We start from the raw sequence: 72089 nt of genomic DNA, 5'->3' as shown, positions 1-72089 counted from the left end.
AAAAAGAAAAAATGAGGAAAAGATATAACAAAATAAAAGTCACCTGAATTGGGTTCCCAGCCCTTCAAAGGAAACCTTTGCTGTGAGCAATGGCTCAGCCCTTTCCTTAGGCAGGTTGAGGAGAGTAAAGAGTTCTGAGCCAGAGCTATGGGTTTGGTTGTGAGATTCTGCTCTGAACCCAATTGTATTTGAGGACAGAGTGGGTTGTCATCTGAACTTGTAAGAGGCCCTTAAGGACAGGTAGCATCTAAGCTTTTGGAAAAATCAGCCTTGTCCCAAAATTGACATGTGCCTAAAGGTAGGAAGGGCTCTATCTTCCCTCTGGGTAGCTGGGACTTGAGGGGAGCATGGCTTTGTGGCTGAATGGATTTAGAAGACAGTCAGCCTCACATAGCCCCAAAGAAGAGAAGATGCAGCTCAAATATTTATCATCTCTCTCCACTCTGAGTGCTCCCAAAGTCCAGACAATGGCAGGCAAGGCTGATCAGCTTCTTGTACCACTCATGTGTTCCAAAGGACCTTGGGAACAGGTTTTCATGGGAGGGGGCAATGTCAATGTTTGGATGGACAAAGCCTATTGAAATCAATGAGAATTGATTTAGAGTGTGGGGGCCACCGTGTTAAAATCTCTTACCTCTTGATAGAGCTTCATGAATATTAACAAGGTTAAGATCAATAACGAGCTGATTTCCAGATGCAAACCTGACTTCTTCATGTGTAGATTAAAGGAAGGGAATGATGATCTGTCTTTCTGCCCTGTTCCCACTCAATGCTGAGTGGACCTAAAATCCAGAAACCCAATTGAAACCTGCAAGTTGCAGATCTCATCATGTATTTTCACATTTCACATTGTTGGACATCTTTTCTCCTTGTGCTGTGATCTGGGGATGTTCTGTGTTTGAGGCATGTGTGCAAAAATCATGTGTGTGTGTTTATGCATGTTTATTCATTTACTGATTCATAAGTCTTGCTTTAATTGGTCTTCCCCATCATTATTTTTGATCTTCATATGTCATTTTGACTTTTGCAATGGCCTTGTAATTAGTCTTCTTGCTTTCGATCTTGTCCCATTTTGATTCATCCTACAAAACACCACGAAAATGATTTATCTAAAGCTCTGTTTCAAGCAAATCTCTCTTCTGCTCAAAAATCTGTCAAATCTCCCCCGTTGCCTTCAGGATGATGTCCGAGCTCCTTAGTGCCATATCCAAGACATGCCATCATTTAGCCCCAACTACACTGATACCCACGCAAGGGCATTTCAGCTGGGACCTGAAAGATGGAGATGAGCTAGACCTGGAAAATATGAAGGAAGAATATTCTAGGCAAACATTATAACAACTTTAAAGGCACTGAGGCAGAAAATATCACAGTGTGTTCAAAGAACAGAAAAACGGTCAGTGTGTATGGCGGGGGGTGTGTAGGTAATGATCAACCAGTTATGAATCACCCTTTACTATTCGGGTCTGATTTGAACATTCACCCAGGATTTATTATGAAGGAAGATTCCAGGTATTTTGAGGGGTGTACTAATCATTATAATTGTGATGCACGTCACATACTAGGAGATTTTTTAATATCATGACTAGGTTTCCCCTGTATAGAAGGAACTTGGGCAGAGGCTAGGACGCCACTTTAGCTTACTGGGAGTGGAAGTAAGAGCTCTGAGTGTCACTTTTCTCGAACTTCTCTCTCAGACCTGCTGTAGGACTTGGATAAGGGTCTGTTGACTTCTGCTGGCCAATCTGGGAGCCTAGGGCCTGTGTTCCTCCCCTGTATTTCTGAAGAGTCACCTTCTCTGGTGCCTTTGAGTGAGGTCAAACACTTCTCGTAACACCACTTATCGGGAATTTCTCCTGCCTTGAGCGTGGACTGGGTCACGTTCACTTAGTTGCCTTCCATTATTGACTGACCTTTTATCTTCCACTGAGATTTATTAGGACTTCAGAGACAGGAGCCGTGGCCTGAGCCCTGGTACTTTAAGACACGCTCAGCACATTTATGCCACACCTAGAGGTCTCCTACCTCTGTTGTCTCCTTGGGTTCTCTTGCAGCCCAAGAATGCAGAACCGTGGGGTATGTGCTATTCTCCCCCTTTTGCAGATGTTGAAACTGAGGCTTAGACATGATAAATGATGTCTCACTGTAAGTGAGAGATAGAGCTGTGAATCTGTATTCCTCTGCCTAATGAACACACCTATTTCCTTTCCTCATGTCTGCTCCAGGGTCCCAAAACCGGACAAGGTTACATACAACAGAAAATTGGTTTCAATATAAATTCATACCCCCTAACACAGACTGGATCTTAACACTTCCTGCAATTGCACGATGGCTCAGGCTACATACCTATTCTTCCCAAGGACTATTTCAAACCTTTCCCACTTTCCCCAAACCTTGTATCCCAGCTCCTCACCCCTGCTGCTGTCAGCAGATGACCTCAGCTCCTGATTTGTAAAGCATCAGCTCAGGCCTCCTCACCATCCAATTAGAGGACACACCAACAGGCCAAGGGGCTCCCCCTCCCCTACCTTCCTGCATCCCCTGTAGAGCAACACAGTGCTTACTGCACTTGCCCCCCAAGGTGATCATAATATGAGGCTGCCCCCCACCCTCTCTTCTCTTCTCCTCCCTTACTAGGCTGATCCACAAAAGGCTCCGGACTTGACCTTTCTTCCTACCTGAGTTCCCTTTCCCAGCTCTAGCCTCCCCTTCTCCTCCATCTTCTTAGACATTCTACTGTCTAGTACCTCAATCAACCCCCAGCCCCACCAGGACAATCCTGCACATCACCCATGGGCTCCCATACTTCTCCGTCTCTTTCTCCCTCTCCTCCTTGCTCCTCAAAATTCTCTCTCTCTCTCTCTCTCATCTATTCAATCTCATCTATCTATCTATCTATCCATCTATAATCCACCTATCAATCTAATCTAACCTAATCTATCAATCTATACTATCTATCTCTTAATCTATCTAATCTATCTCTTATCGAATCCAATCTCTTTCCATCTTTTTGTCTATCAATCCCTCTGAGTTCAAGCCTGTCTCAGGCCAATTTATCAAAATCCCATCTACCTTTTCAAGGACATGGTCCATATAATTGCCATTATTCTTTTAAATGTAGTTTAAAAACACAGTTAATACATTTTAAAGTGTTCAAGTAATACAAAGCGGAAGTCATTATTTAACATCCTCTCCACTAGCAGGCTCGCTTCCCTCCCCAGAGGTGATCCACTTGTCCAGTTTGATGTGTATGTACACAGAAAAGTGCACAGTGATGTGTGGTTTAGTTATATAGTAAATTGCACATACCTCCCTGCATAACAATATACTGACAGTGAGATACTGGAGCTGAGCAGCACCCACTCATGAGAGCCAACGCAGGCATCTCTTTCCAACTCCACATTCAATAGCATCACGTCGATAGCTTGAAGCTGGCCACGGTGGGAATATTTACACCATGGGAAGCAGCAAACACTGCAAATCAGGGCTTTTTTTCCCTGGAGAGCCAGTTGTTAAACATATCCTGCTGATTATAGATATCGTCTCACGTCTATGGGTATATACTTATTTTATTTGTTTTAATTGTTGCCAAATGTTTAACATTGTGGACACGTACAGCTTATTTTACCATTCCCTGAATGAAGGCCATTCACATTATATCCATGTTTTCATTTGCACACACAACGCTTCACTGAACCGTATGGGTTGTTTTCATTTTTTGGCCACATTCGCGAAAATTTTTCTCAGAGAGTTACTTAGCAGTAGTACTCTTGGGTTGAAGCAAATATGGGTTTTCTATTATAATGGACAAGGCTAAATTGTCCTTCGAAATAACCACTAATTTATACCCTTATCAATAGTACATGTCAGATCTTCGAAATGGCTAGTTCCTTAGGTGGACAAAAGGGAAATTGCTCTTGTGCTAAAGTATCATTATTAGTAAAAATACAATGATAATGGTGATGACAATGATAAAATAGTTTTAAAAGTAGTCATGAGTAATCATGCTTCCATATATGGCTGCCAGTTGTCCAAAAAACTTATATTCTAAATTTATATCTTCTTATTGCAGGAGACGTGGTTCCTAAAAGTCATTGAACTAATTAATTGGAAGATTGGAAGTTTGGGTTTGTCCCTTTACTCTGACTGATTAAAACTATTCTCTTATGGATTCTAATTTTTGGACCCCCAAAATGTTAACTATAACTTTTTTGTACAGGATGTTTAATTTAATCATGGTGACCTAAAATCATAGTCTTTCCCTGAAGTGGTTGTAAAGTACCATTTCCAGCCACTCAAGCTGAAGTGTTCAGGAATAATTCAGGTATCTCATCTAATGCCCTCACTTACAGACCTCCGGCAGAAAATGGGGATTGTGCAGTTTGTTTTTCCTGGCTGTATTGATCTGATCTGCAGAATTTCTTTCCTCCACAGCTAAATCAGTAAATCCCACACTTGGCTGGCATTTTGCTCCAGTACTTTTAAGAAGAGTTGAATTTGGAGTCATGAAACGATATATTGTCACTGTTGCTGATCCTGGCAGATCGTTATTAAAAGGAATCTATAAAATTCTTGCCTGTGTATGGAAAATCACTATTGCCAAACTTCAGGGATGAGGTAACCCTTTTGAAAATAAGATATACCTCCTTATATTCCATTGGACATCTCTTTAGCAGCCTTCGGGGTGAGCTGTGTTTTTAAAGGGCACGTTTGGATTTTTCAAATTCTGAGCACAGAATCTTTCTTCCATGATCAACCGTAAACTCTTCTTTTCCTCTTCAGAATCAGGAGTTACTAATGTAAAATGCCCTTTCTATCACAAGAACTAAACTTTACTGAGATGCTATTGTGTGCCATGGTGTGTGCTAGGTGCTTTCTCGTTATTGCTGACTGAGAAAAAATGCACCACCTAAAAGTTGAGAATTATGTTTTGTTCAGCAGACAAATTGAGGACCAAAGCCCAGGAGTCAGCCTCTCAGATGGCTCTGAGGTTCCAAAGAGGTAAGGGAGGAACCAGGATATATAGGCGTTTTTGCAAAAATAAATAAACTTTATTTATTTTTATTTAAATTTTTTTATTTAAAATTTTATTTATTTCACAAAAATAAATAAATAATAAATAAATAAATAAACAGGTACTAAGAACATCAAAAAGATGACTGTTAATTAAAGAGAAACCAGACATCTCAAGTTAATGAATTTAGCCCTTTTCTTTGTATGGGAAGATGCAAGAGTCTGGGCTCATTGAAATCATTCTTTTGATACACACCTTAACTATCTAGGGCCACTATCCTGTTTTTTCCCCCCCATCCTGAATCCCCTCAGGGTGCTCAGCCAGGGGCTTCAGTGGCTGAAGGCTTGAAACATCCTTTGTTTACTGATACGGCAGTCGACATTCTTTGTCCCCATTATTATCTCATTTAATCTTCACCAGGACATTGTAAAGTAGATACTATTATTACTCCCATTTTACAGATGCTGAAACTGGAACTTAGCACATCAATCAAGTCAGAAAACTAGTAAGTAATGAAACAGAGCAGGACCTTGTGGGGCTCCTGGGCACAAAAGCCTTTCTGTGTCCCCTTCTCTGAGTTCCAAAGGGCAGGTTCAAACAGTTACTAATCAAGGAAGGGAGGGGATGTGGAGATAAGGGAGGGGCAGTCAAGGAACAATAGTGCAGCCTTGGGGTCAGGGTCCTGGCTCCCCCTCAAGGGATACACATAACATTATCTTTGAGCTCTTCTGCAGAACTAAAACTCCCACCAAAAGGAAGACTTGATGAAACACTCTTCATTCCAGAGAAGGTCACAGTTCACCCATCATCACCTGATGCCGGATGGTCTCTGGATTGAAGGAATGCAGGCTTTGCCTGCACCCTGATCCTTACCAGCAACCCTGCCTCTGGACTATAAGACCCCTCACAGCCACCGCCCACCGCCACGCCCGGGTTGGGACACGTAGTTCTGAGGGCATCAGCCTCCTGTGGCCCCCTTTGCCTGGAAAAGCAATAAAACTATTCTTTTCTGCTTCACCCAAAACTCTGTCTCCAAGATTTAATTCAGTGTTGGGGTACGGAGGCTGGATTCGGCTTCAGTAACAGAGCTCGGAGTCAAACCCAGGACCTTCAACTTAAGAGACCCAGCCCTCTCCTAAGGGGAACCCCTCTAATTTCATTTTTCTTTGGGTCCTGACTGGTCCCCAGAGGCTTTGAAGAACAGCCCTGATCAAGAGTGAGAGCAAGGGGCAAGGGCAGAGAAGGTCTCCGGGATGTGCTCCTTCCTTGGTATTTCGGGTAAGAGATTCTGCCAGGCTGCCTCCCTCCTCATCCCTTCTGAGACTCAAGCAGTAACTAAGTCACTGATCATTTCTTCTTTTTCACCTTAGGTAGGCAAAAAGCCGTTTTTAAAAAACATTTAAAAAGAAAAAAAAAATGAAAGAGAAAACACACACGTATTCCTCATAGGCATTAAAAAATAGTATCTCAGGGAACAAAGAAAATGCTTGATTCCACAGGCATCCCTGCTTGAAAGAGGTCCTGTTAAGTTAGAGCTTGTGCAAAAGAAAAGGGCTGCAGCTTTCCTGGGTTTGATGTTTATCTCCAGCCGAGCACCGCCATTCAAACCAATCAAAGTTTTACTGGGTTCAGAAATGCCACACCAGCACATTCTGTATTCCTAGTCCCCCAAAAACACTGTCTGTAAGTGAAAAACATCTGCATCTAAAACAAGACAATTAAGAAGACAGGCACAGTGCTAATGCTGGGGGTCTATTTTTGGTCACCAGCTTACTGAGGAGTAGAAGCAATGAAGAGAGTGTGCCTTCCTCTTTTTTTTTTTTCCATTTATTTTTATTTTTTAAGCCATGGTAAAATATACATAACATGAAATTGACCATTTAAACCATTTTCTAAGCGTACCATTCAATGGCATTACGTACATTCACACTTGTGCAACCATCACCAACATCCATCTTCAGAACTTTTTCATCTTTTGAAACGGAAACTCCGTACCCATTAAACCCCTTATTCTTCCTTCTCCACAGCCCTCGGCAACCACCATTCTACTCTCTGTCTCTATGAACTTGACTCCTTGAGGTACTTTCGATAAGTGGAATCACACTATATTTGTCCTTTTGTGACCTGTTTATTTCGCTTAGCATAATGTCTTCGAGGTTCGTGTTGTAGCATGTGTCAGAATTTCCTTCCTTTTATGGCTGAACAATATTCCATTTATGTACAGACCACATTTTGTTTATCCCTGTATCTGTTAATGGGCACTTGCACTGCTTCCACCTTTTGGCTACTGTGAATAACACTGCTATGAACACGGGTGTACAAATATCCATTTGTGTCCCTGATTTTAATTCTTTGGGGTATAGACCCAGAAGTGGAATTGCTGGGTCCATGCTAAGTCTATGTTTAATTTTTTGAGAAACTGGCACACCAGGGTGTGCCTCTCTTAATCTTTCTTGAGCTTCTCCTCTGATGAACTCAGCTCCCAGGGGAAATACTGGGGGGGGGGGGGGGGGGAGCAGGGCACACCAGAGAGGGCATTGCCAGAGGAGTACCACTAATAAGGGTCTTCTGGGGAAAGGTGGTCAGTGAGAGGCTGTCATCATCCATCTGGTGGAGAAGATGCCTCCAGGGAAAGAGAGTGGCTGTCTCCAGGGGTCAGAGATTGAATGGTAATTGAATTCATAGAAAGGGGGCATTTCTGTGAGCCTAGTAAAGGCTAATACCAAAGATGCTAAACAGGTAGAAAAAACTGTGTTTAAGACAAAAGTGATTGCTTTCAACTCAAGAATAGATGTAGCTTTTCTTTTAGGAAACCCAAGGATGATAATTTGTTGAAAGGGGTATGTTTATTTCACTTAGGTTTCCCAGGCATAGCCTCGATGGGTGTGGATAATTTTTATATTTCCATAGGCCACCTGGAAGAAAACAGAGGAGAGGTGAGGAAGATTGAGAAAGGGAAGAAAGCTCTAGAAGAGGCCAGTCCGTCAGGGTCTCGGGAGAGAAAACAGACCATTGAGAAATTCCCTGTGTCAGGGGCAGCCAAGGAATGTTTGGTCAACGACAACTAACATTCACTTGGCATTCAGTGCAATGTCATCTCCTTGTTGTTGCTAGCAGCCTTTGGTGAATGTCTGCTACCCCAAAGGGTGTCATTTTAGTAACACGGGCTATGAGGGAAGAAAGGAGGCAGATTGGCTTAGGCTGGGTTCCCCCAAAAGGAGATGCTGAGACAAGAATTTGAGTGGAGAGGTTAATCTGGGAGTTGGGAAGTGTTGAGCTACACCCCCCAGGCTTGCAAGGCCTGTACCTGCCCAGCTTTAAGACTGAAGAAAGAGCAACAGAGACATCAGTGGTTTAATGGATGGGGTGTCTTAAATGTCTGAAGCAAGGTCCTGGAGTGACACCCCACCGTGTGCGGTGGACGGTGGGCAGGACATGGAGACAATTTTCGCTTGGGGTGGGGGATGGGAGATTGCCAGTTATAGGGGGATGATGTCAGGTGGGCTCATTAGTTACCAGGGAAACCAGCAGAGGGGCACACCTCTCACCACCCCTTTGATAAGAACAATCACTAGCTGGGGCTGGGGGCAAGGATGTAGGAAGGTCAGTCATGTGAGTGGGGTGTGGGTGAAGCAGGCACTGGTCAGGCCAGGGATGTACAGAGAGCAAGAGAATAGCCATTTTGAGTGGCCTGACCATACAGGAAGGAAGTAGGGGAGTGGAGAAGTGAGATAAGAAAGGGAAGGAAGCTGATTCAGGATGAATTGATGAACAGGTCAGCTCTGCACACAACTTGGGCTGAGCCCCATTAAAGTCTGGGAGACTATAGAGAAGGACCCAGAATTGTCCCTGGTCCAGAGGAGTAAGGGCAAGAATTGTTCTAAGTTTGATTTTGCTTTTCAGAATGAGGGCACTTACAGATGCTCTGATGGATAAGCTGGAGTAACTTTGTGAGCAAACTTAGAAAGGGTATATGATGCTAGAACAAAGAGGTGAGCAAGGTAGATGGTACAGTTTTCCTGCAGACCTACCTGGCAGGCAGTCATGGGGCTGAGCTTCCCTGCTTGGCTGCCTAAGCCAGCTCCTCCCACCCTCCACCCCGACCCCCCCCATTTTCCAACCAGGAGAGAACATAACAGCAGCAGGACAGAGGACCATAACAATAAGAATGTGATCCAACTCTTCTCCCCAGGCAGTATTCTCCACAAGATAGGATACGCGCTACTGACATTGTTTAGACTTCCCTTTATCAGATGAATATGTGATTCATTCTTCAGTGTACCTTTCTGTCTTTCATTCTGCAATGGAAATGATGTCATAACAATGATGGCAAACACTTCAAAATAAATCTCATATAACCCACCTTCCCTCTCCATCCCAAACAACTCTTTAGTTTTTGTGCATTCTTTCTGGACCCATCCCTGTGGCTAAATTTTACCTAATAGTAATTATGACCTCCATGGAATTTTGTCGTGTGCTTTCATCCATTATATTTTTTCACTTATATTTCATATTAATTTTCTTCACAGAATGGCAACAAAGTATTCCATCCAATGGCTAGAAAATGAGGTATCTAACTAGTTCCACATTTCTAAATCTGGAGGATTGTTCCCTTTGACTGTCAGGGAAAGTGGGAGCCAAGAAGGGGATTAGCAGCAGAAGGTTGATTACAGAGTGTTCTTGAGGGCGCACCCCCCATGGAAGGTAAGGATAGAAAGCAGGATTGGACAGAGGGGGAAGCTGACCCCTGGAAGATGTTTGAGGTGGGGATGGTCTTGCAGAATTGTCTCAAGCTGGGACATGAAGACAGGGGCTTCATACACCATATCCATCACTTGTTGGCTGTGGGGTATAATGTCAGATACGGCAGTTATCTTCTGGTGAGGAAATTCTCAAAGAGGGCAGATAGCTGAGGGCTGTCTTACAGGTCCCTGCAGCGCCATCCGGGTAGGGCATCATGACGTCTAGCTCAAGGGTGTTTTCCAGTTTTCCTAACTTAGATATCATCGTAATGAGCATCTTTGGACACAGTGCATTTTCCACTCTCCTTTCTGGAGAATCTGGGTACACAATCAAAAGTTGGAACTAACAAGTTTCCAGCCTCTACAACTTTTTCTGGTGCTAACAAAATTGCACAGCTTCCTTTTGTTTACTTAATTTCTAAAATGGTGACACCACCTTTAGCTAATCAGAGATGTAGTGGGAAGAAAAGTTGCATAATATGCCTGAAACATCTTGAATATTACATTTTCCCAAACTTACTTTGGCTAGTGGTTACAAAATACAGATTCTCAGGCTTATTCCCTAGATATTCTAATTGACAAGTCTGAGGTGGGGTCCATGAATCTGTGTTACAAACCAGTATACTATCTATTTTTTTTCCTAGGAAAATTTGACAAATACTGCTTTAGAATATAAAACTTGTTGATGATAAATCCAGAATGCTTTGTTATTATTTTGTTACACTCTTAGAAGGAAAATAATTTGCATTCTGTCTCCTTTGCTTTTTTGTTTTTGTTTTTTAAACTTCCACCCTTCATCAAGTACACATCCTAATTTCAGCACACTCTTCTGTTATCTTGTCAGTTAAAACTCCTGTAGAAATAATTATGATCTGAATTACAAATGTATTTTCATATGAACTCCCACATTTCTGGGAAATCTTCCTAGACATTAACTGAGAGCCCCAAAATATGGAGGCCACCATGTTAGGCATTTTCTATATATTTTATCATTTAATTCTTAAAGCAACCCCTAAAGTTGGTTTTATCATTCCCATTTTTCCCACAGCAAGAAATAGAGTGCCCCAGAGGTGGAATAAACTACCCTAAGTCTTGATGAGCTATTAATCACTTCAAGGTGTTAGGCTTGGCAGTAGCTCTTACAAGTGGTATCCAAAGCCAAAGTCTCAGACATTGCTCTTAAACTCATAGGTATCTGTAACCAAAGACTTTTTCAGTTGTAAGGCACAGAAAACCCAATCCAAACTGGCTTAAGCAAAAAGGAAATTTATTGGCTCATATAACTGAAAACTCCATGAGTAACAGCCTTTAGATGTGGCTCAATTGAAGGGGTCAAATTATGTCATATATATATATATATATATATATATATATATAGCCTCTCAAGTTGAATAAATGTGTTTTCTGTTTTGTTTCCATCCCCAGGCAGACTCTCCTTCTCTTGTAAAGTGGCTGCTAGCTGCTCCTTCCAGCTTTACATCTAGTGGAAAGGAGTCCTAGGTGGTCATAGTCATATAGTCTGGAGAATTTTCCTGATCAGATAGACTTAGGATATGTGCCCATCCTTAACTGCAGCCTGGAAAGAAGATACTCTGGGTTATGTGCTTCACCCCCTGCTCCTCCCAAACCTTGAAGACAGGATGATGAAGGGGCCAGTCTCTAAACTAAAATTAGAATTGTCACCCCAATAATGCTGGGGAACAAATAGGTAAATTTCTATTGCTACTCTATCAAGTCCTTTTCATTTTTCTTCAGTATTGAATCTTGTTAAATAGCCTCCCCAAACCAGCCTAGACAGAAATAAAGACACAGATGTAGAGAACAAACTTATGGACGCCAAGGGGCGAAAACGGGGGCGGGGGGATGGGGGGTGGTTGGTGGTGGTGGGATGAATTGGGAGATTGCGATTGACATATACACACTAATGTGTATAAAATTGATAACTAATAAGAACATGCTGTATAAAAAATAAAATAAAGTAAAATTCAAAAAAAAAAAGAAACCCAAAAAACAGTCTAGAGAATTCAGGAACCATTCCAAACACTTTATACATTAACTCAGTTAATCTTTTTAACTCTAGGAGGTAGGTACTATTATTATCTCCATTGTACAGATGAGGAAGCTGAGTGATAGGAAGGTTAAGTGACTTGTCAGAGCCTGTGTTAAAGGTGGGATGGGAACCCAGGCAGACTGCATCTTGAATCCATTCTTTTTCCCACCACACTCTGGCTTTTGTGTGGTCATAGTGCAATGTCAGTACAATGCCACGGGCTTCCCATGATCTGTTTCTGAACTAATCCTAGATTATATCCAGCATCAGGTCTCTTCCCCTATAGTCTATGTAACCCACACATCTTCTCCCCAAAGATTCATGTGTTCTCTCATCCACACCAGCCACATGCCTGGTTCTGTTCTAGACACTTGGGAGGGGGAGGGGAACTCTGTGATCAAGAAGATAGACCTGATTCCTGCCCACACGACTAACACCTAGACAGTTAAACAAGTGATTTTGAAAAGAATTCAAATGTCTTTGCATGCCACCTGGGAAAAAAGACATCAAGTGAACAAACATAGTTCATGAACTTTCCCTCGGTGTTATTTCTCTACCTTAAGATGAGCTGGCTGAGGGATTCAGAGGCAGTCTTTATTCCTGATAGCTTATACATCCTAGATCTCAGCCTCAAAGTTCTGGCTTGGACTCAGTTGTGAGTTCTTGGACTATATGAAATTTAAAGCATGATGGTTTTCCCCAGTGGTTCCCCAGACATACCAGGACATCTCGAGGGTACATAGCTTAAGTCTTTGCCTAGGGGCTCCCACTGTGGTTATGACAGTAAGAATATGTCATACAGTGTGTCATAAGTATCAGGTGTTACCTTACAGGAATGGACTTGCTCTCTGGTGCTGGTCTTGGAAGCAGATCCGTCACACACATCACACTGGGAAGACTTGGGCTATGAGTCAGGAGTCAGCATCACTGCTCTCCTATTACTATATCTCTGAGTGGTCTCTCAAAAATCTCTTGCCTTTTCTACATCTCAGACTTCTCCTTTGCAGAGTGAAGGGATTGAAATAAATACGTGTGAAAGGACATTACCGACTGTGCCAAGATTGGAGAACATAAAGGCCCCTAGAGAACATTTTTGAGGTCCTTAGAGAAAGCAGATTTTGATCAGGGCATGGAAGGTTATTAGAGAATTATACTGAGCATGTGCATAGAAAGATATTAGGAAAGGAGCCAACCCCAGAAGCCAGGAGTTAAAAATGAACTTAAGTGTTCATGTCTCAGGCTGATCAGGAAAGAGAGAATGTTGGTAAGACCCGCCATGACAATGAAGTGTGTCTGGAAACCACATGCATCTTCATGAAGTTGCATCTGAAGGTTAATTTCTCCAAGTCTTGCCCATAATCTGCTTCTTTCATGAGACAGAGACTTTGCCTGCCTCACAGCTTGGCTGCAGGCAGTTAACTAATTGCAAGGATGGGAAATTCTAGTCTACATTAGAAAGACAGAGAAATTCTCTCAGATGTGGCAAATGTTAGACACATTTGCTGCTCTCACTCCTACTGCCTGTGTCTGTGGAAAACATCACTAATCAATTACTGCCTCTTTCCCACTGGGCTTGGACAAAGCTTCAGAGTCTGCAACAACAGCCTTCCAAACAGCCAGACCCAATCCATTAAAGATGACGCTTAAGATGAAACTGATTTCCCCAACTAGCTCCTGGGTTGTCTCATCTATAGTCCTTTCTAGAATATAACCTTAGGATCCTCCTGTAGTAGATGACAAAGTGGTTTGAGGCTTGAGTCTCAGACCCAGGGTGACATAATATGAGCTGTAAACACAGATAGAGGCAGACGTAAAAGTTTTGGGCACAAGCCTACAGAAAGGTTTGGTAACAGCACCTGTTTAAGCCTATTGCTTTGGGTCAGGCTGGAAACACAGGGAGCCCCTCAGACGTGGCCAGGGAGTCGCCCACTCAGATCTGTCTGGGTTTAGTATAAACGGACACCCACTGTCTTCTCAGGTCTCTGGTGTATCATTTCAGCTTCTTGGCTTTCGTTCAGATTGGATCTTAGGTACAGACAGGATCTTGTCTACCCATCCTTTTTCATCATCCAAGTATTGTTATAATCCATCAGTTTATTAAGAATTAATAGATAATGGGCTGGTGCTATTTCCAGCCTTCTTCAGCCATGTGTTTGTCATGGGGGTTTCCAGGGAAAGGACCACAAGTGAGTGAGCACCCTACCTCCCCATTTATATTTAATCAGATGCTAAGAGGGCAGGATCTCAGAGTTACCAGGGGAAATCTATAAGAAACCATGGGGTCTTGACTCTTAAAGGGGCAGTCTTTTGTTGGAAATACAATAATAACAAGTGCAAGAAAAAAAGGTAGAGCAAATAAGACTGATGCCTGATGTTTTAGTAGCCATCTTGCCTAAAGTGGAAGCAACATAGACTGTAAACTCTGTTGTGAGGCTTGATCCTTTAGTTTCACATACTTTGAGATAACATGGAAAATGTGAGCCTCAACAGAGAAGCCGAGGTTGTCACTGTGGCTGAAACCTATTAAAAGTAGGCTATTAATTGTCCTCATTAGAGAGAGAGGGTGGTGCAGTGGAAAAAGATTTGGGGTCTGACATACCTGGGTTTGAAACTCAGTTTCATCACTTACAATGTATATGAACTTGAGGACAGTCCCTTACCTCCCCTGAGCCTCGGTTTTCTTTCTACAGAAACTGGAACAACTTACTGTTTAAATTCTTCAAATAACATTTCTCCAGCAAGACAAAGGTACTATGATATTGTATAAGTCAGAGACCATCTTACTGGAACAGAAATGTAGGAGATGGTGTGTATTGCTAACAAGAGCCAAGATAGAACAATTAAGGCCTACTGTGGAATCAACTGAGCAGATTGGAAACTGGGGACTAGATTTTCTCAGGGCACTTGGAGTTAGACCATTTCTACCGTAGGACAATGGACTCTTGGTCCTCTACCCAAGGGGAGGCTGAACAGCATAAACAGAGCAGTCTTGGACTTGTTGTAACCCTAGAGTTTGCTCCATAGATGCACGCATGTGTTGGCCAACCTACACCAACTCTCTTTTCCAGATAATGATAATCATTTTGTGTCGTTGAATTCAAACCATACCTAAGAAGGCCAGGACGATTGCTGGATAAGAAACAATACACTTCATATCCAAAATGAAAAATTTTTGAAATGGATTAGATGGGCAGACATAGGATTCTAAGCTTGGACATTGCTCATCCCTGGAGCTGGGACCTTACTCAGAGACGTCCATGCACACGGGGCTCTGGGACAGGTTGCTAGCTACTCTCTCTAGATGAGTTATCTTCCTCCCTTTAGTGGGCACGAGAGCCAGCTAGCCTATATCCGTTCCTTTTCTCTCCAGCTTGGCTACTAGGAAGCATAAAGCAATTATGTGTGTGGCTCTTTTGCTTTCCTCAGCCTTGACTTTTTTTTTGGAAATAATTTTCCCTTCTTTATTATTTATTTTTCTTAAATCCCCAGCTAATGGTTCAGGTTTATTGGATTCAGGATTTTACTTTAAGCTTCCATTCATTCATTCATTCATGCATGCATAGGCTACAACAGTGGAGTCTGACCTGGGTAGGTTGGAATACCAGTTTTGCCATATTGCCATTGTGCCATTTGAGAAAAGTTACTTAATAGCTCTGTCTTCATCTCTAAACCGGGGTAATAATAGAAGCTGACTCACAAAGTCACTGTGAAGATTCAATGAAATGCCATGATGCAGGGCTTAACACAGAACCTGGAACATAGCACACCCTCAGACCATCTCATTTCTTATCTGCTTATGAGTTAGGATGCCGGCAAATGATAAATGTAACAGATAGATACCTAGAACATGGGAATGGCAATGACAACCCTGGCTGGCCTCCCTGGCTAAGTTCAGGGCTATGATTGATTTGAATATGTTTTCCACTTGGGCTGCTATACACCCTATATTCCCAAACCCGGAGAAATCTCTGAGTCCATAGAGATCTGTCCCTAGGCACTGGGCACTTCCAGGTTATCTGCCTTTAGCCCCCATAGGATAACATTGTAAACCAGCAAATGCCAGACAGCTTTCCCACTCAGGGAAGTCTCACTGATTCCCCCTTGTGAGCTGTAACTGTGCTTGCATTGCCAGTTCAGACTTTTTCTATTTAGCCTGCACTCCTGTCTCTCCGGCGATTCTCACAAGGCCAGCAATAAATGTGTCTTAAATGCAAAATGTTGTTTGTGTATGTGGCATCAATGGAGTTGTTATTAATACAGCTCTAGGAAGACAGCTGCTGCCAACCTGCTGGAGAAGCTGCAGCCACATACAGAGCTTGATGTGTTGTCCCACCGTCTCAGGGCTGGGAGGCACTTAAAAGTCCTCAGGTCCAGCCCATATCTGCTGTTTGAGTCCCTCTGTCCTGGGACCATCTAACCTGGGCTCCAGTGGCTCCAAGGGAAGGAAATCTTTCATCAGTTATAACTTCTGCTGTGGCTTTTTCCGTCTCTGGGAAAAGCTGTTCATTACAATTTTGTTTGTTTGTTTCCTAGCATTGGCTTCAAATTTGCTTTTTCAGAATATCGTCTTATTGATGCTGATTCAGATCTTTGTGATTATAAGGTACAAATAAAATCTCTCTTGCCCATGATAGCTTTATAGATTGGAAGAGAACAGTTGTGGTTCCAGGGAGATTTCTCTACTGGCAGCTTGAGCATTCCCAGGCCCCTTTATTATCTCAGACTCACAACCCAGCTCCACCCTGGACAAGCTGCGTGACTTTGGGAAAACTACCTAACCTCTCCCAAACCTCAGTTTCCTCGAGTTTAAAATGGGACATGCATATGTATATATCTATTTAAGATAGTATATAACTTGGAGAGATGTGAAGTTAAATGATCTAAATTATAAGGTGTTAGACAGTGCCTGGCCTGTAAGAGGCACTTAGTATATATCAGCGATCATTACTGTCGTTGTTTTGTCACTGGGCTTTGAGCACAATACACTAGGTGTGCTCTGACTAACCCAGGGATGATCCCAACTTATCAGGGTCTATGCACTACTGAATGGTCTAGGCCCTGCCTCCCTTTCCACCCTCATCTCTCACTGGTTCTTTCCTTGGTTGGCCACACTCCATCTACACTGGTCTTTGTCCGGGTCTTTCCATGTGCTAAACGCTTTCCTGCCTTGGGGTCTTCACTTTCTCTGTCCTCTCTTTGGGGCATGTTCCTCCTTCTCACCTGGATGCCCACAATTTTCATCATTGTTTCTTTCTCAACTTCAAGTCTCACTTCTCCCAACCCCACTTCCCAAAAGAGGTTTCCCTTAATCTTCCATTTAACAAGTTTTTCCAATATATGTCTCATGCCGCATCCTATCTCTGTTCTTCGTAACAGTCACCAAAATACGCAATTTTATATTTGTCCACGTATTTAGCTCGTTTAATGGTTTTTTTTTTTCACTGCTAAAATGTCAGCAACATGAACACAAGGAAAGAGCCTTTCTGTTTATTTTAAAACATTTTTTCTCAATGTGTTTCAATGGAAAAATTTAAACATACAGAAATGTTGAAAGAATAGTAACGTGAACCTCCATATACACATCCCTTATATCACACAAGTAATATTGTACTATATTATCTTTATCACATATTTATCCATCCATCCCTCCCTCCCTCTATCCCTTCCTCCATCCTTCCATCCATCTTCCATCCATCCATCCATCAATCCCTCCATCCTTCCTACCATCCATCCATCTATCCATCCTTCTTATTACTTGCTGCATTTCAACCTGAGATGAAGACATCAGTACGCTTCACCTCTAAGCACTGCAGCATGTACATCATTATTAACCAGAGTTCAATATTCATTTATGATTCTTCTTTTGTTCTTGAGGTAAGATGCATATAGAGTGAAATACACAAGTATTAAGTACACAATTTGATGAGTTTTGAAAATGCATATACCTGTATAACCCAAACCCCTGACAAGACATAAAACATTAATGTCACCCCCAAAATTTTCCTTATGCCCCTTCTTAGTTAAACCTCAACTCCACTCACCTTTGAAGCAACTACTATTCTGATCTTTTTCCATACTGATTAGTTTTTCTTTTTCTAGAATTTCATATAAATGGAACCATAGAGCATGTATTCTTTTTTGCAAGACTTCTTTCATTCAACATACTGTTTTTGAGATTCTTCTAAGTTGTGACATGTATCAATAGTTCATTCTTTTTTTTGCTGAGTAGTATCCCATTGTATGGATATATGCGTATAGCACAATCTGTTCTGTTGATGGACACTTGGGCTATTTTCTATTTTTGACTATTATGAATAAAGAGGTTGCCCATATTCTATTATATTCATTTACTTTGTTCTTCGGTTATTATGAATAAAGAGGCCACAAGTATTTGATTACATTCATTAATCTTAGGTAAATACCTAGGAGTGAAGTTTCTGGGTCATAAAGAAAGTATAAGTTTACTTTTATAAAATACTGCTGGACCTTTTTCCAAAGTAGTTGTAGCAGAGTCTGTTTTGTTCACTAACATCAATGGGCTAGTAAGTGAGTTTGGCACAAAATAAGTACCTAATAAATATTTGTTAAATTAATGAATAGAGAAAATAAATATTAGTATAGTGAATGTTCTCACCCTTTCCTACTATTTACTAGTGAAGCGTGACCCTTCGAGAATCAGTTAAGTTCTATGGGTTTTCGATTTCATTCTATCTGGGAATAATAAAGTGTGCCTTAGACAGCTACTGAAAGGATTAGAGCAGAAGGGCCAAGGATATGGTGGGGATTTTAGGAGGTGAGTGGCACATTTATTTAATATAACTGTGCCCTTTCTTCTGTTCCCTCATCCTCACTTATCGCAGAAATATTGGCCAAGGCAGTTGGGGAATATGCCAAGGCTTAGGCACGGGAGGAGCCAGGCAAAGCCAAAGAGCAAGAAGCACTTGGACCAACCCACTGTCCCTCTCCAAGGCAGATTAATGTTTCTATCTAAAGTTGGCATTTATATACTTGACTTCTACATTTTCTCCCCTTCAGATTTAATGTCTAGGTTTGTCTGATTTTCAAACTGGGTTATGTGAATGTCAAACTTTCGATAACACTTTAATAGAGGTGTCCATTAACCCGTGCTAAATTAGAGCCCAGCATCTCTGGAAGTACGTGTGGCATCCACATGAATACCAAATGCCTTCATTAAGTGCAGCACTTACGCGATGAATACCAAATGCAGAGCCCAACTCAGAGACTCAGACTCCGTTCCCAGGAGCTGCCAACACACCTTTGTATTTCCTCGGTGGTACCAGTCAGCCCTGTTTGCTGTTTATTTCCAGGTGATGAGACGTGGCAATTGCGGCTTTGTCTGAAATAAATACATGGCATCCTAATCACCAAATTCAGGAATGGAGCAACAAGGAGGCTGGGGCAGATCACCCAGGAGTCTGCAAGAGGACACTCACTTAGTATGCAAGACAGATTCCAAACACTTCATAAAAGGCGATAACTTTCTTTGACCAATGAATATATTATTTATAAGTGATTCCAATGCCTGCCTCTCTCCCTCCTTCCTTGCCAGTCCCCCTTTCCCCCCATTTCGCAGTACGTTGTAGCACTTGTTCCATGATGAAGGTCCTCATGATAAATAATTTATAAAGCAATTTACAAGTACATTATTTTTAGCAATAAGATAAGACCTGGAAGAAAGTGTTTTACTGATACACACACAGACACACACACACAGACACACACACACAGACACACACACACACCATGACTTATAGGAGCAAGATACCAGAACACCAGTGAGTAGCGGGGGATGAGCAGGAGGTGAAGGTGTTATAAGCTACAGAGCTGGGCTCTTATACATGAGCCCTGGGAAGTATATGAAGCACATTTGCATAACAAGCAAGAGAAAACTCAGCAAAAAGAATCTTTTCTTTTCATTCTTGGTACACAGCTGCTAGGGTCTTTCAGACGGTATGATTCTAAGTGGAGACATTTCCCCTCTAATGTCTAACTTCTCTTGAACATGTCTATTGATCCAGGTCCAGTGTTAAGAGTTCTCCATAAATGATCTCAGTTTATCTTCAGTATCTCTATGAAGAATGTGTTATTATTCCCATTATAGGGATGAAGAAACTGCGGCTGTCTCCCGGGGTCCAATATTCCCTCTTTGAACTCCCCATCCGGTTAAAGCCGCTTGTTTAAGTTTTTATTCAATCACTAACATTTGACAGCTGTTTGATAAGCTCCTATTCTCTGTCAGGTGTTGTGCTGGCATTTGGGAGGTGTAGATGGATGATGCATCTATACGACAACTAGAGCAATGCCATCTAAAAGAAATAAAATGCAAGCCACGTAGATAATGTCAAAACTTCTAGAAGTTATAGTATAAAGAAGGTAAGGAAAAGGTGGAATTAATATTAATAACATATTTTCTTTGGCCCAATCTATCCTAAACATTCTTATTTCATGTAGTGAATATAACGTCATTAATGAGATATTCTAAATTCTTTTTTGTACGGTATTCTAAACCCAGTGTGTATTCCATGTTTATGACACATGTCAGTTAGGACTGGCCAACATCTACATGTGGCTTGTGGCTGTTGGACTGGGTAGGGCAGATTTAGAGGAAAACAAAGGAGGCTGATGCAGGGGGTGAAAATATCACTGGAGTGTGACATTTGCTCTCAGAAAGATTAGCACAGGGTGGGTCTAGGTAGTGAAGTGGGGACCTCAAAGCCAGAAAGAAGAATTCAGCTGAAGGAGAGTGCAGGAGGCTGAGATGGAGTCAGGTTGGAAATCAGGGGCCAATGAGAGCAACCTTCCCTGGACTTTAGTTATCCCCTTACTTCCCTAGTGATGAATGATCTGATTTCTTGTGCTGCTGTTTCTTTACTATTTTCTTTAAATGGATTTACTTTTTAAACTTAAACAAATTCATTTACCTCTGGAACTTTTTGATGTTAGCATTAATGGAAAAGCAGGATGGATTGTTATAAATAAATTAACCATAAAAGAAATACAAAGCAAACAAAACAAAGTCATTCAATTCTAGCCCTATATTTTTGCCTGTGCAAAGCTTTGCGGTCTGCTTTATCTTTGTTTAAAAAAAAAAGGAAATGAGGAGAGGGAACTTACGCTCCAGACCAAGATGAAGTATGAGGGACTATTTTTGCTCTCCATTAAAACGACCAAAAAAACCGACAAAATATATGCAGTAATGTTTTTCAAGACCTAGGCAAGAGGCAACAAAGGACACTGATTCCTGAGAGGTGGTTAAAAAAATGAGGTGAGCCCTGAGATTGCCCCATCTTCCTGTCTAGGGAATAATCTGCCTGACAGTGAGAACTGCTCTGATCCCACTTTACAAATCTTAGAAACAAGACCTCCAATGACCATAATGTTTCCAAGTAATTTAACTTCATTCTAGAACAAAGCTAAAGAATATTTATAGGAATATAAAAATTACCAGGCTGCAGTGTAGGGAGGGGAAGCCCAGGTGTAGCCTGACAGCTGAGGAGACAGAGCTGAGGGTCCAGGGAGATGAAGGCAACCAGTATTCATAGGGCAGAGTACTGAAGGGGTGAGAGCTGCACAGAGGGAACCCCAGGTATCTGCAGAGGGCTCCCCACAAACATTCAACTGAATAGTGATCAGTACATTTATGTAAAGAAGGGATTAGAGTTAAGAGTGCCCTATACTCACACAGGATGCTCTGACCAGCCAGACTGGAAACCTCACGATCTGTGGGGCATGGGGTAAATTACACAAATGGATCCTGCATCAGGAGTGGGGAATAATTAGCCCTACAGTGAGAACATCTCTGATCCTATTTAACGTGTCTTAAAAGCAAGATTCCAGATCTTGTTTCCAAATAACTTCACTAGATCCAAAAGCAAGCTAATGGATATTTTTAAGAATATAAAAATCTCCAGTTACAACAAGGTAAAATGGACAATGTCTTACGTCCAATCAGAGATTACCAGGCATACAAAGAAGTAACAACATATGATCCATGATGAGGAGAAAAATAAATTGAAACGGAACCAGAACTGACAGAGATGTTAAAATGAGCAAACACATAAAAAAATAAGGTGTGATAACTGTATGCCAATTATGCCTCAATAAATCATTTTTTTTTAGAAGAGGAACTCAGCAAGTAGTCAAAAATTTTTGCCTAGTACTAAACTGTCTTCTCAATATAATCAGAATTAGCAACTCTACGTGAGTCAGGCTGTAATTGGGGGCTGAACTGAGATTTTTAACTATTTTGGCATAAGTTAGGTTGACATACTAGCGCAAATATTGGCCTGTGTTCAAATCCTCCTTCTTGTCTGTTTTATTGGAACTTCAGTAGGTTAAATCATCTCTCTGAGCATCCCTTCCCCCATGGATAACATAGGAATATTAGCCACTGCCTACAGTGATGATTTGAGAAGATTAAATTTTATGACATAGGTCACTCACTTCTGTTTCTTCATTTTCCTCACAGCGCTTAACACGATCTGAAATTGTGGTATTTTGATATTGCTGATATTCTGCACTCCTTACTTTCCCATCACCCAAAGTAGGGGTCTTGTCTGTTCTGTTCAAGGTGGCATATCTCACGCTTGATATGCACAGCACTGGACGAGTAACAACCCTCAGTAAATATTTGTTGAGTGAAAGAATGAACTCAGGAAGCATAACACTACATCTGGAACATGGTAGATGAACAGCTTTTTAAAAAGTGTTTATTTAGGTTCTTAGAACAAGGCCGTGGCATCAAAGGTATGAATTCCTTCCACCAAGATCTTTCTAACTTGTCAGGTGATAAGTGAAGCAGCATAGCCAGTAGTCTAACTCTCCCAAAGTTCACTGTTTCAATCAAGGTCAAGAAAACTTCTGCCTTGAGCCACATTGAGTCATACTAGATTTAAGGAAAGAAGAAGTAAATAAAATGTTCTGTCTGATCTGCCTGGATGAACCACAGTCCTGGCCCCAGAAGCTGGCCCCCTGGAACAGTCCAACAGACCATGGCACAGAAGAGAGAGTTAATAATAAATTATAAACATGGCAGAGCAACCACAGGGAGATCTTGTATCCACTTCCCCAGCCCACAAGTTCGCTCACTGGCCTGTTCTACCTCATGGGCTTAATTGGCATCAAAGCGAAACAAATCCAATAAAATGTTTCCCTGACCTAGAAGTGAGTTCAATGATTCATTCTCATTCATTTTCTCTCCCTCTCTCTTCTTCCTGCCAAACAGCTGATCATAGCTGATGGAAGAACAAAGGAACGGGTATTTTAGAGAAGTCATCTTCATATTTCTCCTTGTTCCTTTGCTCCCTCACAAGACTCAAGACCTTGTCCTAAAGCTTACCAAGACTTAGTGCTAAAGGCCACTTGGATAATGGTACCATTTGTGTCCTCCCAGGAGTAGGAGGCACTAATGTGACATCTTGTTTCTACCTTTTTGTTGCTCCATGGTGGCCATGAAAATGCTGTGCTCACATCCCCTGCTATAGGGGATGGCAATGACTGATGACTCCCAGCTGCGACCCTTCTGGATCTACCCCAACAGTGGAACCTTGGCCATACTTCCCATGAGACACCAATGAGTCAGTACAGTAGGGGATGCTAAGGCAGGTTCATTCTTGCAAGATTCAGGACCCCTTTAATATGTGACTTTTTTAAAGCTTTATTGAGGTGTAATTGACAAATAAAATTATAATATATTTTAAGTGTACAATGTGATGATATGATATATGGATACATCATGAAAAGATTCCTACTGTCCAGTTAATTAATGCATCCATCACCTCACATGTTTCTCTTTTTTGTTTTGTTTTTGGTGAGAACACTTAAGTTCTACTCTCTTAGCAAATTTTGGTGATACAGTACAGAATTTTCAACTACGGACATCATGTTGTACATTAGATCTTCAGACCTTATTCATCTTATAACTGACAGTTTGTACCCTTTTAAAACAGGTGACTTTGATTTGAGGAGTTGCCATTGGCCTGGTCAAGATGTTCTCAGAACTGCGTTGTTGTCTGAAACCCTTTTATCCAATCCTCCTTCCTTTCTTTTCTCCTTCACAGGCATCAGGTGTGAAGGCTCTCTTGTTTTCCTTCAGCATCCTCTTCCTATTTCTTCACAAATATTTCTTGCACAAAATCTCCTACACATCTAATTCTGTCTTCGCAGAGAATCTGAATGAACACAGGTGGTACAAGGCAATAAGACAGGGCTTGAGGACTGTCTCACTGCCATTCAGCTGGCAAACAGGCTCTCTTCCTGAGTGGTATATGGGGCAGAAATAGTCCCTGGCACAGGCTGGCAACCCAATGGCCAAAGATCTCACCAGCGGTGATCTGGGACATTGTCTCAGTGGTGGGAAAACCCTTGCAGTGCAGTGACTCAGACAATTGAAAGATGCCTACAAAGACAGGAGGAAGGAAAGATCTTCCCAGTGGGTGGAGCTTCAAAGTAGTCTGTATTAGTTTGCTAGGGCTGTCATAACAAAATGTCATAGACTGGGTCAATTAAACAACAGAAATTTATTTTCTCACAGTTCTGGAGGACAGAAGTCCAAGACCAAGGTGTTGGCAGGGGTGGTTTCTTCTGTGACCTCTCTCCTTGGCTTACAGATGGATGCTTTCTTACTGTGTCCTCTTTCCTTTGTGTGCACATGTGTCCCTGGTGTCTCTCTGTGTGTCCAAATTTTCTTTTCTTAAAGGGACACCAGTCAGATTGGATTAAGGCCATAAAAACCTCATTTTAGCTTAATTACTACTTTAAAGACCTTATCTCCAAATACGGTTTTATTATGAGATACCAGGGGTTAGGACTTCAACATATTGATTTTGGGGGAACACAGGTCAGCCCATAATACAGTCATCCAGTCATCAACTTTGTGTGGAAAGATAAGTAGCCCAAGGTGAGAATGTATCTATATTCTGAGGCAGTGGCCAGTAGCTGGGCCAATTGGTCAGGGGCTTGGATGGAAAAGGCCTAGACAACGTAAGCCATGAGAGTCTGAGGTAGACGCATGTGGATGGACATGTGAGAGTGGGCAGAAAGTGTAGGTTTTTGTACCACACCTCCATCCCAAATAGAAAAGCATTAACCGTGAAAGAGGTACTGAACAATAAAATACATAGAAATGACTCAGCCTGGTGACATTAACCAGCTTTCTTTATTGGCCACCCCAGAGCTGATACAATGAGCACACAGACAGAGTGGCCATGGTGACAGAGGGGGAGGCTACTATGGGCCCAATAGCATGGACTTCCACTTACCCAGGCCAGTCTAGCTGCTGCCCCTGTATCTCCAACTTCCCAGCGACAGTAACCAACACTGAGGCCCTGATATGGCACTATTCCTTGAGGAGACCAAATTTGTTAGCAAATTGGTTTCATGTGCTCCTTCCTTCTCAGAAGGGTCGGCAGGTAGTCCTTGGAGGGATGGATACCTACTCTGAGTATGGGTTTGCATTTCCTACCCACAGAGCTTCAGCCAGCACCATGCCACAGGTGCCATGGAATGCCTGATCCAAAGACATGGAATTCCACACAACACAGCATCCAACCAAGAGACTGGTTTCACAGTGGAGGAGGTATTGTAGTGGGCTCATGTTCTAGTAATCTACTGGCTTGGGAATTTTCTTGGAACTTCTCAGAAGTCTGAGACTGCCTACTCTCCTTCCTTCCTGCAGTCCTTCACAGATATCAGACCTGCATCATGGTCTGAAGACTCTTTCTACCTTCTCTAGCTCACTCTCCTTTTACTTCCAATAAATCTCTTGCGTTTCAGAACCTGTCTTAGAGCCTACATTTCTGAGAACCTGAGCTAATGCAAATCCCTTCTCACTTGCTCTCCTTTTACTTCCAATAAATCTCTTGCATTTCAGATCCTGTCTCAGAGTCTACTTTTCTGGGAACCTGAGCTAATGCAAATCCCTTCTCAAGAAAGAGTTTCTCCCTCCCTGTAACTTATATGTGGTCAGCTTCCATCGGCTGATTGATTCTATCTGTGCCCTTTAATCACCCTAAATGACTCTACTTACAAGTTCTTAATTTAACGGTGACTATTCCAAATGTATTACTAGAGTTTTATTTCACCTTTTCTTTAGAAAAAAAAAATTGGCTCAAATCCCTTGATCATAAGTAAAAATCACAGACCTCTTCTGTTAATGCATTGTGCATAATTATATTTGAACTTTCTGTCTTAGGAGGAAATTAATATTTTGTGCTAATGGATACATTCCAGTTATTTTTCAAACCTTACTTTTTGTGATAGTAGCAGTTGGAATCTTAGATGTTAATCTGCCATGACATCATATTTCATGGATTTTGTAATGTGTTCCAAATGTTATATATCTTAAATTTCAGTGATGACTAAGGTGATTTTATCAGCCAGGAAACCCAGAATATCAATGCTTCCACTTTCTATTTTTTAAAGATATTCCACTTTTAGGATAATACACACCCAGAAGTATAAAACAGTAGTCAATGGGTTAATAAAAAGTATGTGTAATTGCTTTGTTTGCTGTACTTGCCAGCTTTCAATTAATTTAGATTTAGCTAACTTCCAAATTTTGAGGGTTTCCAAAATATAGTATTTTTTCCCAATTCACCACAGCAAACAAGTGACCTCCCCGACCCATTTAAAAATTACTCCTGATTTCCCTTAAATTCTTTTCCAAGCATTCCCAAATCTGTAAACTATCACAAAAAAGTGATAAACAAATAATAAAAATAAGATTTTCCTCTAAATATCCCTAAAAGTAAGCTCTACTGAATTTCTATGTTTCTTGTGCAACTCTTGAGGCTTCTAGAAAAATGGTGAGATTCTTGCGGACAGAGGCTAGATTATTCCTCTTGTGTTTCTGTGGTCACCAGCAAAGCAGTGGGCAGGTAGTTAGCTTTTAGTAACTGTTTCCTATTTCTCTCTCAGATGCTCCCCTTCCCATTTTGAGAAAAATCTTGCTCTGGGGATCTAGGATAGTAGAAATGGGCCTATGTTTCCTGCATGGGGTTTGTACAAAGAGAAAATGAGAAGAATTTAAAAGTACTTGTTAAAAAAAACAAGATTCCAAGCTTTTGATTTATCAGAAATTCTTACTACTCCACCTAAATCCCAATGTTCAGAAAATCATGATACCTGCTCCACTATATTGTTTTGTGAAGTCCCCTTTTGATCAAATCAAATGCCAGAAGGTCATTCCCACGATGTTTAGCATCAAGATAAGGTCAGGCATTAATTAATGTTGAATTACCAAAGAATTCCTATGGAAATGCATATGACATCTACACTAAAACCATAATTAGCTAATTAACCAATCAATTATAATGATTAATGTGATCATAATGAATGTATGGCAAATGGTTATTAACTCCTAAAGTTTCCAAAGTGAATGCATTAATCACAGTTGAATTCATGGTCTAATGTGGGTGCCTAATTGTCTTTCTGAACTCTGGGTAAGATGTAATAACTTACATCTGCTTAGAACTTTTACAGTTTATCAAGAACTTGACACATGTTATCTTATTTTTTTCCTTGTAACAGACTTGTGAAGCACTGGAAGGAAAGTGTTATTGTTGTTATTGTTGTTTCCAGTCCACAGGTGGTAAAATTAAGATTTGGAGAAGTTGCGGATTTTCCCAGTATCACACTTTTTGTATTTCCTCCTTCAAACAGGTCTTCCAACAATTTTGGTTGGTATCTGGAGCTCTGGACATAAACATTTGTACTAGAACCTCCCCATCATTTCCCAGAACTTTTATTGCATTATACTGTCTGGTGTTTTCTTAAAAAATTAATCAGCCTGTCATCATATCATAGATGTAAATTGGAAGAAAATTTTACCACTGAATGAGAGAAACCCTGAGTTACTTAGAAGAAGAGAAGGGGTGCTGGGGCTGGGATCCCCGGGCTTCTACTGTGTGGCTGGATGGGAGGGAGGGGTCAAGAATCATTGTGTGATTTTTCCAGTATTACTAATTTTCCTGCATTGCAAGTCTTGTAGCACCCCGCACCATTCCAAGCGCATATTAACAATTAACAAGTGTACTTGCTGAAGTAGTATATGTAACTGGATGAGGAGTAAAACCAAAACCAACAAAAAACTCAAACAAAATGAAAGAAAATACTGAAGGGTCCTTTGGAATCAGGCACCAAGCTTTAGCATGTAAAGAGATACCTAGACCTGTGCATTCAATTATTTTCTGATTTTCCCTGGGACATTGTGTAACTTTTGAATACATGGTCATCATAAATGTGGAATAAGTCAATAGGGAAATGTCAGAGGAGATGAACATGGAGACAGGCTCAAGCACAGGCTTGGAATGCAAGGAAGAAGAGGGGGGTCATTCTAGATCAGAGCCATAGCATCTGTCCAGGGCAGAAGTGGGAGAGAAAACAGTAAAGAGAAAGGCCTTACAAAAGATAGGTTATCATCAGAAAGCAGTAGGAGACAGGGTGGGACCAGAAGACCAGCTGAGGGAGAGTTCATTCTGGAAGAACTTGAGGACCGAAAAGGAAGTGAAGTCAACACATGGTGGAAGAAAAACCTAGACCTGCTGCAACCAAAGATCACTTCGAATGTCAATCTACGGGAAATGCTTTCACATTAAAGGATGTTTTGAGTAGTGGATGAACTTTTTGAGGTCTTGCTCTATTTCAAAGTCATTTACTCTGTAAAGCATCACAGACGTTTGAAACTGACTCAGAACCTGGTAGAGTTTTTAGTAAGGATCTTGATAAGTGACATCAACAGTTCCAGAAGAGGATATCCAGAAGAGGACCAGGAAACCAGTGTGACCACGTGCACCAGTGCCACACCTGGCTGGGGAGTGTAGCTCTTGCTAATTGAGGAATGACTGCAGGTTCAGGTCAAGTTTTAAGGTGTACTTAAGTGAGCTCACTGTTAAACTCTATGTAGTTTCTTTTTAAACTCTATTCTGTGGTTAACTCATTTTCAACTAATTATTATGTTGTAGGCATAAACACCAAAGTGAAAGTACCCTTTCTAAAATGTTATATTCTTCACTGTTCAGTTCATTATTTAAATATTATTTAGTGTCTACTACACAATGATGGGCCCCAGGGAGGCAAAGATAAATATATCATGTTTTTCCCACTGGGAACTCTTAGCTTAGTAGGGCAGTCAGATATGTAAGTGAAAATGTGTCTTTTGGAAATGGATCCACCTGGCAAGGGTAGTCCTGGTTAAAGTGTACAGAGTGTATGGAGCAGAAAATATCTCCCTTATAGTCCAATCTAATGAAGCTGATCCAAATCAGTGTGCTTTAGATTATGTAAGCATGCTGGGAGAAGTTTACCAACAAGTTTCACAATATTTAACTGATTCCAGAAAGTTCTGTCACGAGTTGGAATATGGAATCGTCTATAGTGGTTAGGAACATAAACATTGAATTAAAAATTTTTTTTTCTTTTAAAGAATGTATGTTTAAGTCTTGTCCCTGCCATGTATCCAATGAGTTGCCTTGGATAAGTTAACTCTGTTATCCTCAATTTCGTTTTCTATGAAAAGGAATATTGTTACCTATGTTAGGTAGAGAGTTAGGAATTAAAGAAAATAGTGTATATAAAGTGCACAGAAATGTGCCTAGCAATTAATGTCTTAGCCTGGATACCCTAGAACAGAATCAGAGACAAAGCGCTAATGCCTTATTGGGAGGTGCAATCCCAAGGCAGTGAGAATGAGGCTGGGAAAGATGGAAGCAAATACCTATGTAACCAATATTTCATGAAGAGCCAGGACTGGTCATTCAGCCAAGCCAGAGATTTCTTTTCAGCAATACCATGCTTCATATCACCCCAAAAGAAAGGCATGAAGAGGGTCTTTATTTGCTAGATTTCTCCCTTCTTGGGCCATCTACCAAACTAAGTTTGTTTAGCTTGGTTTCAGAAGTGTTGAATGTTGAGGCTGTGGCAGGGGTGGTGGCAGCAGTTGTTCACAGAATCCCAAGACCAGGCTGGCCCTAGGAATATCTGCTCTAGAATCAACATGCTGCATAACTCCAGCTTAGGATATCTTGTTTTCCCCTGATGCCTGGTTTTGATTAAACGCATATGTCATATTCAAAGGCCCCTGCTCAGCTCAGCTCAGTCCCTGGGTTCCCTTCTGTAATTAGTTTGTTTAAACTGTGTCTCTGGTTATGTCAGGTCTTGACTGTGGCCCTAAGTACAAGAGTGTAATAGGATATACCTATTAAACAGATGTTGGACCTTAATGGATATGTTTTGAACAATCAATCGAAATTAAACTTTCAGTAACTACTGTAGAACAAGAAAACATATCTCCTTACATTAAACAAAGCAATATGGCCTCTTACTGGTTCTCTAGGGCAGTGGTTTCCCCAGATGGGTTGTGTATCAGAATCTAAGAGGGGACATTTTACATTTCAGATTCTTGGGCCTCCACTTACCAGATATTTTGATTCACCGATCTGGGACAGAACTTAGGCATCTGAATTTTTAAAGGGTCCTGTGATATTATGATTTATTTTAAGACATATATAATCCCTGTGTCTGGCATAGAGCTCCTAAAACTCTTGGAATTTCCTTAGTGATGAGAACCATAAAGATGTCTCTTGTTCCATGTATGAAGTGCCTTTTGGACCACACCTAAGGATGGGGGCTGGTTGCCAGGGAGCCAGTGTTGTGATTGGAGGGTTAGAGCTTTCAGCCCCACCCCCACCTCCAGGGAGGGGAGAGAGACTGGAGGTTGAATCAATCACCAAAGGCCAATGATTTAATCAATCGTGCCTATGTAATGAAGGCTCCATGAAAATCTGAAAGAATGCGGTTCAGAGAGCTTCTGGGGTGGTGACCACGTGGAGGTGCTGCGGGGAGTGGTGCACCTGGAGAGGGCATGGAAGGCCTGCGTGCTTTCCCCACATCTTGCCCTATGCCTCTCTTCCATCTGGCTGTTCCTGAGTTTTATCCTTTTATAAGAAACCAGTGATCTAGTAAGTAAAATCTTTCCTGAGTTCTGTGAGCTGCTCTAGCAAATTAATTGAACCCAAGGAAGGAGGGGGTTATGGAAGCCTCTGATTTATAGCCAGTTGGTCAGAAGCACAGGTGACAACCTGGGCTTTCGACTGGTGTCTTAAGTGGGTGGGGTGAGTAGGGTTGTCTTGTAGGACTGAAGTCTTAACCTGTGAGATCTGATGCTATTTACAGGTAGATAGTGTCAGAATTGAGTTGAATTGTACGACATCAAGTTGGTGTCCAGAGAACTGCTTGGTGGCAGTGGTGGGGAAATCCCCCCATGGATTGGAACTGAGCTCTATACACTTTTAGGTCCCTTGAAAATTATAATGTGCAGCTGGGTTTGGAGGCCGTGAGCCTAGAGACAATTAGAGATGGTCATTTATAGACCATTTGTTTGTTACTAGAAACCAATATTTTCATTCATTCTTCACCCATTGATTCAGCTATTAATTGGTTGATTGATTGAGTCTTCATTAGTTTAATATCCTCTGGGCACCTGGTATACACAAAGCATTGGCCTAGACTTGTTCGGGATATAAAAGAGGTTTACTTAAGATGCTTCTGCTCTAAAAAGTCCTTGCAGTTAGCTGAGAGTGGGGAGACCAAACGTTCATTCAGTACCCAGTCTTGTTTCATGCATGTACCATATACTTTCATATTCAACATCTTATAATAGCCCTAAAGAGGAGGTAGTGTTATCTCCATTTTATAGGTGAGAATACTGAGTTTAGAGAGTTTAAGGAAAACATGTTCACTATTACTCTGTTAGTAACTGCCAGAGGTGAGGAGATGTGTGCAGAGAAAATAAACAACCTGAAAGAAAGACATCAATAAATTTTCTAAGCCGGTTAAGTTAAAAAATATAGAGGGTTAATATAAAGGGAGGTCACGTCCATCCTGACTTAGCAGAGAGAAGACAACAGTCTAAGCTTAGAAGAAGGCAGTGAAGGACATTTTAGACAAACTAGACAAAGCCAGGAATTTCCAAACCTGGCAGGTCATCTAAATCACCAGGGAGCTTTACAAACAACTCTGATTCAGTGGGTCTCATGTGGGGGGGCTCTCAGAATCTGTATTAATTTAAAAGCACCTGAGGTGATTCTGAATTATCTGCCAGGTTTGGGAATAAGATACTTGTTTACAGAATGGATAGAGGCACCAAAGTGCTTTCAGGCACGTGTTCAACACATAACTTGACTGAACAGAACTGAGTCGTTCAGGAGTAATCTGTCACCATCATCACCATTTAACTCATCACCAAGTCGTACTGGTTCTGCCTCAGGTGGTCACTCCGATTATACTGTCCCTTCTCCAGCTCCATTACTACCCTTTGGCCTCTATCATCTCACTCCTGAATTAACTACCTCTCATTTTTGCCCCTTTAATATATTCAGCCTCCATTCACAGCGGCTTTACCGCTCTTTCTAAAATTCAACAGATCATGGCATATGATGGCCATGACTCAGTTAAAAATTGTCCACAGTCCCCATTTCTGTATTCCTCAGAATGGCCTTCAAGGCTTTCTCAGTCTGGATTACCCCTTCATTCGTTTGTTCATTAATTTACAAAATGTACTCAGTGTCTAGGACATGCAAACACTGTGCTGGACGATGGCAATGCAGTGATGAATAAGACACATTTCATGCCATTCATAAGCTCACACAGTACAATAAACACTGTTGAGAGGTGGACTCCAAGTATTGATGTTGTGGAAGGCTTCCTGGAGGATGTGATGCCCAAAGGACTGATAAGAGACATTCACTGGGTAGAAAGGGAAGGGCAATCGTGATAGGTCATAGCAGGTACAAGGGCATGGCAGTAAGAGGGGACATAGTTTGTTCAGACAGCTGTTGATAGTTCAGGATGAATAGCAGTTGGAGAAGGGGTAGGTACTGAGAAGTTATTAAGCAAGAATGTAAGCACAGTTCTAGGACTGATTTGGGTAGAGAGGGTGCAATGCCTGGATCCAAATCTAACTGGATATATTGAAATAAATGATGACATTCTGCATGTTAAGCGCAAAGGTCCATACATTGACCTAGAGCCCAACTACACTCTAACAGGCTGGGAGAATGTGGCGTAACATCAGAAGCACACATGAAAAATGTCAGTGGTATGAAGTGGCCCCTGCATGGACTCAATCTTAGCATAGAATGTCTAGAAGTCCCAGCATATCCAGGTCCTTGTGTTCAGTGTTAGGATCCACAGTACAGATGGCACAGAGGAACAATGTGTGCCCAGAGGTGGGTTATGGGGGAGAAGAAGTGCTAAATTGAAACGTATGAGAAAATCTTGGAGGAACTGGGACTGCTTCTCCCAGTGACCCTTACCAGCTAATTATCCAGAGAGCTGCCTTGTGGAAGAGGAACTGACCTCTCGGACTCTAGGGCACAGAGCTGAGTCCAAAGGGCCGCACCCAGAGGTCTACAGATCTCTGATGAGCATAGAAAGAACTTTCTTAGGACAAGAATGATCTTCTTAAGGTGACATAAAGGAGAACCGTGTATCAGATAAGGGATAATATGCTGCAGCGTTTCTTTTTTTTCTCTCTTTTTTCTAACCATTTTATTGAGGTATGATTGACATGTAAAAATATGCACATATGTAATGTATACAACTCAATGAGTTTGGAGATAAGTACATACCCTTAAAACCATAACCATCACCAAGGCCACAGACATATCCACTGCCTCTGAAGTTTCCTGCTGCCTTCTTTATTATTATTATTATTGTAAGAAAACTTAACATAAGATCAACCCTCTTGGCAAATTTCAAGTATACAATATTGTTAGCTCTAGGCACTCTGCTACGTGATAGATCTTTATAACTTATTGATCTTGCATAACTGGAACTTTGTACTCTTTGGCCATCACCTTTTCATTTTCCCCTCCGCGCAGCCCCTGGCCATTACCATTCTACCGTCCACTTCTATGAGTGTGACTATTTTAGATTCTACATACCAGTGAGATCATGCAGTTGTGTGTTTCTATGTCTGGCTTATTTCACTTAGCATACTGTCCTCCGGGTTCATCCATGTTGTTACGAATGGCAGGATTCCCTTCTTTTTTAAGGCTGAGTAATATTCCAACGCATGCATAGATCACATTTTCTTTATTTATCCATTGATGGACATTCAGCTTGTCTCCATATCTTGACTATCGTGAATAGTGCTGCAATAAACATGAGAGTGCAGATAGCTCTCTGAGATCCTGATTTCAGTTCTTTGGGATATAAACCCAGAAGTGGGATTGCTATAGCATTTCTTGTACCTACTAGGTCTGATTTTCTGATCAAAGAAACCACTTTTTGGTGAAGGAAGGGTTGTGTAATATTTAGAGTGGTCAAAAGAGTTAAGAGGGTGTTTTAGCACATGGGTTGGAAAACTCTTTCTGTAAAGGGCCAGATAAAGATGCTCAGCTTTGCGGGTTCCTTGCAATTACACAACTCTGACTTTGTAGTAGGAAAGCAGCCATAGACCATAGGCAAATGGATGTAGCTGTGTTTCCGTAAAGCTTTGCTTACAGAATCAGAGAGGGGGCAGGGTTTGGCTAAGCTCTGTTGTAGCAGATGGTGAGAGTCCTACCTCTGAAGTTATTCGAGCAGCTTTGAGGATTTGCATTAAAATGATCTTCATAAGAGAAGATAACTATAAATGAAGACAATCTCTGAAGAAAACATGACTTTTTATTGAGAATAACTTAGTTCAATTCTCCTACAAACAAGAAAACAGAAGCCCCCAAAAGAAAGGGAATCACCCCCAAATGTAGAACTAGAGAGTGGCATCTGCTATGCAGAAAGAGATCTTTTCCCTTTAACTGCATTATTCAAGAGATGGGGGAAAAACACTAGTTTTTATGGTTTGTAAAGTCTTTAAACTTTCTTGCCTTTGATGAAAGCCTTTTCTAACTAGTTCTCGAGCCTCCCTCTGGGGGGTGTGAGCCTGCCCCTCTCAAGTTCATGAACATGCGCATTATAAACTTGCTGTCAATGTCAGCAGGCTAGCTTTGCCAATTTTACAAAAGTCGTTTCTTTCAGGAGCTGGAAATGTTCTCAAAACTGTCCTGAAAGCAAGTAATGCTTTCGGTCGTTGTCACCTTCCTGAGGAACAACCTGCAACTTCGTTTTCTGACTTCATTCTCCTGGTGACATTTTTCACACAGACTCTGACAGAGACAGCAATTATAAAGACATCCAGGTTGGCATTCAAGGATTCTTGAAGTTAACAAATTGTCCAGGGATAAATGAAAATGAAATTGGCAGACTACACATTCCTTCATGAAAATGCACGCACGAGGGGATCAGAATGGAGCATTGAGAAGAGACTGCCCCTCATCCACATTCCTGGTGGGGTGCAGTGGGGTTACCCCGGTACAGCTTCCTCAGAAGGCAATCCAGCTTAGGTCAGCTGGGCTGTGGACATCTCAGCAGGTCCGAAGGGTAGAAAGATGTCAGGGAAAAACAATGAAAAATACATACTTAAAAGAATCCAGTATAGCTTCTTGATTTGCTGACTATCCTCAAGGGCAGGGAGGGTGTTGATTTCATGCAAATTCCCTCCTGCCTACATTGACCATTTATTGGGTCCTTGCTGCCCCACATCTATCCTCTCTGCAGCCTTGCCAGCTCCCCATTCCCGCATTTTGGTTTCGTCCCTTTGTTCTTGAATTCAGATGTCCTCTTTTCCAGCTCTTAAGAACATTTCAACGTGTTGATGCCTTGCACTCTGTTCCCTCTGCCTGGAATTGCCTCCCCCAATTTCCCACTGAGTATCCCAGCTTTCCTGCGAAGCCCTTTTTTTCATTCCCATGAGAATCATCTTCATTCCTGGATGAAGATGGAATCCCTAGGTCCAATGGTAATGCCTCGGGAGTCCTGGGATGGTCTGGAAGCTTTGCCTTAGAACATAGAGGGTATAGAGAGTTCAGGCTCAGGCCAATTCCTAGGGAGAATTCCTTATGGGATCGCTGAGTCCATCACGAAGCAGGAAGCCCAAATGTGGACCACCAAGTCCTAATGGAACAAAATCAGAAACTTAGTGCTACTAAGTGCTTACTGTATGGAGGTACAATTTTAGCCTTGTGCACGTACTAGGAAGGGGGGAAAGGGTGGGGGAGAGTGAGGAGGTAAGTGGTGGGGTGGGAGGGAGGGACGGGGGGTTACACAGAGTGTGGACAGCTGTAGCTGAGAGATTATGGGTTTAATGGTCTTGTCCTCATTAAGGATAATAATAATAGCATTTATGAAGTGCTTACCAGGCTCCATGCTCTGTACTTTACTTGGGTTTGCACATTTAGTCTTTATCAAAATCCCCATTTTGCAGATGAAGAAGGGTAAGGCCGAGAGCCACAGAGCCCAAGGCCACGTAGCTAAGAAGACATGGGCCAGGATTCAAATCTGGCTCTCAGTCTCTGGGGCAGATTTATCACCACTCTGCTCTACTGCCCAGTGAACGTGCAGCTCAGCCATCCAGACCAGGAGAGGGGCGTTTCTCATTCTCAGCATCCTTCCTGGACACTAAGCGCGGCAGAAGGCATTGTGAATTTCCAGCTGGGTGGAAGAGGTAGTTCACTCCAAGGTAGCTCTGTCTTGGTAAGGGAGCTAGACGAGCCATACTGTTGGTAAGTGATGTAGCAGAGTCTGTGTCTGTCACATATCCAGTACCTGACACAGGGCCTGTCACTAAGGAGACTCATAGTAAATTGTTCTTGAATGCGTATGGAAGGATGTCTTGGAGAATGCACTCAGTGTGCCCGGCTCTGACCTCCTCCCTCTCTGCCGCCTCTTCCGCATATCAGAAAACACACACTCCATGTAGGGGAGAACCCCGGGACTGCAGTCTTCTGCAATGTCTCAGGACGTCCGTCTCCTCCTCTGGTTTAAATGTCTCTCAACCTAGGTCTGTAACCCGTCATTTCAACCCATCACCTGCCTCCTTCCCATCAGCCTCTTACTCTATCCACTGCACCCACCCACCCAGTGGGTGGGTTTGATTCTCCAGCTCAGAATCAAACCTGCCATTTTCTCTCCCTGCTCCTATTCTTGGGTCTCTATGACCTCTGGAAGAAAAAAATACATATATGAACAAATGGCTGCCTTTATGAGTGTGTAATTCCAATCTCACCAAATTCCCGGACTTTGAAATTATTTCATTTATTTCCCATGAACCACTGCAGGCATTTGAGATTTTTTTGGAGGGGGGTTGTGTGATGTAAGGGACAGGAAAGGGGGTACTGCTTACTTGGGGGTTGTAGGTGATATGTTTTAATGTTTTGTATTGATGAATAAAAATATTTTTTACCATTGTCTAAAAAAAACTGACCCATAATGCCTGTATTGCAGCATATTTTATGTACCTTTGACAGAGTCATCATGATTATGACACTTGGTAGTTGTCCTTCTCTGGCTGCCAGGTAAGATGGCACATTCCCCTATTTTGCTCGAAGCTACTTTTTTGTCTCCTGCTTGAGTATTCTAAAACTTCATGTGTCTCTTAACACATTTTGCATTCTCTTGTCTCAAAATTACTGGAGTAAATTTAAGAGCTGCTTCCCTCCCTCCCAGAATATGGACTTGCATCCTTGTATATTTCTTTATCTCTCTGTAGTTCTCAAACATTAACTGTGAGTCAGAATTACTTAGGAGGTTTCTTAACACTCAGATTGCTGGACCCCAACCCCAGGGTTTCTGATTCAATAGGTTTGGGATGGACAAAGAATGTGCATTTCTACTGAATCCCCAGGTGATGCCAAGGCTGCTGGTCTAGGGACACTACTTTGAGAATGACTACTCTACACTCATCCTTCCTTTCTTAACTTGTGTCAGATGAACGGGGGTCCCTTCTCCTTTCTGTGGCTAACCTCTTCAGCTGGGGACACTAATAATTTCTCCTTGAATTATAGTAGAAGATTCACTATGAACCAAGTCCAGCAGCTCAGTTTCATTGATTCAGCAGTAAACAAAGCCAAGTTGGTCTCTCCTCTCATGGAACCCACGCTCCACCTGGGAAGAGAGGTATCCCTGGGGTAAGAATAAATGTGATTAACTCGGAAAATGAGTGGAAGTGCTGCTTTTACCAAATTGATGATGGGGAAAACACAACAGAGTTTGTCTACGTGATGGCGAAACAAAGTAAATAGATGTTAAATGTCATCCGATAAACAATGAAGAGAATTTGCTGTCTTCATACTGGGCATTTTAGCAAAGAATATTTCTTTCCCTTTGCAAAGTGATCTGCAGTGCTCTGTAGATATCAGCTCGTTGTTTGCCTAATAGGATCGTCTTCTCCTCGATTTCACATCTTTTGCAGTGTATTTCCAGTGAGACTCAACCGAAAAAAGAGTATCATACACACACACACACACACAACAAGGTTGGCTGGGAGATACAGCAACCACCTTTGGCAATTCTTAAATCATTTGATCTTTTTGAGGCTTTTGCTCAGATGAGAAACTCAGAACTCTGCAATCTTGTCCCTACTGGAGCTGGATGGAAGCGGGGGCAACATAAAACCAACATGAGAAGTTTCCCTGCAGTGGCCCAGAAAGCATTTGTGAATGTGGCAGGAAATGAGATCTTAAGTCAGTGCATAAAACAATCAAATCCATCAGAGCCATGGAATGGCCCCTCATAACTCAGGGATGTCGTGGTACTCTGTGTGCACGGAGGCAGTCGTGGAAGGAGTGACTGACTGAGCTCCGAGTCCGCTAAATCCATTCTGGCAGCCGAAGGAATATATTTCCAAAGCCAAGTCACATCATTTTCCCTGAGCTCATCTGACTGCAGGCTAAGAAGCTATTGCAGAAAACTAAGGGATGGTGATGGGGGTGCTGGAATAATGAATATTAATGAACTTAATTCTGCGGTTTGCGGTTGGTCTAGTGCTGGTAGGACAGAAAGGTGAATAAAGAAGAATAAATTCAAACTGATGTTTCAAAATGGATGGCCACCCATCGATCCAACCCAATACAAGCTTGCTGTGTACCTACCATGTGCCTGCTACCAGGGCTTGGCAAAATGAAGAACACCCTACCCTCTGTCCTCAGGGAACTCAAAGTCTATTGGAGACATAAATGTACAAGTAATCATGACTGTTCAGGGCTATGCTTTCCTTTATAGGAGACATACACAGAGTGGAGGGGAAGTTGGGGAAAGCATCCTAGAAGATGTGACTGCTTCACCCCCGCCCCCAGACATATGGACTGACTCTCCTGGAGGGATGAACTTGAGGTTTAATGAAGGCTGGCACTGTGAATGTACAATAACCAGAACACCCGATTTCCCAAGAAAGTCTTGATTGTACCCATTTTCCTTGTTGCCCCCATTGTGGGTTGAATTGTATGCTCCCCAAAGATATGTCCAAGTCCTTATCTCCAGTTCCTGTGAATGTGGTCTTATTTGGAAATAGGGTCTTTGCAGATGTGATGTAATCAAGTTCAGATGAGGTCACACTGGAATGAGGTAAGCCCTAAATCCAATGACTGGTATCCTTATAAGGTCATATGAAAACACAAATATGTAGAAACGCAGCCACAGAGGGGAGAAGATCATGCAAAGATGGGAGACGGGCTTTAGAAAGATGAAGCTACAAGCCAAGGAATGCCAAGGATTGCTGACAACCACCAGAAGTTAGGAGAGATGAGGTAGGGTTTTGCTCTAGAGTCTTCAGATTCTTCTCTGCTGATACCTTGACTTCAGGCTTCTTGCCTCCTGAACTGTGAGAGAATAATTTTCTGTTGTTTTAAACCACCCTGTTTGTGGGACTCTGTTACAGCAGTGCTAGGAAATGATGACAGCCCTCAAGCTTGAATTTTGATTCAGAATGTGTGGTGTCTGTATTTTAGTATTCTCTAGGATCTAGAATGAAGCTGGGAGGATAACTTCCAGTGGTTTTTCTTGCCCTTGTCTCTCCCTGCCAAACTCTTCCTGGATTCAGTGTTGGATTAGGAAGGTCACTTCTGCCTCCACTTTACGAGAACAAGCCTGTGGAGAGGCATTGCAGAAGCCAGGCACTCAGCTAACATCTGTTGACTGGGTTTGATTTATGACGGGTCCTAAGTAAGGTCTGAGTTTACCATTCCTCCAGAAACAGTTTACAGACGTTTCTGATTTGGAAGAGGCCAGAACCTCATAGCAAGTATGTTCAAAACTACTAAAGAGAACGGTTTTTATAACTATAGACACTCAATTTGGGGTAGCACTCTAGACCACTGCTATTTGCAGATTGCATTAGCATATACTTTTGGGAAATTTTTTGCATTTTTATCTGTATCAACATATTTGGATGCTTTGACTCTATAATTCAACCTGAAATCTACCCTGAATCTACCCTGAAAACAATCCCAAAATGCAGACAAAGTTGTTACCACAGTGATGTCATAGTGGTACAAGGACAGAAATCAAGCAAAATGTCCAATAGGGGAATGATTTAGTAAACCATTATAGTATATTCATAAAAAAGAGTATTATACATCTACTTAAAAGGATGACATTGAAAATTATGTAACAACATTGAAAAGCTTGAAATATGATGTTAAGTAAAAGGAACAAGTTTAAAATGATGACATGATGACAATTATGTTACGTGTCCACTGAAACCTGGCTGGAAGGAAATATGCCAAAGTGTAATTTGTATTTGCGTTTGCTCTTATGAAACCTCTTTTTTTCATCTCTGCTTTTGAATTTTTCTGTAATGAGTTTTTATTTTTGAAATTTAAAATACACAAGAATAGACCCGCAGCATCATTTATGTATCTGTTTAAAATTGATGGAAAATTGCAAATCATTTTGGTCTATTTTCTAGTTAAACGCCGGTTGCTATTCCATGAGGGTGTGTAAAATAATCTTGCCTATTTCAACTACATGTTCTATAGTGACATTACCTTCCTTTAAACTAAGACCTCTGGCCACCGAATCCAGCCCACTGCCTGTTTTTGTTGATAAAGGTTTATAGGAACACAGCTACATCCATTTATTTAAGGCTACATTATGACAACAGAGTTGAGCAGATCACATGGCGCACAAAGACTAAAATATTTAATTTCTGGGGCTTCCCTGGTGGCGCAGTGGTCGAGAGTCTGCCTGCTAATGCAGGGGACACGGGTTCGAGCCCTGGCCTGGGAAGATCCCACATGCCGCGGAGCAACTAGGCCCGTGAGCCACAACTACTGAGCCTGCGCGTCTGGAGCCTGTGCTCCGCAACAGGAGAGGCCGCGACGGTGAGAGGCCCGCGCACCGCGATGAAGAGTGGCCCCCGCTTGCCACAACTAGAGAAAGCCCTTGCACAGAAACGAAGACCCAACACAGCCATAAATAAATAAATAAAACAAATACTTAAAATATTTAATTTCTGGCTCATTACAGAACAGTTGCTGACCCCTGCTTTAAAGCGTCCTTCCACTCTGACTCCAGATCACTCCCATTGGTCTGTTCCTCTGTCATTCCTGATAGAAAAATCTATTTGAGCTTTTGGAATGGGCAACTGACGTTAATGAATTCATTCATTCATTAATCCATGAACCCAGGCTTTGACATGTTTTATACTGGCATTTATGACATGACTGAGTTTGGATTTGGTTGGAGGGCTACTGTGGATTGCTGGAAAATTCAGCATTCTTTCTTAAATCCTGACATCCAGGCCTCTGAACAACCCTCCCTCCACTTGCCTCCGATCTCGACAACATAGGTTCTGGATATAACTAACTCCCACCCTCATGCTAAATCCACTCCACTTCCTTAAAACAAAGGTCCGGGGTGTTGGTGGTACTGTTGTCATCCACTCTAACAGACACAATTGAATTCCATTAGCAATATAGCAGGAAGATTGTTCCTCCAATGAGTGCATAGTCTTACCCAAAAGCAATCCAAGTTCATTAAAATCACTGTTATCTGACTCTCAATTAAGTGTGATGATACTTTAATTAACAATGCCCACTTAATTGTCGATGGCAGGAAACTGAAACAGGCAGCCTCCATGGTGCCTTAGGTGACTTACCCTGAAATATGGTAAAAGGCTTTCTGAACCAGCCAGCTCAGTGACCTCTGTGACCTTCTTTGGCAAATGAAGGACCTGAAAAAAGTTAACTTTGGCTCTGCTTGGAAAATCTAATTTTGATCTGGAATGGTGATGCTAAAGTTTTTATACCAGGATGCCCCAAATGAAGATCCTCGACCAGCATCCTTAATGCTTGGCATTCATTCATTTATTCACTCACCTTCTGTCTCTCTTATTCCCTCCCTATCTCCTTTAAGCATCTGTTAAATCCTTATTCTTGTTCTATTAAGTACTAGGAGCTTTATAAAATACCGAGATGGAAGAGGTCAGAGAAGTCTGAATTTCAAGAAAGGAGTGATAATGTTGATAATACAGTTTACTGAGCCCTTATAATGCACCAGGCAATGTAAGTGTGCTGACTGAAAAAAAATGCACAATATGAAAGTTGAGGATTACGTTTTATTTGATGGACATACTGAGGACCTAAGGCCGGGATACAGCCTCTCAGATAGCTCTGAGGGACTGTTCCGAAGAGTTAAGGGAGGAACCAAGGTACATAGAAGTTTTTACAACAAAAACCAGATAGTTGGAACATCAAAGGGTTACTGTTAATTAAAGAAACACCATACATCTCAACTTAATGAATTTAGCTCTTTTCTATGTATGGGAAGACGCAAGAGTCTGGGCTCATTGAAATCATTCCTTAGGCTTAAGTCCTCAGGATGTTTTCCGAATAAAGCATAATTCTCAAATTTTAGGTTGTTCATTTTTTTTTTCAGTTGACAAGAGCTTTAATCTTATTATTTTATATTCACCAAACCCTGTGAGTTGGGTATTATTATTTGATTTGACTAATAAGGGGAAGCTGAGGCTTAAGGAGATCAAGTAACATCTCTAGGGTCACACAGCTAATAAAGGGCAGAACCCAGATGCAGTACTGATAGATCCGATGCCCTTGCTCTTAAAACCTAGTGAACGCTCCCTCTTTTCAACTCTTGAACCCATGGCATGGTGAGGGTACCTATCATCCCTAAGTGTTCCCCTCAAACGTCATAACTCTCAACTCAGGGGAGCCAGGTCCCTGCTTTGTATTAAGTTTCCTTTCTTGCTGCTTCTGGGCTGTAGGAAGTCAAGTACCCAGCATGACAGGGTTTGGAAGAACAAGGCTCAAAGCCATGAAGATATCTGTTCCCCTGGGACCATATCTCAGTGACTTTGGCATCAGAGCCTCTCTCCCCATTCCTTTTATCTTCCACCTTCACTCACTTTCTCATGGAGGCACAAGCACTGGGCTTTAGCACAGTCTATCAACCCCTGAAATTGTCAAAAATCTGGTAAAAAATACACGTGTGTATATTTTCTAGAGTACTTCCATAGCTTTGGACAGATTCTCGGAGAAGTCTGTACGAGATTAAAAAAAGAAAATGTTTCCACATTCTTCAAAAGTATTGCTCAGAGCAGTGACCCATGGACCATAGACAGTGTCCTGTCAAAAATGCAAATTCCTGGGTTCCCTGGCAGGTCCCACGAGGACTCTGCATTTTTAAACACACACCCTAATCAAGAAATCCCTGATTGTCAAGATGCCAGCACCAAGCTGTGGTGACACTGGAAGCCCTGGATGGAAGCCTTCCTGGGATCTTGCTGCGGGGATCTGAGTTTGGAGGAGAGCCTGGAGGAGCTGGCAGGGAGGGCCCCGGGAGGCTGCCCTTCTGCACGTGTGCAAACGGGATGGATTTGTCACGTGGCCTTTTCCCCTGGCCTTTATTCTGTCTGTGAGCCAGCCCAGTTTCCGCAGTTCTCGATGAGAGCCAGCCCAGTTTCCATTGTTCTCGGTGATTGGAAGTGCTGCCGGCGTGCGGGGAGACGTGAAGTCTGGCGCTCCTCTCAAACGCTGGGACCAGCTCTCATTCTGAGCGGCCCCTGGAGCTCTGTTTGCAAGGCAGACCCGAGGCCTTTGAGGTCGGTGTTGCAGTTTCCTCTGTTTGGGGGCAACAGGAGCACCAGTTGCCTTTTCCCTGGCTTTCTGCAGCCTTGTTAATGCTGCAGTCTGTGTGCTTGCTAATTCTTTACAAGCCCCTAGAGGCCCTGGGGTCAGCTCCAGTTCAGGGAGCTTGGGGCTGTTAAGTGGCTCTGAGGACCCTGGGCAGAAAGCCTCCTGCTTCAGTGCCGGATTCAGAACCATTCGGGAACTTTGTCACAGTTCCAGCCACGGTGAGTTAGTGACACAGCTGGACCCAACTCTGACGTCCAGCCCAGAGGCTCAGTTCTGGAGCCTGTTCATTTCCAATAGAGAACAGGTCACCCCACAGGGCAGACCACCGGCCAGTTTCTGTTCTGTAATCCTGCAGGATACGGGAAGGTTCTTCTCCTCTTGAACCAACCCCTTCCCTCTCTTAATTCCTCTGGACCAGAAAATGGTGTGAAGATTAATAAACACCAGGAATTATTCTTGGGTCCTGGTTATTGAGGGCCAGTTTTCTGGAACTTTCTCCCCAAGGTTTCTGAAGTTCAAAAGCACTCACATAGAAGCCAATCACTAATGATCTAGTGAGTACTTATTCTGGTGGGGCCCCTTGTAAGGTAAACTGTAATCCCTGGAGATCGCACATTTCCTTCTTCACCCCAATTCATGACCAAGTCCACTTACCTCTTGACTCCATCTACTTCCCTCTGTATCCACACGCCCCATTCTGGCCCAGGCTTCCTTCTCCAGAGCCTGAATCAGGGATTCAGCCTCCTATTTCTGTCCCCTTTCATTCTTGCCCCTACCCCTAGGTCCATTTCCTGCAAAGCAGCTAGAACCACCTTTTCCAAAATGCAAATTTGATTATATCAGCCCCAGCTGAAGCCCCATTGAGAGCTTTGGATCATCTGTAACAATTACAAGACCCCCTCGTGATAGGGTCCCATCAACTCTTCAACTCCCCACTTTCCCCGTCAACTAGGACCTTTCTGTAGTCCAGCCAGATACCTTCTAGAAAGGACCATGTTTCTTCTGTCCCTTTCTTTGGTCAATGTCTTGTGCATCCTTCAGATCTCGTCAGCTAACCCTTCCTCCCAACTGGCCAGGAAACCCTGTTAAATGCTCAGAGCGTTGTACAGCCCTTATCTCTGTCTATAATTATACATTACTCACATGATTCTTTAATTAATGCCTCTCTCCTTCAATCCAACTGCGAGCCCCAGGATGGCAGGGACCCTATCTAGTTTCCTAATTCTTTTTGCCCTGATGCCTGTTGCTATCCCAGCCCAGAGAGGATGATCATCCTATTTCTACTATGGGAGCCCAATGAATGAATAAGAGTCACTCCGTATGTGAAAGGAGTTTGAGCTCTGGATTGGAAACATTGAAATCCCCTCTCCTGCTCTTGCTAAGCAAATCCTAGGATGCGAGTGACAAAAAGCCATGCATAGCTCAAAGCCACCTTGGGGGCTTCGTGGGGCCACTAGGTCCCCAAAAGCATGTGGCTTGTGCTCTGAAACAATTAGCCTGACTTGGGCTGCATTGGATTTTGTTAAAACATGTGCCAATTGCCACGAAAAGTGTTTGCATGTAATCAATCTTCAGCTGCAGAGAGCCGTCTGGTCCAGGAAGGCATGTCACCCTGACTGTGATAATCCCTGCACATGGCTGAGGACTCCTTCTCCACATCCCAGAGTCCACAGTCCCTGCGTACCCTTCCCCCAAAGGGTACAGTGTGTGACTTATTCTCCCTTTGCTCACTCAAAATCCAATGGACCTGTGTGGAGACTAGGTAAGAGAAGGATGTGAGGCAGAGCAGGGAAGGAGTCAGGTCCAGCAGAATGGTGCAAATAGGGGTGAGGGTCCCAAACGTGTGGCAATGGCTGCTTGAAGGGCAGTCATCACTGCTGGGTTTGCTTGTGGGTACCCTAGTGTGGCCAAGTCCTCAATGATGGAAGGTCCAGTTATACAAGTGGCTGTAGACGTCTACAGTCTGCGTGTTTCTGTGCTGCTTTATACCTCAGTCTCCTCATCTGTAAAATGTGATCATAGTGGTTCTTATTCCAGCCGGTGATTGGAAGAATGAATAAGGATAGTCCATACAAAGCAGCTGAAATAGTACCTGGGGCGTGGTCTCCACTGAGTAAATTGCACCCTTGGTGTAATGGGCACTCAGACTCCTACGGCTGGATCTGCTACTCCTGTTCCCAGTTATCAGTCCTGACTGGTATCAAGGTCCCCTGGGGAGCTGTTTAAAAGTATAAATTCCCTGGTTTCACTGAATCAAATTTATCCAGCGGCTTTCAGTCTGGACATCTGTGTTAAAAAGAAAAGTCTTCCATTGATTTTGATTCATTTGAACAATCTAGCCCATCTACAAATCTCCTGGTGAGATGTAGGCAAGCATCTTGCCCTCTTTGCACCTCACTTCCTCCCTGTTTCCTAATGCTGCACCTGGCTCTATCACTCTATTTTGTATCAGGTCACAGTAGAAACTTTTGGTAACTCCTATGCTTAACTTAGAGTTCATTTACATTTCTTAAATACATATATTTCCATTAGCCAAATAAAACAACTTTCATTTCTGCGTATTCACTTTGTGCCTTTGTCCACATGCAAACCTATACTTGAAATACAATGCAGGAACTGCTACATATCATTAACTTTGTTTCTTGCTTTGTTTCTGTGTTTCCATTTCAGCTAGAAAATGTTCATTGTCGTCACTGCATACAATTCCAGTGACTATAGATATAAACCTAAATTAAATTAGCCGTATCCCTAGTTTTGGATGTTTAGATAGCTTACAAGGGTTTTTCACTGTTATAAATAATGCTGGAGTGTATATCTGCAAACATATAGCTTTTTCATATTTAGGAATTTTACCTTGAATGCATTCCCAGAATTATCACTCAGTTAAATGAAGAAACTCTTTTTTTTATTTGTCTGGAGATCTATTACCCAGCTTTTTTTCTGAAAAAGTGTTGCCAGAATATACTCTGCCTACCAGTAATTAATGACAGTTTCCTTGCCAGCATCGAGTGTAAACATTTTATTTTGTATTTTTACTAATTTAATAAACTGTGGCACTTCATAGTTGCTTTATTTTCATTTTAAAGTGTACTTTAGACCTGCATACTCCTTGCATGTTACATAAACTTCCCAGGTGGTAGTATTACCACCAATTTGATACACATAGAATTCTGTCCTTTGGAATAACTTTATAGGGTTGAGGTCAGGAATTGCCTCAGGTAAGGAGAATACCACCACTGTTCTCTCCTTAGCCAGCCTCTTCATGTTCAAGGTTGCCATCCTGAGGACTGAGGCTGGCAAGGTGCTAAGGAAACCAGATGCGTTTGACAAAGAGGCTTCTCGGCTCCCTGGTCCAAGGCCTGGGTTAGGCACTGGGACACTTACCTCCTGACTCTCTCCACGCAGGCCCACATCTTAGCCTCTCTGCCTTTTAGCACCTGCATCCACCCTCACCTTGGTACAGAGATCCCTCCACATCACTCATTTCCCTCATTAGTTCATTAATAATTTATTCAATCAACAAGTATGTGTCGAACACCTACCATATGCCAGGCAGTGTGCTGGGGCAGGGTCTACAAGAGTGAGGGGAAAAAAAATTAAAGGACAAAACAGACTCTGCCTGCATAGATCTGCTAGCCCATCAGGAGAAGAAGATGTTTATTAGGCTATCTCCTGAAACCACGTGTCACTACCTCTGTTCTAACCCCTGGTGGTCTTTGTCCACTCAACTCTCTTCTGTTTTGGGGTACCCATGCATACTGTCCCTTCTGCCCTGAAGCCTCCTCACCCCATGGCTGGCACAGATGTCATATTTTAAGGAAACATCTGAGAACCTCTAATAAAGTATTACCAGGGTCCCCTTCATACCCGTGCTCGCTAGCTGCCTCTCCCAGCTTTGCTTTTCTCCATAGCACTTACCACTCTCCAGTGCATTACTCATGTACCTGTGTGTTTATTGTCTCTCTCCTTCATTAAATATACGATCTGCAAAAGCAAGGGATCTGTCTGTTTTGTCACTCCTATGAATGGTGCCTGGCATGGAGTAGCCCCCTAATAAATATTTGCTGAATGAAACAGTGAATGAATGAATGAATAGGTTTTATTCTGATTCCCACTTAGGGAATTTGTATGAACACCTTTTAGCTGCAGTGGGCCTGGGGGTGGTGGTTGGGATGGGCAAGGAACGGGGGAGGGAGGGTTGAAGCCCCATGTCCACTTTGGGGTGCTTCCTATGAGCCTGACTCTTACAAAGTCATCTGATACTCTGCTTCTAGCTGATTAACAACAACAATGACAGTAATAAATCAGTCTTCTCTAAGGCCCTGCCCACACTCCGATTCCTTGCAGCAGGACGAGCAAGAGAATCTCAGAACCAAGGCTTTTGGTCTTCATGGAGGAAAGCCCTGGGCTCTTGGCAGTGGCTCAGCCCCTGCACACACAGGCAGGGACCACCACTGATTTCTGAAGATGCTGAAGGATGGCCTTGTGGAGGAAGAGCCAGTCAGCCAGGAAGGCTGAGATTTCCTGTCTGTACAATTAACATCATTATGGAGGTGTAATCTCCTTAATTAGTTTATTTCATCAAGATTTGATTGAAGGCTTTTCTCATCTGCCTCTGTGGCATCCCTCTACCTAAGGCTCATGAATAATAGGAAGCAAGATATGTATCTGATTCGGCTCCCTCCTAAAGAGACCAGCCCATAAATAAAACATCTGGGCCTTGCTGGGGTGGGGACAGCAAAGGGGCTCTGAGTGGGAGCTCACTGATTGATGGAGACAGGAGAGTGTTTTCTTAAGTGAGGCAGGCAGTGATTTCGCCTCTGGACCTGGGCCACAGAGCTTGGCTGCCCTTCAAGAGCAGCCAGTCTGGACGTGGGCGCTGATAAATGGGGAGGGAGGGTGGCAATGGGGCAGCCGTGGTACCAGCCTACAGGCTCACCCTCTTTTTTTTCCGTTTCCTGACTTGACTCCTCTTAGAAGAAAGAAGGATAATTTATTCCTCTGCAAGTCTTTTCCTAACAGGTTCTAACAGAGCTTCATTGTCACATAAATAACCAACAATTTCAATGATTTTGCAGTGATAAACAAAGAGAATGGGTCCAAGTCCAGCTCAGTCCTTGACTTGCCCAGATTTCAGCTACTTGTCTGCATAATGAAGGTTGGACAAAACATCTGACCACGACCATTCCCCTCTACTCTCACCAGTGGCAGACATTGCTAATCAATCACAGCTGCTGACCTAGGAGGGAGACTTCTCATTGCAGTGCCCAGGATGTCACTGTCAGTAGATGAGAGTTGGTGCAGGAGAGTTGAAATCTATTCCCCCCCACCCCCGGGAATCAATGATCCTTTTCACCCTTAAGCTTTTCTCTGATGATGGCTGGAAAAAGCACATCCAAGTGAACTTTCTCCCCTCAGAGATAAGAAAATTACTGGGAAACCAAAGCAGCCACCACAGCCCAGAATTTGGAGGGAAAGTCTTAGTCAGAATGGCATCCACTTGACAATAGGCAGAGGTGGTTTAAGTTCTAAGAAAAGCCTGATGGGGAGCTTTCCTGACGGTCCAGTGGTTAAGACTTTGCCTTACAATGCAGGGGGTGTGGGTTCGACCCCTGGTTGGGGAGCTAAGATCCCACATGCCTCGGGGCCAGAAAACCAAAACATGAAACAGAAGCAATATAGTAACAAATTCAGTAAAGACTTTAAAAATTGTCCACATCAAAAAATCTTAAAAAAAAAAAAAAAACAACCTGATGGTGGCACAGGGCAAAACTTCGAAGGCACAAAATGAGCATCAAGCCAATCAAAAATATATGGGATTTCAAGCGGCCATTTACAGTAAGCAGACAAATTTTACTGCTGTTTAAACAATGTGGTCTATTTAAACAATGGAATACTATACTTCAATGAGACTGACCAATCTACAGCCACACATGTAAATGAGGATAAATCAGACAGCGGGGACGATGTTAAATGAAAGAAGACAGACACAAAAGAGGGCATATTGTGTGGTTCCTTTGATTTAAGGCACAACAGCAAGTGAAACCACTCTATGGGGTTAAACATCAGGCTGATGCCACCTTGGGCAAGGTAGTGACTGGGAGAGGCGGGGAGGACGGCTTTTGGGAGGTGGTCATGTTTTGCTTTTTGATTGCTTCTAGTTTATGAGTGCATTCAGTTTGGGGGAAATTTATCCAGCTGTACACTGGTGATAAGAGCACATCAATAAAAAGTTGACAAAGTCTTAGGGTCCAGAGAGGCCTACCTATCAGTAAGAATTCCCATTATCCTGGATCCTTGCCTCCATTTTCCTTGCCTTGCACCCTCAGCTTCTTGAATCATCACATCTCCCTGTGACCAGCAATGGGCATTTCTCCACTGACAAGTGGCATGGCAGAGTGGAAAAAGAATTGGAGGAGGAGTCAAAACACCTGGACTTGATTTCAGGTTTTGCCATATGTGGGATGTGTGTCCTCAAGCTGGACTAATACATCTGTGAGCCTCACTTTTCTTCCAGGTTCTGATGAGTGGGACTTGGTCTCGCCTTCCTTTAGGTGTGCTTGGGTGTCCTCCCTCTCACCTCTTGCCTCTTGTCAGTCTTGTTGCCCCAAAGGGAAGAGAGGTAGAGAACTGTGAACCTGTGGCATCAGGAGGCCGTGGAGAGCAGTGCTTTGAGCAATGATGCTAGATTCCTCTGGTCTCTAAGGGAGACTGACTCTAAAGTTAAGCAGACCCAGAACCCCTTATTCAAGTCTCCAGACAAGTGAAACAATTACCTGGGGAGGTCTTCTAAATCAGACTTTCCCCTACATTGTGAAACTGGTCAACTTGTGAAAAGCAGAGACATCTTCTTAGAAACATGATGTCTTGGGGGCCATCCCCAAAGCTTTGGGGGGAATGTGTGCTATTTAAAAACTCATCAGTGCCTTCTACATCACAAATCTGTTTAAAGTGTGCTTGAAGGAACAGTTCAAAACAACAATAGAAAAAAGACTGTTGAAATTGGGAGGAAAAGAAAATCTCTCCATCCCAAGAAACCCAGGGGGTTAATCCTCCCCTGTGGCTAAGGAAATGCCAACAAGCCTTTGGCAACCTTCCTCTTTCTTTATATAACAACACTTCCAAGAGCTGGAGCTAGAATCGTCCGGTAATGCTTTTTTAATTTGTGTGCAGTTGGGAAGAGGCCAGGATTTAAGCGAAATTGTTAGAATGGCTTTGCTTGGAGTAGCTGAGTGCTTGCAGTAGGGCTGGGCTGTGAGGTAGCACTGGAATAATTAAAAGAAATACCTAAGGTCATCATCATTGCTTGAGTTATTCCAGATACTGGGCTTCAGAGTAAAAAGGTGGAATTAAAGAGCATTTTTTTTTTAACTGAAATAAAATTTGTGCAGAGTTACTTTTCTATTACACTTCAATTTTCTCTTTTCCCATTCACCTAATAAAAGGACCTGGGCCTCCATGTTTGATTAATGGGGGTGAGGGCCAAACCCTGGGAATTGGCTGTTCCTCAGCCCGCCCAGGTGTTCAGGATTCCTACTCTTACCCTGCTCTGGACTGTGGGTGGTCTGAGCTGTTCACCTTCCTGAATTACATGAGCTACACAGCTGTGCAGGCAACATTCCACTTGCCCCTTCCTTCCCAAGGTAGTCCTACCCTCTTGAGTCCCATCCTTGAGCAAAATGTGGAAAGAACTGGCACGAACATTGGAATTTCCATACCTCTCCTCTTTCCTATTCTCTTTCTACGGGGAATCATGGGTCCCCAGGCCCCCAAACAACATATGGTCAAGATTAGGAATCATGTCCCTAAAAGACTGAATAATTCAGGTTAAAAAAAGGAGCACATCTGTGAAGCAGAGATATTCACCTGACTTATTTATATGTGATAAACACTTACATGGGTCACAGGCGACCCAGCGTATGCCATGCCGGTTATTCACTCTATCAACAAGCGTTTGTTTACATCTATGCACCACCCATTCTTTTCTTTTCCTTACAGAAGTAAGGCCTTCTGCTAAGTTCTATAGTGAAGATGAGAGAGAGATGAGGCTTCTACTCTGAGGCCAAGCTAGTGAAGCACTGGCTAGAGGCAGGTCTCACATATGGAGAGGACCAGGGCAGGTGTCTCTACCGTTTGGTTGGGCCAATAGGGAATCTTTCTTTCTTTGAGGCAATGTGTCACCTATGGTATCAAGGGCAAAGGCTTTAATAGGTGCTCAAGTCACACCGTGGTCCAGCCCTATTTTGTTTTCAATCTTAGCTGCTCAGGAAAGCGAGGTCACTGTTGTCATTAAGTGGTGAGAGGAGAGCAGTGGTGGTGTCTGGGAACAGGTGTGACCACAGGAGTCAGGTCCACGGACTCTACTCCCTCAATGAATATCCCCATTAAAAAGAAAACAAACAAAAAACCATGACCTAGGTACTATGGTGATCTCTATTTTATGTGCCAGAAAACTGGACTCAGAAAAGTCAAACAACTGACCCAAGGTCACTCAGGCAATATGTGGCAGAACTAAAATTAAAATGAAAACTCCAACCCAAGGCTGCCTGACGCCAGAGCCCACACTCAAGACCCACAAGGCGAGAAGGCAACAAAGTGAGCCAATGAGACGATACCTTAGAGAAGCCAAGAGAGGATTGGAGGAGAGCTAATAGGTATATCTGAAGAATGGAAGGAACGTGAAGAGAATATTCACAAAGAAGATAATTGAGGGTGCAGATCCCAGAGGAAGGAGCAGCTGATAGAGTCACGAGTACCAGTTCCCTTTGGCAAAGAAAGACATCTCTTCCTTGGGGTGGGGAAGAGGATGGGCGAAGGCTTGGGATACATTTTCATGTAAAGAGCCACACATGTGGGAGAGAGGAAAGCTAAGATGGAGGAGTTTTGCCATTGTAACTTTGAGTTTTCCAGTTGGGAAAATATCACTTATCTATTGCCACATATCAAGCCATCCACAAAATAGTGGCTTACCACAATTTACTTCTTCTCCAGCTGCCATTAGCTGATGGGGCAGCTGGGAGAGCTACACAGGCTGGATCTCTCTCCCTTTCTCTCTAGGTGTTGTCTTTCATTCCAGACTTCTTCATAACCTGGGGGGTCCAAGAGGGTAAGTGTAGAAGCTTCAAGACTTGCTCCACCATGCCCTCCTTAGTCTCTACATCAAGATTCTCTTAGTTGTACCTGATAGCATTTGGGTGGCTCAGACTGTCACCACTGGGTCACAAAAAGACATGCAGCACCCACAGAGTTCCACATTTCCAACAAAAGGGCCTGGCATTTTTGGGTTTTTTCAGTTGAGCCATTTCCCCTTCCATGACGGGCACCATCCTCTGTTTTGCCCAAAATAAAAAGGATTAAGTTGTTTCGCATACTTGAGGCCAGTTCTTTTGTCAGCAGTGGCAGCGACTTAATTTCTCTCCTATAAGGCAGAGCTGGAGCCGGTTCAAGCACTCCACCAATGGCCAGCAGGAGAAAAAAAAAATCATTAGAAAATCAATTTTTACTTAATTGAAGATTCTTCCTCCGAACAGGAACAAAGTGGGATTTGTCACCTCCGTTGCTTCCTAGCCTGGGTAATAACCACATTTTTGTCTGCCTGAGTTTTCCTTGGTAGATCAGATGTCTCCAGCACCCAGCTCAGTAGCACCACATGTGCTGACTTCCAAGGGTCTGAGGGCACCGAGGAAAGCCATGACCTGGGTGATGAATCCACTCGGGATGTGAGCAAAAGTTGTTCCACCAAAGGATGATGAGAAATTATGCTCAGAAATAAGATAAATAAAGGCAAGTCTGACCTACTGGTGTCCCTTTTTGCAGGCAATTTAAAGTAACCTTCTTCCTAGGGCTGCTTTTTGTCTTTAGCATCTGCTATTGCCTAAGCATTGAGACTCCTAGAAAGTCCCGAGCCAAGGAGCCCAGCATCTGCTGGGAAAAATCTGGAGTGCCATCAGTAACTATGGGGATCATATTGGGGCCCTGACAGCCCGGGAGTGATGACCAGAATCAAGACTCATCAAGAAACCACAGCATCTGTGGACTGATTGAAGAATTGAGGCCATTTGGTTTTGAGAAAGGCATTTGTTTTTTTGTTTTTTGGGTTTTTTTCACATCTTTATTGTAGTATAATTGCTTGACAATGGTGTGTTAGTTTCTGCTTTATAACAAAGTGAATCAGTTATACATATACATATATCCCCATATCTCCTCCCTCTTGCATCTCCCTCCCACCTTCCCTATCCCACCCCTCTAGGTGGTCACAAAGCACCGAGCTGATCTCCCTGTGCTACGCAGCTGCTTCCCACTAGGCATTTGGTTTTGAGAAAGGAAAGGACATGTGAGAGCTGTCTTCCAGCCTGGGAAGGGGATAGTCTTGCTTGGAGTTACTGAAATGGGCAGAATGGAGGTACCCCAAATACGGAGACAGATAACGGTGCAATTAATGAAGAGTTATTAGCAGAGCTGCTTATAAAAGTTTAGCATTGTGTTCAGGAAGACCGGATTTGAAGAAAGGAACATTTTTGAGGTTCTAAAGTTCCCATCGTTCTCTCCAAAACAAAACAAGTTCCTATCTATCTATCTATCTAGCCTCATCATCACTATCATTATCTACCTTTATATATCAATTGAACAGCAAATCCCAAAACAGGAATTTTAATAAGATGTCCCTTGCGAAGTTCATAATGTAGTCTTTAGAGAAGTCGGTACATGCCAGCATCTATTTAAACTTTTAAAAAATATTTTTATTGGAGTATAGTTGATTTACAATGTTGTGTTACTTTCTGCTGTACAGCAAAGTGAATCAGATATGTATATGTGTATATATATGTATATATACATATACACATATATGTATATATACATTTTTTTCCAGATTCTTTTCCATATAGGTTGTTACAGAATATTGAGTAGAGTTCCCTGTGCTATACAGTAGATCCTTATTAGTTATCTATTTTATATACAGTAGTGTGTATATGTTAATCTCAATCTTCTAATTTATCACTTCCCCCCACATTTCTCCTTTGGTAACCACAAGTTTGTTTTCTATGTCTGTGAGTCTGTTTCTGTTTTGTAAATAAGTTCATTTGTATCATTTTTATTAGATTCCACATATAAGTGATATCATATGATATTTGTCTTTCTCTGGCTGACTTACTTCACTTAGCCTCTAGGTCCATCCATGTTGCTGCAAATGGCATTATTTCATTCCTTTTTATGGCTTAATAATATTCCATTGTGTATATGTACCACATCTTCTTTATCCATTCATCTGTTGAAGGACAATTAGGCTGCTTCTATGTCTTGGTATTGTAAATAGTGCTACAATGAACATTGGAGTGCATGTATCTTTTCAAATTATGGTTTTCTCCAGATATATGCCCAGGAGTGGGATTGCTGGATCATATGGTAGTTCTATATTTAGTTTTTTAAGGAAACTCCATAGTGTTCTCCATAAAGGTTATACCAATTTACATACCCACCAACAGTGTGGGAAAGGCATGGGCCTCCCACAGTCTGGGGAAGATTGTCCTCATTTATCAGCCACATGTGTAAAGGCCTCTATTTCACAAGGACTCTCCTTAGATAGGTTTATTCCTAGGTATTTTATTCTTTTTGATGCGTAGGTAAATGGGATTGTCTCCTTAATTTCTCTTTCTGATCTTTCATTGTTAGTATACAGGAATGCAAGTGATTTCTGTGTATTAATTTTGTATCCTACAACTTTGCCGAATTCACTGATGAGGTCTAGTAGTTTTCTGGTAACATCCTTAGGTTTTTCTATGCATAGTATCATGTCATCTGCAAACAGTGACTCTTTTATTTATTCTTTTCCAATTTGTATTCCTTTTATTTCTTTTTCTTCTCTGACTACCGTTGAATAAAAATGGTGAGAGTGGACAAATTTGTCTTGTTCCTGGTCTTAGAGGAAATGTTTGCAGTTTTTCACAGTTGTGAATGGGTTTGTCATATATGGCCTTTATTATTATGTTGAGGTAGGTTCCCTCTATGCCTACTTTCTGGAGAGTTTTTATCATAAGCAGGTGCTGAATTTTGTCAAAAGGTTTTCTGCACCTATTGAGATGATCATACGGTTTTTATTCTTCAGTTTGTTAATATTGTGTATCACATTGACTAATTTGTGTATATCCCTGGGATAAATCCCACTTGATCATGGTGTATGATCCTTTTAATGTATTGTTGGGTTTGGTTTGCTAGTATTGTGTTAAGGATTTTTGCATCTATGTTCATCAGTGATATTGACCTGAAATTTTATTTTTTTGTGGTATCTTTGTCTAGTTCTGGTATCAGGGTGATGGTGGCCTCATAGAATGAGCTTGGGAGTGTTCCTTCCTGTGCAATTTTTTCTGAAGAGTTTCAGAAGGATAGATGTTAACTTTTCTCTAAATGTTTGATAGAATTCACCTGTGAAGGCCTCTGGTCCTGGACTTTTGTTTGTTGGAAGATTTTTTTAATCACAGTTTCAATTTCAGTACTTGTGATTGGTCTGTTCGTATTTTCTATTTCTTCCTGGTTCAGTCTTGGAAGATTGTACCTTTCTAAGAATTTGTCCATTTTTTCTAGGTCGTCCATTTTATTGGTATAGAGTTGCTTGCGGTAGTCTCACGATCCTATGTACTTCTGTGGTGTCAGTTGTAACTTCTCCTTTTTCATTTCTAATTTTATTGATTTGAGCCTTCTCTGCTCTTGATAGCAGAATCCTGTACCTTAGCCTGTCTGAGCCTGAGTTTGCACACTTGAAAATGAGGTTGAACATTCCTACCTTGCCTGCCTCTAAGAGTCTTCTTCTGTTCCATGTTCCTCACTTAACATTTACCTGCAAGCTGCTCAGAAGCACTTTGCTCAAGATTTGTGTGAATCAGAATTAAGGTCTTTACTTACCAGCATTTTAACTTTTGAGTTCTCTCAATTTTAGTGCCAGGAGCAAAGCTCTGGCCACTGCCACAAGTTGGTCCTATCTTGTCTACACCATCAGCAGTCCAAGGACAACCACTGCTGTCAGTTCTGGGTCTAGAGTGTTCCAGAGTCTATTCACTTTCTAACCAATTGGTCTGAAAGATTCAGTTTGAAATAAGGAAGGGAATGGATCGTTGGGATAAATCAGATATGGGTGAACTTATCAAAGTTCAATAAACATAAAAGTGATGAATTTCGAAGTCACATAATTAACTCAGGATTACATGAGCAATAACTGAGTAATTACACCTTTAATAATGCATTGAACTTGTCAGGAATACTTACTCATTCTACTCAGATTTTTTAACAAGATAGCCTATAACAAGTGACTGTAATTAGATATTGCCTCTGAAAACATCGACAGCTCCTAATTGATACCTTTTATTATAAAGCTAGATGCCAAACATTGCCGTTGAGTAGATTAAGGAATAATATTAGAGGTGTTAGGATCGTAATACCTACTTGTAAGAATCTCATGCAAGTGGGAAAAAAAAATCCAGTTCGACTCATCAATCACCTACCCAAAGCTGGTTCAAGTTTGCACTGGTTTGCTTTAAATTACAGCCTGACAGCAATTGCTTCTGCCAGTGTTGTCAGGAAAAGAAACTGGAAACAGAAGAGGGTGGGGATGGAGACAGGGTCCTTCCCTGCTTCCTCTCTCACGTCGATGGCCAGGAGAGATGGATCTGGGAGAATGGACGTGGCAAGAGGTCTTCATGTGGGGAGTGAAAGGAGAGAATATATATGTTTTTGCCTTTCGATGAGAGATTTTTTTTTTCTCACTTCAAGGTTGATCTTCAGAGCTTTTGTTTGTTGTTTTATATTTTCTCTAGAGCTACCTGAGATAGGACTCTAACCTTTGTAAAGATAAGAGAGAGAGGCTGTGATTTAGAGGTGCTAGGGCGGTTCCCCATCCTCTGCTCCAGTCCTAGGATATAGTCTCTGTGTGTTTTTCCCTGGACTCGGAATTCTTATTTAAAAGGAAGACTTGAGAGTCTTCTCCAGGAGGCAAATGTTTTAACTGGAATCAGGGCGCAGAGAGCAAGTACTTCCAAAGGCCCATGAGAGGCAGTCTCATGGTGGTTAAGAGCCTGGGTTCTGCCTTATTTGGATCCAGCTCTGCCAGGGTTCCCAGCTGGGGGGAATCAGGCAAGTACTGTAACTGCTCTGTGCCTCAGTGGTCTGGTCTGTAAAATGGGCTTACAGTCTGGATCCCTGATATTTGCAGGTCTGGGGCATGGGTACAAACAGAGACCTTTATACTAATGACTAAATATTTAAAAGCTGTACATCAAGCTTGCAAACTCTTAAAGCAAATGTTTTCTATCCTTCAACTTTGACACATGTACCTGCAAAATAAAAATGTGTAAAGCTATCATATTTAAATGATTCAAAGACATCAAAGTAGAAAAGATGGCTGTACTTAGTTATTATACCAGGGGTGTGAGTGTGTTGTTAGTGGAATTGGGATGTTGGGTGAGTAATAAACTAAAGACATATGTGATTCATAAGTTATTTTATATTTATTCCATAAAATTTATTTATTCTTTCAATTTTCTCAGCAAAATCACTAATGATGTTATTATAATCAGATTTTCACATAATTTTTGTTCTATCGGCAATAATGACCTAAATGATTATAACATAAAATGTAATTTATGCAGTGTATATATATTTCCATATAGTCATATTTTTATATCCATCAAAAATGTAAACTAAAGTCAATGTTGGAAATGTCAATATAAATGTAAAAAGTAAAAAAGTAAATGTAAAATATAAAAATAATTTAAATATTTTCAAAACAGTTAGTATTCTAAAGTATTGAAAAGAACTTATTAAAAGCAAAAGGCAAAACAAAAAGTTTATTTAAAAAAGCAAAAGGCAAACACATTAAAATAATAAATGTTAATAATCTAATAACATTTCAATAAAGTTGCATTTTTATATATGAAAAATTTGATGAACATTTTGTGGACAAATTTGAAAAAAATCACCACTCCGGGATTCGACATTCATCTAGTTGCTTGTGTAACAAAGTGGTATCACGCTTCATGCATGTGAGGTCTAGACTTACGTGTGTTCAAATTTCAGAGTAATACGAATTGCTTAACGTCGCAAAATATTCCATAGCTGCTCTGTGCGATGGTTTTGAATACTGTGCTGATTTGTGAACAGCTTGAGAACTCTAAATTGGAACACAAAAAGAAGCAAGGAAATGCATGCTTGTCACCACCAGGAAATGATGCTTGGGTATAGAAGAATCTATAGCATTCACGTGGGTAGGAAAGATCTGACAAGCTAATTTATCTTTTCTCTTCTTTCAAATCCTTCCCAACTCCAGAGCAGCATCCATCTCTGAAGATGGCAGCAGTGTAACCCTCAGACCTCATGGCATTCAAACACAGTGTCCTTTGGTGTCAAGGTCATCCATCGGGCAAGAACGGTGACAAACATTTCCCTGGGATCTTAATAGTGTTACTCGGGAGAGCGGCTCTGTAGGGCACTGGCTCCCACATGACAGAAGCATTGTGAGGTATTTAAAGTTTTTATTTAAATAAACTTTTTTTATTTTAGAATAGTTTTATATTAACAGAAAAAATTGTGAGGCTAATACAGAAAATTCATAGACATCCAGTTTGCCCTATTTTTAACATCTTACATTGATTTAGCATCTTTGTTACAATTAATGGCCCAATATTGGTGCATTATTATTAACTAAAATACATACTTTATTCCGACTTCCTCAATTTTCCCCTAATATCCTATTTCTCTTCCAGGATCCCATCCTGGAATATATAATATCACATTATATTTAGGAGTCACGTCTCCTTAGGGTCCTTTTGCATGTGAGTATCTCAGATTTTCCTTGTTTTTGATGGCCTAGAAAAATTTGAGATTTGAATTTTGAGACAAAATGGGGATTTGTCTGTTTTGTTTTTTTTTTTTTATGATTATACTGGGCTTATCGATTTTAGGAAGAAGATGCCAGAGGTGGTGTACCATTCTCATCACATGATACCAAGGGTACACACTATGGAAAGGACTTATCACTGCTGTTGTTGACCTTGGTCACCTGGCTAAGGTAGTGTTTGTCAGGTTCCCCCATGTAAAGTTACTCATCCCCTCACCCCCTTTCCGTACTATGCTCTTTGGAAGGAAGTCAGTGTGAGCCACCCAGACTTCTGGCATGGGGAGCTGGCTTCACCTCCTTGAATTTATTAACATAAATTATCCACGATTCTTCTGCGTGGGAGATTTGTCTCTTCTCTTCCATTTATTTGTGTGTTAAATAATATATTTATATCAGTCTGGACTCATGGATATTTATCTTATATTTTGGTTATAATCGAATACTACTTAAATTTTTTTTCTAAAATTGTTCCAGTTGTGGTCCTTAGGGTCCCTTTTAGTTGACTCCTGTGTCCCTTAGACATACTCCCATCCTTGTGTGTGTGCACGTGTATGTGTGTGTGTGTTTAACCGTTTTTGAGCACTTCCTTACTTTTCGGCACTCTAAAGTACCATAGGCTCATCTTGTATATCTTTCATCACTGTCCAAAAATCAGCCGTTTCTCCAAGGAGCCCCAGCATGAGATTTGAACAAAGCTATTTTTGTGTGTATGCTTGTCGAATGCAGTGTCCAAAGTGCAGGGCCCAGGAGACGATCCTGTCTTGCCCAGGTCCAAGAGCAGTGCTGGTCACACTCTCTACATCACTGAGTCAAAGGGGCAATTAAGAGAGTTAATGTGTACAAAATGCTTGGGGCAGCTCCTGGCACATGGTAAAAAAGCAATAAATGTTAGCTATTATATAACTGCGTGCTGTATAAACTTCCCCAATCTAGCCAGTGAGTCAGGCTAACAGCGGCAACAATAGTCATAGAAGTGGGATCCCATATTTGAGTTACACGCTACAATGTAGAAACATCCAGAGATGACTTACATCCAGGGATGATGTCTATGGTTTTCTTTCTGGGGCAAACCTTTGAAACCTTGATGCTCATGGGTTGCCCTGTAAGTAAAGATAAATATTCTGTTCTCTTTCCCAACTGGAATGGACTGACTGGTGTCTTTTAACTCCTCCTTATATTTGAATGTCTTAAGTGGTGTCATACAGGTCTCTCTCACTTTTTAAAAGTTCACTTTATGCCATTTTGCTTTTATTTATTTATTTAAAAATTTTTATTTTATATTGGATAGTTTTTAATTTTATTTTATATTGGATATTTTATATTGGATATATAGTTGATTAACAATGTTGTGTTAGTTTCAGGTGTACAGCACAGTGATTCAGTTATACATGTACATGTATCTATTATTTTTCAAATTTTTTTTGTTTTGCTTTTATGTAAGACCTACATTAGTACCTCTTTTTGTTAACTGAAAGAAATCCAAAGAGAATTTTCATGTTTATGAAAAAGGCTGAAAAGCCAAAATAGCATTCAGCATTGGTTTTGCAAGGAGCCCTTACAGAGGCAGTGCACACCCCAAACAGCAAGAGAGGCACCTCCTAATTCCTTTCCTGGGAACCACACTCAGTATCTCAGCACCCAGCCTCTGTGGCTTTGAACTGTGTCTTGGAGCAATTGTGCTTTATCTTGATTTATTTTGTGCATCTGTTAGCGAGATGTGTCCTGAGGTAATTGCTTCTTCGCTTATGCCATTTCAGCTTACAAGAGGTCTCATAGGAACGCTTTACTTTCGGATAGTGGGGGAAACCTATATTCTATTCTACTCACACTGGTCTTGTTTTCCTTGCTTCTACTCTGTATACGTTATACTTTTGTGGCTTCATGCTGGAGCTGCTCCCTTTTCAGCATTCATCTTGGATAGTCAACTCCTGCTTTCTGGCTATAAAAAGTCCCAGTGTTTAGGCAGGAAGAAAACTTGGCTGGAAGAGGAGGCAAAACCTTCCAGGATGTGACAGCTCCCTGGGACCGCAGCTGAGTGACCATGTGTCCAAGGCTTGTTGAGGCCACTTGAAGTGCCAGCTTAGTACTTTTACATCTAACATCTTACTGCCCGATTCAGGCATGGTTTCCAAAAACTTATCATGCTGCTGTCAGAATATAAATATTTTAGAGGTGTTGGGTAAATGAGACAATCACATGAAAGTGTAATATAAGGCATTATACAGTAACTGTCAAATTACTGTTGAGGATGAGAAATTCTGTAGGAGGTTGGGAAGAGGGGGATAGAGGTGGACAATACTTACTGAGTAGAGTTGCAGAACTGTAAGAGTGTGGCTGCTGGGACCAGAGGGTCTGGGCTCAAATCTCAGCTTTTTCACCTCTAAGCCTTGTGACCTTGGACAAGTCATTTCACCTCTCTGTGCTTCAGTTTCCTCATCTGTCAAATGGACATAGCGATATACCTAAATCACAAGTTTGTTTTGAGCATAAAATCAGTTAATATACTCAAAGCACTTAAAATAGGGACTGGCACATATTAAGGGCTGTATAAAGTTACTGCTATTTTTACTAGATGCCATGCGCCATGCCAGGGACCTTCATGGGATATTTCATTTTGCCTTTTATGCAACTGGGTCAGGGCTACTTAACCTACCTTTTAAAGACGCACACAGAGTAGGAGATGCTGAAGATCAAGGATGCTTGTGTATTGGTACACAAGGATGCTTGTCATATATGAAGACAAAAGAGTCCAATTTGTGCAGGAAGAGGGATACTATGAGGTAGCCGGGGACTGGAAAACGCTGAGGTTTGGAGGGCTGGGGCGTAAACATGGATCCCAAATAATGGGATGCAGTGACCAAAGACCGTCTGGTACTATAATCCCCCCCCCCGCCCCCTTTTCCACCTACTGTGAGACTTGGGAGTATAACTTAAGTACCTGGAACTAAAATTTCCTCATCCGTAAAAAAGAGAAAAACGGACCTACCTCCCAGGTATATGTTTAAATGCATTTACATGTAAAACTCATTTATCTTTATCAATGTAAAAAGCATGTTTGTATGTGTCTCTTTATACATGTTTACATTTATTTGGTTTATGCCATGTTTATTCCATTCTAAGGTGCTGTTATTTGTAGTACCCACCATCAATTTAATAGCGGGTCTTTAGAGGCTGAAGAAATACTGCCACTTTAAATGTAAATGTTAAGTATAAAATGAATCCTTATTACAGAAATGATGGAATATAAGATGAAAGTCCCTCTTAGAACAGAGAAATGGAGCAGTAGACTCTCCTTAAGCATCTTTCTCTCTCTCCTCCATCTCTTGGGCTACACTCTTTTTCTGAATCTCAGACCTACTTCCTGGGACTTAACCCACGGCCCTGGGCTGGCCCAGACTCTGCCTGTGGTTGCCCCACAGGCAAGACCTGCAGGAGGGGGTCTTGGAATGGTGTTCCAATGGATTTCCAGCTCCAGGGAGGTAGAAACTGCCTTAGGGGGTGTACAAATTCCTCAGCTTTGAAGAACTTCAGAGTTAAACATCATTCAATCATTAAACAGGACACCAGAGGGGAATTAATACACAGAGAAGCAAAGCTAATTTGGCGTCTCAGGTGACTCGCTCAGAATTGCCCACTTAAACTCTGACCCTTTAATTCATAGAAGTACGTTCTGGATCCTAGAGAACACTTTTTTTTCCCCCCCTCTTCAAAGTCTGGTCCTCTCTGATGCCTGGGGTAGAGGGCCGAGGGAGCCTCAATAGAGTGGATCTCCCCACCCAGGAATATTCCAGTAATAATATGCAGAACAGAGGGCTCTCCGTGAGAGTACAAATTATCAGCTGCCTCTGGGAACTCCTCGTCTGCCTCTAATTTTAATGGATTTCAAACGCAGCTCTCTCTTGCTTAGACATCCTAAGATAAGGTTACATCAGTGATTCTTAACTGTGGGCGATTTTGTCCCCCTCCACTGCCTGAGGGGACATTTGGAAAGTTTAGAGATAGTTTTGTTTGTCTCAACTACTTCCACCTAGTGGGTGGAGGCCAGGAATGCACAGGCTAGCGCCCCCAGCAGAGAATTATCTGCCCTCCTAATGTCAATAATGCTGAAACTGAGAAAACCTGGATTAGACTGATGGAAGGTGACCTCCCCTCAAGCCACTCTTCCTGAATGCGGAGGGACACTGAATGTCCCCTCCCACCGCCACCTTCTTTGACCTCCAATTTCTGGCCCTGACAAAATGTGGAGAAATGGTAGCTGGGTTCTGAAGTCAGAATTCTTTGCCTTGAACTCTGCTCTGTAACTCAGTAGTTAAAAGACCCTGGGGAAATCAGTGCACGTTACTAAGCCTCCGTTTTCCCATCTGTAAAATGGTGATAACAGTAGCCATCATTGGGTCGCTGTGCGGAATTTAATCCTTGTGTAGTCATAAGCACTCGATAAATGTCCAGTTATGCCTGTCCCAGGATTGAAACATCCTTGTTTCAGAAAGGTTTGAGTTTACTATATATATAGTCAACCTGCATCTATTTCCTGCATCGTTGCAGCCTTTTTTTTACAAGGTCACGGACTTTCAAACCCCGGGCTCGTTTCTCTGTTACTGATCCTGCTGCCCTGCCCTAGGCTTCATTTTCTTCCGTCATGATCTCTGCAATACACTGGATCACCGGCATCCTTGTTTTACTCAGAATCTTCCCCATAGTGATCTATTGAAAGTGACAATCCGAACAGATTCCTCTCATGCTGACTCTTGCTACAGGGACCCAGTGCTGCTACAAAATAAAATTCATATTTTTTATCATGCCTTCAAGGGCCTGTACCCTAAACTCTTACTAGTTGCTTGGTCTCACCTTCAGCTATACTCACCTTATACAGTTTCCCTAATATATTGATCTGTGTCTTCCCTCTAAGCCTTTGTTTATGATGTTTCCTCTATTCGGAGTGTTCCACCCCTAAAATTTTCCCATCAAATGTTTATTTTCCAAGATTCAGGCCAGGGGTCACTCAGAGGGGAATCCATCCCTGGAGCCCAAGGTGATCCAGGCTTCTGTACTTGCATATGCCCGTGACACAGAGGATATGCTGTTGGTTCACGAAATTCCTTATAGTGTTATATTTGGGGGAGAATATGTTTCACCCATGGATCTTTTCAGAAAAACATTCTCCTAGAAAGAAACCTTTGAAACCAGACTCTTCTATCCTTCTCATTTTATCTGGGGTCTGTCATAGCTTCCTAAATCTCCAGCCTCATTGTCTTGGGGATAAGAAGCCAAATGCAGCTCTGCTCCTTCCTGACTCTGTGACCTTCAGTGAGTTACTTAACCTCTCTGAGCCTTGGTTTCTTTATCTGTACAAATGGCATGTTAATGTCAGCCCCCTAGATTGCTTTGTGCAGATTAAATGAGACAATTTATGTAAGGAATTCAGCACCAAGTCCAACCCTAGAGCTCATTGAGAACTATTGCTCCTGTTACTGGTCTCCTCAGCCTTGAAAGAAGCCATAGACCAGCTGTAACCGTGGGGTTCATACATTCGTCTGGGGGGTAAGGTGAACCAGGAGATCTGGATGTGGGATCTTTATGAGAGCTGAGCCATGCCAGGCTGCACTGCTTGAGGCCTGGGGTGTGCGCTTATGTGTGTGTATGTGTGTGTGTTCATGTGCATGTGTGCGTGCAGGTGGGTGATGGGGGGGATCAGTATTGAGTGGGACAGCTCAGATTCAGAAACAGGCCATTGGCTTCTGCTCTGACAATTGGGAAAATTGTCTAAAGTCAAGGGTGACAATGGAATGTGAGCTCCCCCTCTGGGGTGGGGTCCTGCAGTGGGACAGCAAAGGAAGACCCTGGACGACCTGTGAGCAGCTGAGAAGAACAAGAGCCCTTTTTGTAAAGCCCTAGGAAGCAAAGGAAAAGTAAGCTGAGCAGGGTCTAACTCGATCTCCTCTGAGATGATGTACAAATTTGCCCCAGGGGATGATCAGGCCAAGGAAGGTCTTCTGTTGTCAGGCTCTCCCCTAAAGATTTACCCCTTGTTTGTTAATCACTTTATATATAGTATGCTGTACATCTGAAACTAACACAACATAGTAAATCAACTATACTCCAATAAAATAAAATTTAAAAAAAGACTTACCCTGACCTGCAACCTCAGTCGATAAGGGCCCAAAGATGCTAAGACAATGATGGGGTCAGCCGTTTAGCTTTTGTCCTGAGCTCAGCCCTTACTCAGCACTGTGTCCTTGGGGAGGCATCCCTTCCACTCTCTGGTCTCAGTGTCTCCATCTCCACCATGGGGCCATGGCTCTGTCAGTCTGTGGATCTGATTCCGGACGTTTCCATGTTTGCATCATGGGGTCCAGGTCAGGACCCGCATCACCTTAGCCTTGTCAAGGAGGGACCTCTCTTCTCCAAGCCTGTGACTCTGTCCCTTCTTTCTGCACTCTTTGTCCATTGAGGGAACCACACGAGGTCCAGTGTCAACCAGCTTCTACCCCTCACTCGGCTTGCCCTGTGACCTGCTCCTGGCTTGTTTCATGGATGCATCCATTTAATGTGGTGGTTAAAAGCATAAGTATTGGGGCCAGATATATAGAGTTGTGAATGGGCTGTCCTTGGGCAAAGAATACAGCTTCTGTAAAGGTATCTTTAGCTACCACATGGGGATGATAACAACCTTTCCTTCGTAAGGTGGATGCAATCATTAAAGGTGAGAATGCAGGCAAAGCCATTAACTCGGTCCCTGGCCCATTGGCCTCCTGAGGAATGGGCTGTTTAAACAAGTGCCTTGTCTGGGTTTAGCCCTTTTCAGAACTGCTGTCGCTATACAATTGAATGCCACTTCACTTTCCATTAGCCTGTAAGATCCTTGGAGGATACGCTAGTCTCATATTCCACTACGTATCAGTGTTTGATACATAGTAAGTGCTCAGGGCTTAGCAATGTCCTTACCTCCTCCTTTCTCACAGAGATATGAGCCTTTCCCTGTAATCCTGTGCACTAAGATGCAAGTGGTCCTGGGGGGAAGGAAGGCCTTGGCATGGTCCACTCAGCTCCATGGGGAAGCGGCTTCCACATCCCTCTACAATCATCTGTGGGACCTCATCTGGCCATTCCACCAGCTTTCAGAGCACATTCCTCTGAGCCCCCTCAAAGTCCCAGGGAGCACGTCATGTGACAGAACACAGAGACTGTGGCTGAGGACCTGGGGCACGAGTAGTCCCAGCGCCATGGCAGTGCTGCACATCCCAGGTAGCCTATGGGGCTACAGCAAGTGGGGAGGGGAGACAGGAGGGAGACCACACACTGACAGAGGGAGGATGGAAGCAGGGATGCTCCCACACCCAAGCTTATGGAATAGAGTGGTCCGTGAGTCTCAGAGAATCCAGTAACAGGTGGACCAGGACAGAACTCAGTTGTCAAGAACATTTACACCACTGGGTCAGTTTGGGTCCTTGAAGAAATAGATAACCAAGAGGGGACCAGACATGCAAGAGATTTATGAGCGGGGTATGTCTGTGCCAGATAAAAAGGGAGGAAGTAAAATTAGGCAGGAGGGTCTTCAGACCATGATGCAGGTCTGCCATCTAAGAAAGGATAGTGGGATGGAAGGGTTGGGCAAGAGGAGACTCAGACTACAACACGTTGCTGACAAAGTTCCAGCCAGGCCGATCGGTGAGGAGTTTCAGTGCCACAGTTACCCATCAGAGGCATCCCGGAAGCCCTATTCCAATACTCCCTGCTGTGCTTGGTCATTGGCTGGGAGCAGCCCCAGAATCTTGGCCTGACGTTATCAAGGTGAGGGACTCAAAAGTGTGGCAGCTGGAGCCTGTCAATCACCCATGCTCCCTGCAGCAGGTTCCCATGAAGGGAGATCTGAGCAGATCAGCTCCATGGCTGCCACAATTGAGATGATTTCTTTCCAGAAGCCTCAGCCATGAAAGTGTCCGTGGCAAAGCCAGTGGTCTTACTTTCCATCGGACACACACACACACACACACACACATTTTCTCACTATGAGTATACAACCGAGTATAAACAATGCACATATAGATTCATATACATATCATTTATCATGAAATAAGCACTGAACTAAATTCTAATCTAAAGTCTGCTATAGACAAGACAGACGATCTTGAAGAAAAATCCCCTGTCTATAAACAATTTTTTTAAACTGTAAAATTATAGGCACCACTCAGATCTCTTTTGATGCCAGCATTTTATGAGTTACTGGATCACTCTTACAACCCAAAACAGGAGAGACAGACATTATCAGTGGATAGTTCCAGCAAGGAAACCCAGTGGGCATACTCATTCACTCTGCTCTCATTTATTGAGTATCCAGAGACAGCTGGTGCTTCTGGTGGGTTGGTGAACAAACGATATGGTTCTTGACCTTCTAGAGCAATATTCAAGTGGAGAGACAGAGGGAAAGAGAAGCAGGGAAATAAACAATGGCAGACACTTGTAGGGGATAAACAAGATTCAGTGTCAGAGAACTGTCTAGAATGGGCACTGCTGAGAGATTCCACGCACTGTTCATTTGTCCGACGTGAAGGGTAATTTATCTGCCCCACACATATTTATGGCCCATTTACTGTGTGCCAGGCATGGTGCTATCTGTTAGGTTAAGTGAGTTCTTAGTCAAACCCATGGACAAAGGCCTTCCTTCTGGTCATTTTCCCAGACCCACTTGACTCTTTGTTAAAACAGTGCTTGTCACAAACTTGTTGGTGCATTTCTCATTAACGAAAGCATTCCATGGTTCAAGTTCATTGTGTTTTATTTTCTTCTGTGAAAAAAAAAGGCAATGTGAAGTGGTCACATGAAATGTCTTTGGCAGAGAGTGAAGGTACGGTTGCTTTTTTTCCCAGCTCTGCTGTGAACTAGCTCTGCAACCTTGGGCAGCTCAATCCATCTCTCTCGTTCTCCGTTCTCACTTTGTGAGATAAGGATGAAATGACAGCTGACATCTCTTCCAGCTCTCAGATAACTGCGCAGAAATGTTGGCTTTTCTGTGGAATTCAAACAAGTCTTTTTGTTTTAACAATTCATGAGTTTATATTTTACTTAAAAATGGATATTTTTGCTTTTTTCCAATAAGGACTTGTTATCAATTACCCTAAGATTAGAACAGTCCTGTGGTCCTACTCTGAACACCTCTATGCTTTAATTAATTTAAATAATTACTATTCAGCCATTTTTTTCCCCCTACAATCAGTTTTATATTTTGTGTGTGTGTAAAGATTTTTTAAAAAGTATATTTATTTATTTGGCTGCATTGTGTCTTAGTTGCGGCACGCGGGATCTTAGTTGTGGCAAGCGGAACTCTTTCGTTGTGGCACGCAGGCTCAGTAGTTGTGGCATTCGGGCTTAGTTGCCCCGCGGCATGTGGGATCTTAGTTCCCCGACCAGGGATCGAACCCACGTCCCTTGCATTGGAAGGCAGATTCTTAACCACTGGACCACCAGGGAAGTCCCTGTATGTAAAGATTTACACTTAATAAATGGTACCTTGGATCAGGTTCACTAGAAAAAAAGTGACATTTTCTTTAAAGCAACAACAACAGTTGTACTGAGCCCCATGAAACCCATTCCTTTCGTGAAATTATTTTTAAGCAAAATTTACATTGGATTCTTCACTCTACCATTTTCTAGCTACGTGGCCTTGGTCAGTTTACCTACTTCTTCAGAGTTTCAGTTTCCTCATTGGGAAAAGAGTTCCCAGGCATATTCTTCCTTCTGTCCTTTATCTCCTAGGAGGTGTCTGTCTTGTTTTGGAACTCCAAGGAGAGGCTCTGACCAGAGCCATCAAGCCCAGCTGTGTCTGGATCCTGAATGGGGTTGCCTTGTTGTGCATCTTTCTCTTGCTTTGGCACTAGAAGACCCTGAGGTTGCAGGAAAACAGGGTGACTTTCGTTAAGCAGCTGCAACTCGGCAGTTGTGTTGGAGGTCACGGTGCTCCTTCAGAGGCGGCGGGTAATGTATTTATTTATCACTGCCTACGGTCCACACTCCCCCAGCCCTTCAGTTTGTTCTGCCCAAGGCCGTTGGGGTCCAACAGAGATCAACAGTGTTTCTACAGAGATGAAGTGGCTCATCAAAACCTGAATTAGATGTTAAATCTTTTTGAAGTGGGGAGGAGGTAAGGGGAGGGAAGAATCCTATTGAAATAAAAATTTATCCTGTGTCGTTTCCTGTGAGATAATGTCCCCGGGAAGATTTGTTACTGGGCAAGTTGCAAACTGCTGTTTCAGGCTGATAGGTGTTGCCAATTCATTTTGATGAATTCTGTCAGTCAGAAAAGTAGTTTCCCCTCCTTTCATTCACTGGGGCTGGTTGGAAACGGACGATGGTTTTAAGAGCTGGGATGATACACACTGGCATGCCTGGGATCTGTGGAATCAAAGATGCTTTGATATGTACTTGGGGCTGTAAAGAAAAGCCAAAAGGATATCAGGCTAAAAATGGTCTGCCCTCAGTCCTCAGCCCCAGTGCATGCTCTCAGATGCTACTTTTCATAGTTACTCACAAGTCCGCCAGGGATCCCCCATTCAGATCTCACCCCAATCCCCTGCTCAGCCCCCAAACAGCCCTAATATCCCATCCCTGTTAGGCTAGGAGGAAGCACAGCAAACTCGACTCTGGAGTCAGAAAGATCTGGGCACAAATTCTGGTTCCATCCCTAATGGGTTAATCTGGACAAATTATATTATCTCTGTGACCATGGCTTTCTTCATCGGTAAACTGGAGATAAACGTGGTACAGGTCTGCCTCGCTATTTGGATTCTTACTACGCAAACTCTTGCTATCCAAATATGGGAACTAAACAGATCCAGATACATTTTTGAATAAATTCCTTGCCATCTGAACTCTTCCTACTCATTCCCTGAAACTTAGAGATGTCTCTCATCATCCTCCCTCCCTCCCTGCACGCAGGATCCAAACATATTTGGATTTTGAAGCATACTTGTACTAGTTTCTAAGTTTAGTGTGAAATAGCACAATTTTGGCAACAGTGAGCACTCAATAAATACTCACAGAGATGATGAGGCCAATGAGATGACCCCGAAGTGGACCCCAGTGCTGCTTTGCTGCTCACCACGTACCTGGATTTCCATAGACTGATAGCCCCTCGTCAACCCCAATCACCACCCTATCCCCTGGTTCTTCCAGATCAGCTCTCCCTGATCATCTCCAATGTCTTTCTTGGATCCAGTGCCCTCTTTTCCCCTTGCTTGTCACCAGACAAGTTGCAGACCTTCTACCCCAGCCTCAGGGCTACCCTGGCCCCAGACTGACCTTTCCCTGGCCTGCAATGCATCTTTGGCTTCATCCCCTTGCTTCTAGAGGGACCTCATCTTTCAGCCTGCAGCTTGCAACTGGGACATCTCCTCGTACATTTGCCCCAGGCCCTGCCCAGCTCGTTTTTTCTATTGTAGGTATAAGTCCCACAATTCTAAATATGACTGTCAAATCCAAGCTGGGCATTTCAGGGTTAACGAAGGCCACTGTGGGTTTTATGATATTCCTTTTGTTTCTCAGTCAAATCTCTCCTTCTCCTTGTCTTCTTTTTGCCCTAGCTTTTTCCTGTTAACACTGTAAGTTTTTATTTCTCTCTCTGAGGTTGGCACCTTTGATACGTCTTGCTAACCAAAACCCAAGGCCATGGACCCTCTAGAAAGCTGGGAAGCTGGAGCTGTCATCATTGGCTGAGGGAACCAGTCCTGGTCAGGTTAACCATCTGCTTCAACCCCACCCCCTCCTTCTGGACACTTCCATGGCTCTCTGGCTGGTACCCAGCTTCCTCCTCTTCCTCCTGCTTTGGATTAACAACTTCTGGTGTTTGCTTCAGTTCTCCCCAAGGAAGCATCTCTCAGGTTGTCTCCCTTGGCCCGACACACAAAAGGTATTGACCTCTGTCTACCCTGGCCTTTGGTCACCACCTGCAGAAAACCATTGCAGTCTGGTCCTGCTACATGCCAGGGACAGCCCAGCATTTTTCTCAAGTCTGGGACACTCCTGGGGAAATAGTCTGTCAAATGGTTACATCCTTTTCCCCCTTGCTGCCTCCACCCATCTTTGCCTCAGCCCCATAATATGGCTTATGGAGCCATACGGACTCTTGAAAATTTCCTCCAGACAGAAGCATGTGTGGAAAGAGCTCTGAGATCTTTCCTGACTTTGGCTGCAAGATTCAAGCAAGTTTCTTTCCTCTCTGGGCCTTAGTTTGCTCCTCTATCCAAGGAGGGTGAGAAGTCCTCAAAATACCTTTGCATTTTTCCAAGGTCTCTGTCATCTTCCGGGGTTACTTTTGGGAATCTCTCCTTGAGAAGGTGAGGGAGGGTGGGAGGAAGACCACGGGGAAGGCTCCCCCTAATTCACTCCCTTGGCCATCCACACTCAGCTGAGGCTGAGG

This window comes from Eubalaena glacialis, chromosome 13, assembly GCF_028564815.1.
Source record: "Eubalaena glacialis isolate mEubGla1 chromosome 13, mEubGla1.1.hap2.+ XY, whole genome shotgun sequence".
Taxonomy (NCBI): Eukaryota; Metazoa; Chordata; class Mammalia; order Artiodactyla; family Balaenidae; genus Eubalaena; species Eubalaena glacialis.
This window is presented reverse-complemented; position numbering follows the sequence as displayed.